The 72,089-nt window shown below is 43.9% G+C and overlaps 1 protein-coding gene across 2 annotated transcripts; it reads left to right on the top strand.

Annotated features, from left to right (window-relative positions):
* Positions 1-36,738: 36,738 nt before the first annotated feature.
* CD34 (CD34 molecule) lies at positions 36,739-60,381 on the top strand. Of its 2 annotated transcripts, none has more exons than XM_027612193.2 (8): positions 36,739-37,068; positions 47,365-47,547; positions 48,207-48,460; positions 49,700-49,780; positions 57,254-57,404; positions 57,645-57,697; positions 58,016-58,180; positions 58,745-58,882. In XM_027612193.2, the coding sequence occupies exons 1-8, from the start codon at positions 36,990-36,992 to the stop codon at positions 58,757-58,759; spliced, it is 981 nt and encodes a 326-aa protein (XP_027467994.1). In that variant the 5' UTR covers positions 36,739-36,989; the 3' UTR covers positions 58,760-58,882. The 2 variants fall into 2 exon arrangements, with proteins under 2 accessions (XP_027467994.1, XP_027467993.1); XM_027612192.2 differs by having other exon boundaries at positions 36,741-37,068; positions 58,879-60,381.
* The last annotated feature ends 11,708 nt before the right edge of the window (positions 60,382-72,089 follow it).

Genomic DNA, 72,089 nt, shown 5'->3' with positions numbered 1-72,089 from the left:
GGAGTGATATGTATATTTAGGAATTCTCTGGACTAGAGTCAAGAAAGGTCTACCAGACATCCGAGAGCACTCAGAAGTCCAGTGTGGCTGCCTGAGGCCACGCTCAAAGAGAAAATCAACAATGAGCTATTGGAGAGGTTTCAGGGATCCCTGAAGGCCTCACAATAGGAGTACCAGACACTGTGGTATTATTTAAAATGGTGGGGAGGAACACAGCCTATGTGTAGAAAACAGTATTTTCTCCAGAGGACAAAACTCCAAAAGGTGTTTCACCCCCCCACCCCTACCTGCCCCCTACACATCCTGCAAAATCCTCAGAACTGTGAAGAAGATGAACTTTACTCCCATCATTAGGTTGCATTAAAATGCACAGTTGACCTTAAAACAGGAAGAGTATCCAGGTGGGTAGGACCTAATCCTAAAAGCCCCTTAAAAGCAGAGAGTTTCCTCTAGCTGGTGACAGAAAGGGAAGTCAAGGATCTCAAGCAGAAGGATTCAAGGCACCGCTGATGGCTTCAAGATGGACGGGGCTGCTTGTCAAGAAATTTGGTGGCTTCTAGGAGAAGCAGCCCTGCTAACTACCAGAAAGGAAAAAGGATCTCAGTCCTACAACCACAAAGAACTGAACTCTACTACCAACAAGAATGGGCTTGGAAATGGATTCTTCCCCAGAGCCTCCAGATGAGAGCCCAGGCTGGTTGACACCTTGATTTTAGCCTTGGGAGCCTCTGAGCGGGAACCCAGCCTCTCCATACCAGATTCAAACCCTGACTTGTGAGATACTAAGTGGGTGTTGTTTTAAGCTGTTAAGTTTGTAAAGATTCCGTATGCAACACTAATTAGGATCAGTGAAGAAATATGTAGTTCAGACTTAGGACTTAGAAGTGTGTCCATCACCTGATTTATACTTCGGTTCTTCCCACCTTTATTTCCCATTACCTTCTTTATCATTTTCTTTTTGCCAATTTACTATCTGATTACTAGGAATCGGAAAGAATTTAACTATACCTAAGTGCTGATAAAATATAAGAAAATATAAGAAAAATGTAAAGTCTGTCCCTGCTTCTGCCATTTAGTTTGTGTGGCTTTGGGAAAATTTTTTAGCCTCCTTCTTATCTCAGTTTCCCATCTATAAAGAGGGTTTATAAAACTTACTGCACTAAAGTTAGACTCAAGTCACATGATGTATTCCAATGTGCTTTAAGAAGTATAAAGCTGTATACAAATGTAAGCAAGTATTTTCATGAAGCCAGAACAGCCAACAGGATGCCTAGGGCAGCCAGGGGAGCCAGCAGCAGTGAAAAGTCCCAGCTAGAATACCAAGAAACCTAATAGAGAGGAGAAAATTTATAAGAAGAGCCCTTGGAGAAAGTGTTGGGACATAGTTGCAAGGGCTCTTCTCCTCGAGTGTGCTTTCATTCTGTAAGTACAAAAGAGCCGGGTGGGAAGCACGTGAGACTAATTCTCAGTACCACCAATAACAGGGCTTAAAATCCTAGATGGGAAAAAAGCAGTATGGCCCCCAGAATGGCCTACCAAATTGTTTAGAAAGCTAGAGAGAAAAAACAGCAACACTGCAATGAGGACGTTGCATAATGAGGACATTAAACGTGGCAAATGAATGAAATCAAACACCTATAAAGCAGAGGAGAAGCAGAAGGACATTGGGGGGAAGGGTTGTCATTGGCTACAGACAGAACACACCTATGTTTCACAACGGTGTATGAACCGTCTTACACGGTAAAGAGACTGTTGGAAAGGAGGGCTACAGGCACCATGGGGCAGCATGAGGGAATTCAAACTCTAACAAAGAAAATCGGATAAGAGCTGGGTGCTAAGCACACCCATGAAGGACAAAAAGACAGATGTAAAAATCTGATGAGTTCTCCAACTACTAACAGCATCCAAATTAGCAGAATGTTTATTATGGATCAGATTACAATAGCTACACAGAGAAATACTTTGGAGAAGATTTGGCAAAGGAAGAACCAGCACCAATGCTATATTTACTCAACAATAACAACAAAGTGTTTTGTTTCCTGCCTGTTCTGTTGTTTATTGACAAGGAAGCTGCATTTTAAAAACATGAACCCAGGTAATATGAAAACACACACACACACAAGGTAAATCTCAGATAAATTTACAGAAGGAATTAAAAGCTTTCACTAGCACGCTAAATTTTGTGATCATCCTGGAGATGGACAAAACTAAGACCCAATTCCAGGAAGTAACCTCATGCCCCAGAGAAGATCCATGTTTCAGATCTTGAGTTTACTTAAGAAGAGGCATGGGCTTGAGCTCTAGCATTTATCCTTTGTGAGATACTGAGCATTTAAATCAGCCTCTCTGAGCATCAGTTTCCTGATCTGTAAAACTGACATAATAGGGTTTTGGAGAGGACTTAGTGGAATATTATATATAAAATGGCTGGCATATAATCAACGATCAAAAATGGTGACTAATTTTTAAACTACTAATGTCTTCCTAGCTGTAAAGGGGCTAACTAAGTACACTCAGGATTCTTTCCACCTTTAAAGTCTTATGGTTCCACCCTTGTACATTATTGGTTGCTGTGGAAAACAGTTTGGAGGTTCCTCAACAAGCCAAACATAGACTCATCAGACAACCCAGCAATTCCACTCCTAGGTATATACTCAAAAGAATTGAAAGTGGGGACTTACACACTTACCTGCACACTGATGTTTATTATAGCATCTTTTACAGTAGCCAAAAGGTGGAAACAACCCAGTATCCACCAACAGATAAATAGATAAACAAAATGTGGCATGTAATGCAATCAAATACTATTCAGCCGTAAAGAGGAATGCAGTTCGGTTACATGGATGAACCTTGTAGACTTCATGGTAGGTGAAATAAACCAGAGACAAAAGAATATATATTGTATGATTCCATTTGTATGAAAAATATAAAATAGGAACATAGAAATGGAAAGTAGAGATTACCATGGGCTGGGGGAAGTTATTGCTTAATGGGTACTGGGTTTCTATTTGGAATGATGGAGATATTTTTGGAAACAGATTTTGGTGATGGTTGCACAGTATGAATGTGATTAATGCTACTGAATTGTACACTTAAAATGGTTAAAATGGCATCCTTTAGGTTATATACATTTTTTCCCACAAAAAAAAAGTGTGGTTCTATCTTTCAGACTCTTCTCCTGTGATATGGTAACATCCAAATTAGAGAAATGAATGCCACCTGCCTTTTTCTATTCCCTACAGTCACAAGTGTGGGCTCTGGAGACAGTTTGCCTGGGTTCAAATCCTCCCTCTGTCACTTACGATCTGTGCCATCTGGGGCAAGCTGCTCAAATTTTTGGAGCTTCAGTTTCCTTTTATGTAAAATGGAGATAAAAATAATCCCTACCTCACAGACAATGTGATGCTTACATCGTTCCTGGTATGAAGAAAGTACTTATGAAATACAGTGTCTTACTATTCCTTGATAAGTACCACTAAAGCAGAAGGTAGAGAGCATCAGAGTGGGGTGCCTAATGGTGCTGGGGCCAAAGTTCCAATCCCGATTACCCAAGATGCTCCTCAGTGAGGTGGAAACACTTGGCTCTTGTCCCCAGATGATCGGAAGACAACAAAGAGCTCCTTGAAGCTCTACTTCAAGCCCACTCCATCCTTCCCATTTTAGGGCAGAGAGATCATTCTAATCCTTCAGTAGACAGCACGTCGCAGCTCTTCTATCCAGTCTAAGCTCGTGAATACCCCTTTCTGCTCCAACCATATTGACCTGCTTACCGGTCTGCCTGGAAAGCTCCTACCTTGCCACCTCCCCTGGCACTCTGCTCCCCATCCTTTCAGTCTGACTCACCAGGGCTGAGTTAGTTGCTTCTCCCATGAGCTCACATAATGCTCCTTCCTCTATCCCTGCAATTGCATACTTGCTCTGATGTTATAACCTGTTTTCTTATCATCTCTTATTAAGCTCCTTGTGCTATTAACCTTTTTATCCACAGTGCCTAGCACAGAGCCTGCAGTGCCTGGCTCATAGGAACACATACTAGTTGAATAGATGAATGAATTTGAATGGATGGAAAAATAGATGGATGGATGACCTGGCATTGGTTCTATAAACTGCATCAGATTGTAAGATGGCAATATCAGCTTCTATAAGTCGTTGGCCTCCTTCAGACCTTTATCAGACCATTATGGACCCTTGACATCATGTCAATATTAATGGGAAATAAAAAGTGACAGCCCAAGTCCCAAACAAGGGAGGTGGGCAACCACTAGTTTGTTTTAGAATTTACTGCCCCCTACTGTCTCTTTTCAAATAGATTTCTACCTGTGGTTTCAGTCCCTCCACCGTCCAAACCTACCTGGTTCTTAACTTTCTTACTTCTACTGGTGGTGGCACCATCATCTGAGCTACTAAAACTTAAAATCCTTTCATCTTTGACTCTCCCGTAGCCCCTCAGATCTCTGCAGTCCCTCAGCCCACTAATTTGACCTCCTATCTACACCCACTTTCCTATTTCTACTATTACTATTAAAAAGTGCTTTGTATAAGAACAAAGCTCTATTAAAGAATGTTTTCCTCTACACTGGGAAATCATCAAGGACACCCGGGCCACTCAACGTCATTTAATTAATATGTAACACAGACTTGAGGCTAACCTCCGTTTCTCTAGCACCTCTGGGAAAACAGCACTATTCGACTAGTTAGATTCTCATGGCAGAAACAGTACCAATTTTAAATGGCACCAAATGGGGCAATGACCTAGCACGGATCCTTTTTTAATCTTCATAATACTAGGAAAATTAGGGGCATGTCCCCCTGCCTTAGGAAACAGGAAGGCTAGCCTTTCTTTTTTGAACCAGTGGCATTGTTTTATTGTCTTTGACTAGGAAAGGTCTTAAGCAACAATTGAATTTGTACTTTAGCTATTGCCAGAAGGAACATTAATTAATATAAATTACACCATAATTAAATCATGGAAATAAGTGAGCATTCATCAAAATTTAAAAAGAGCAATTTTATACAATCTCCTCCAACTGGTTAAATTGAATTACTCTGCTATTTAAGTTGTCTTTTCACACTCTTACTTATTTGGGGTGCCCAATAGACGCCTTCTTCAGCAAAAAGTAGAGAATGATAGAGAAGTTTGTTTGGGGAAGGTATAGACAGGTGATCACAGCCTAAACCAGTTGTCAAGCGAAAGTCTTGGTTTCCCGAATAGTATGGACTAGAATTCCTAAGTCTGTCCAATTAGTACTGCACTCTGTTAAGAGCAGGGTCTCTACACTCAAGGATGCTTATAGGTGACCTCTGATCTCCCTGAGCTTTCAATGTTCTCATCTGAGGAATGTAGATAATACTGGTGTCTCTTTCATAGAGCTATTTAGAACAGTGCCCAGCACATTATTCAAATATGAGTCCAAGCTGTCCCCCTGCCCCACCCTGTGTGCCTCATGCTTGTCCTGCGGTGGGCAGACTGTCTGAGAAGGATCGCAAGTCCAACTCTTACTATTACAACACAGAAGGATGTGTTACTTTCCCATCTTGTATCTAAATTGGATAGCTCTCATTCTAATAAACAGTTCAGAAAAATCTATATTATTTAGAGGCTGTGGTCGTTATTTATAAGTATTTAGTATGTGCCCAGAGATTGTTGAGGCATCTGGGATTGGAGAGGGTCCAAGCATATAAACCACCCCTCAGAGATCTCCAGGTTCTACTCGTGTGATTTTAGGCCTGGAAGGAAGGACAGCATCACATTTTTTCAGCCTGTGGAGATGCTTTAACAAGTAGCAGGTTAGTATGTAGGGTAGCTGCTCTTATTTAAGAACAATATGAGAGCCAACGGTCTGAAGGACTCTTCTGTGCCACATAAAACCAGGGTTAGGTATTTTCCACAGTGTTGCCTACCTAATTCCCTTCATTTAAGGTCCCTACATTAATTCCTTCTTGAGCTGTCTATAGCTGAGTTTTAGTCTTCTTACTGTCAGAAAATGGAAACTATGTCATCTAAATGTGTTTGGCGTTTGCGTTCACTGCCAGAAAGCTGATAACCAGCTCATTGCCCATATTTGCCCATCCATTCAATGTAAGTGCCGGTTGTCCACTCTCCTTGCATCCTTCGACTGTACCCTGCAGGAATTTGCTGTGAATTACCTTATCTTGCACTATGTTTTCTTTTTGAGTCCATTCTGAAAAAAAGGTTTTCAACCTTAAATGAAAAAAAAATGAAATAATTCATTCGTTTCAACAATAGCAATAACAGCAAAAATACTAGGTAAATATTATAAGCAAATGAGAATAAATCACTGGATGGCATTTAAGATTTCTGTTCAGAAAGAATTAAATAGAAGCAATAAGTAAAAAACATTTAGAGATGTTTTATATAGGCACATATTATATATCTCTATGTAATATATAGATAGAGATAGAGATATATCTGTACATGGATATATAGGCAGGTATCATATATAGATACATATCCCATATATCATACATAATTTCATATAGACACATACTATATATGCATATGCAAAGATATCAGATTCTAAAGTCAGACTGCTTAGGTTTGAATCCTAGCTTCACCCTCTACCAGCTCTATGTTCTTGCACTATGAGAATAATCATCTCATTCTCAGGCTCATCATCTCAAAATGACAGGTAAAAATACTCCCAACAAACGTTGCTTTGAGGATTAATGAGATAGTTACGATATGGCAAGCTTTCAATAGATACAAGCTTTTACTCTTACAACCCCCTTTTACTCATTTATGATGACAACGTTCCTGATAATATTTGAAAGTCCAGTATCCAGAATTTGAACAATAGGTTTACATGTTTTAAGGCAGTATCTTCCCCAAATGCTAAAGATTGAAAAGTCCTTAATTGTACTTCCTGTGAATAGTGCCTCATGCAAACTCCAGTAATCTAGAACGTATGAAGATCTTTAACAGAACAGCTGGCTAGGACAGAGCAGCTATGATTAGGGAAGAGGGGCTCAAGGCTTAGTAACCCAGAGCAGCCCCCTTCCTTCTGCAGGTCACTCAGGATACACAAGAATCAGGGTAGAGGGACAAAGATTTCTTTTTTTGCTTCCAAACGATAGCTGCATGAAGGCTTGCTCTGCTGTTTCCTCCAAGCTCACCCTGGGGTAGGGTCCTCCACTCAGTGGCCAGCCTTCCCAGTATATGTGGTCAGAAGAGGGGGCTTAACAAGGGACCAGCCTGGGATGATGAGCTCCTGTACTGAACAAGCCTCACACCTTGACAGTCATAGATGGGGTCACGGGTTTGGGGGGGGGGAAGGTTGATGTTGACAAGGACATCTGCTATCTTACAAGCCCAGCCTCAGCTCTTGGTCCCCACCCCCCACCCCCACCCCAACAGGAAATGGACAACAGCCCCAAGTTCTTTTGGCTCAAAATCATCAGCAATCAGATGACACAGGGGAAAAAAAACAAACAAGTGTGTTGCTTATTATGTTTTATTGTGTTAAATGGTTTGCTTGGAATAGCCTATTTAATATAATATGTAATAAACAAAAATGTGGAACTTGTGAAAGCTAAGTTTCTGAAAGTTGAGCTTTCTTAATTCTTAATTTATGTTATTTCATTACATCCTTATTTAGAGGAGCCACATAAATGACAGTATAATTATATTTTTAAGATATCTGTTCATGTGTGGTTTTGAATATTCACTTAGGGGAATAGAATCCAAATCCCTTGATGGAGGGATTGGAGATTCAGCTAGGAGTCTACCAGGGCTAGCTACTCCATAATCTGAGACTACTATCCAGTCTGGTGACCACAGGCCACGTGCGGCCACTGAGCACTCTCAATGTGGCTGGCACTACGGGGGCACCGCATCTTTTATTTTCTTTCATTGCTGTAATTTACATTTCAAAAACAGAAGTCGTGTAAAATATTTTTCTAATAACACCACTTGATCATTTTGGCAGGACCACACTTCACTTCAACCATTTCTCTTGCCTGATGGCGTATGTGTCGAGCATATGTGCTGTTTCTAGTATTACTTGTAAGCATTTCACTGATCCAGTTGGTGGCAACCTATGGATTCAATTCAAATGATTTTTTTTCTGTACATCAGTGTAACATTCTGATGTGTTTATTTGAATATTTTATGCAGACAGTGCAAGTTACAGGGATATCCATAAATCACAATTGGTAGTAAAATTGAAAATATTAATTGTAACACAATTTTCATTTTTAAATTCAAAATGAAGGCACATAGCTGATGCTGCATTGCTTAGAGGTCCAGGAGCTAGTACTGTTACGGAAAAGATCTGTTGTAAATGTCACAACAAATGGCAATTGCAATTTGCTGAAGTGGTACAAAATGACAAAGCTGATTTTTGCATAAAATTTTTAAAAAGATAATTATGTGTGCAATAGTAAGGGACATTTTCACCAAACACATAGTGAATTTGATAAATTTCCTCTCAATATTCAAAAAAGGATTGTTGAAATTATACTTCAAATTAGAATCAAATGTCTAAGAAAATTTTTTTTCTTTTTTCCCTTTGTAGACAATCTATTTTCTTTCTTTAAAGTTTTTAATTTTGGGGGTGCCTGGTGGCTCAGTTGGTTAAGTGTCTGACTCTTGATTTTGACTCAGGTCATGATCTCAGGGTCATGGGATTGAGCCCCGCGACGGGCTCCATGCTTAGTGTGGAGTCTGCTTGAGATTCTCTCTCTTCCTCTCCCTTTGCCCCTCCCCCTACTCACACTCTATAAATCAATCAATCTTTAAAGTTCTTAATTTTGTTTTTTTGATGAATTTGACATGTTATAATTTAAAATTTAAAGTGTACGGCATATTTCTTTGATATCTTTATATAGTGTAATATAATTGCCATAGAAGCAATATTTATCATATTATATCATGATAGTACAGTATTATTGACAGTATTGGTTATAGTTTGCATTAGATATCTATGGCTTATTCACTACTTGTCATAAGTTCATACTCTTACACACCATCCATCTATCTCCCCAGTCCCCATCTCCTGGTAACCACCATTTCACTTTTCTGTTTTTTTTTTATAGGTTTTACTTGTTTAAATTACTCAAATCTTTTTTCTCTTTTTTACAGCTTTATTGAGGTGTAATTGAAATTTTAAAAACTGCACATACTTAATGTATACAATTTGATGAGTTTGGGTGTATGTAGACATCTGTGATATCATCACTACAGTCAATGTAATAAACATATTATCACCTCCAAAAGTTTCCCTGTGTCCCTTTGCTGTGTGTGTGAATGTGTGTATGTTAAAAACACTTAACATGAGATCTACCATCCTAACAATGTAAGTACACAATACTATATTATTAACAATAAGCACAATGTTGTACAACAGACCTCTAGAACTTATTCATCTATTAGAACTAGATTTATACCCATTGAACAATTCCCCATTTTCTCCTCCCCCCACCCACTGGCAACCAACATTCTATTTTCTGCTTTCTTAAGTTTTCTGCTTTCTTAAGTTTAACTAGTTCAGATACCTCATATAAGTGGAATCATGCAGTATTTGCCTTCCTGCGACTGATGTATTTCACTTAGCATGATGTCTTCCAGGTCTATCCATGTTGTCACAAGATTTTAAGACTTTTAAATAGGATCTCAGCTTGTCACTTTGGCCAGATATAAAACTGCTCTGATTCTCACATACAGACACACATACGCATACATCTTTAGATGGAGACAAGGTAAAAAGAAACTATTATTTCAGTTATAGAAATTTTATTAGAAAATTATAAGGAAAATATTTTTAAAAGATATTTCACAAAAAGAACTTCAATTAAGCTACCAAACAATTGCTTATAAAATATAAGACCTTTTTAACAATATAAAAACCTGAAAATTGCAAGTTTTTGTTTTGTTTTGTTTTGTTTTAGCTTTAAGTGAGTCACAAGATATAAAAGACACTGCCCAATGAGTACTTGGAGTTTGTTTTGTCTCTAAGGACTTCGTAATTTATAAAGAAACATTGTCCATTCATAGCCTAAAATATCAAACTCATCGTGTAGGTATTTTTTATTTTATATCTGTCAAAGAAGAATTTTGGCTAGATATTAAAAAGTTAGTTTCTAACACGATAAATAATTTTCCAGTTATGTTAACTCAAATCACAGATTTATTGGAATTTTAAAAAAGGAACTGATGTTTCCTTTGTTTCTTTGTTTCACTGTATGATACAGCTTACAAATATTTATGCCCAGTTTTCTGAAGCAGACTCCATGAAATTTGTCCTGGATACAGTAGTTAAAATCATTCAGTGCATACATGCAAATGCAGTGAATCATTACAAGTGAACTATTGAAAGAAGTAGAAGACAGTGAATTTAATGGCCTCATGACTTCTTTGCCAATACTCTGAGGTTGAGTGATGAAAACGTTTTACAAACATTAATGTACTGTTAACTCCATTTCCAATTTTCATTCTTGAAAATAAAGGGATATTTACCAAATATCCAATAATCAGAGATAAAAAACGGCAACATGATCTATATTTTCACACCGATATCACATGGCATATAAATGAGCTAAATTTGGAGCTCCAAAGAAAGGAAAAGCTTATCAGTGACCTGCCTAGACAGATGCAAGATTTGAAATAGAATTTGAAACTTTTCATAATAGAATCAATAATAATGATTTTTATAGTTTCCTTTCATGAGTCAATATGCAGAAGATTTTCATTGTAATTGAAAGCACTGTGTAAACTGACTGCAAAAACTATAAGAAAAATATGAAGAACTCGATACTGACAAAAACCTGCTTTTCACTGTCAATACCATTTTGAGTTCAATGTTAATACTAAGTTAATACAAGAGTTAATGAATTTACTTAACTTAGGCAGACATCAATTTGAAAACAATGTCTTTTGCTTTGAAGTCAAAGCAGTTATTTTCTAAAAGATGAATCAGTTTCATCAATGTGGATGTGAATATTGAAGGAGAAGGATTTTCGGTTATGAGGAAACTTCTAAGTATATTTGGAACACCTTAGGTATGTGAATATACTTTTCTAACTATAACATTCATAAAATCATACATTGCAACTACCCCCATAAAAACCAAGCCATCCGAATTTGCTGTGCTATACATGTAAAGCACACTTAATATGAAGAAAAGAGTCTAAAATGTCACATTATATTTTATAGTGATTTTGTGTTAAAAGGTAATATTTTGAGTGTATTATGTTACATAAAGTATATTAGTAAAGTTAATTGACCTGTTTATTTTTACTTTCTAAATATGGCTGCAGGAAAGTTTTAAATTACATATGTGGCTTACAATGTGTTCCTCTCAGACAGTGCTGACCTGGGGGAGCCTGTGAAAACTGCCTCCTCAGTAAATACTGTACTTAGGTGCCTTCAAAGGGGAGGGAGCGGAGGGAAGGGAGGAGAGAAGTCAGTCTGGGTCAATGACAGCCACCCTGATCACTGGGAGAACTTTTTGTCCTATTGGGTATATAAGTGTTTGTTACTGCTTGCCATTGTCTTCCTGACTTTTCCTCTTCTGACTGTGAAAAGAAAAGAGGAAGGAAGGTCAGTTCTGGAAGCTTAAAGCCAGATTTCCTCTGGAAGTCTAGCCTGCCAGTTAACATACGTCAGAGTCTATTCAGAGTACCAAGGAGTGAAAGAGAATGCCTTTATCCAGTCAGTGAAGGAAATAGCTTACAGGCTCTTTATCCCAGAACCATCAGAAACTCTGAAGCAGAGAAAAGGAGAGACTGATTTTCTAGGGCCCTTTGAAGAGCTAGGACTTTTTGACACTGGCAAACTTCATCTAAGAAAGTGAAATGTTGTTTGTGCAAAATAAGGAAGGTGGGATTAGGAGAAGAGATTAGGGCTAAAAATTGAAGTTTAATGAGGAAAGGATATTTAATTTGCCCTTATGCGTTTTATTTCTTTCGATTTTTCTCTAAAATATACAGGAATCACATTCAATGATTTGTGATTATTCGTGACCTAATAATTCATGTTCTTATTTTAATAATCACATTTTGAATGAATGAATGAGTATGAATGATCAGACTGTTGGCTGCTTTGGTCATGGTTGGGAAAAGGTTTTGTTTGTTTGGAGAAGTGGAGTGCTATGGAGAAATAACCTAGTGGCAGATACATGGAATCCAGACATGGAAACTGGGAGGAAACAAACACTTTCTGGAGCAAACTGACAAATTCAGCCAAGGTACTCCATCTGTGTCATAAGCAGCTCTTTGCCTGGCCTGGTGCCTGCCACCACGTAGGCGGCCAGCATCATTTGTTGGATTGAATTGTAAAATGAGGTCATTTCCACAAAAGGATGTTGTCTAATCAGAAGACAGGGTGCAAACCATAAGGAATTAAATAAATATAATAGGTCTTATTTTTTTTGTATTTTTGTGCTTTGTATTTATTTTGTTAATTATAAAAATCTTTTTCAGTTTTTTCTTTTATTTTAGAAAAGACAAGGAGTACACAGAACACAATACAGACATTGAATTTACTACCTGAATCACACTCTCCAAATATTCTCTGTAATAACTTGGAACCATTTTTACCCCACATGCATTATTCTAATTGAAATCCTGCTATAAAGTATCTGCAGGCTGGGGCCAGTAAAAACTCATCATTTGAACACAAGTCTGGGCAAGAGGACATGGGGCGCCCTGCGGTCTATCTTAGCTGTTTCCTCTGTAAGATGGCTTCTCTCTTGTTTGCCTTGTCGATTGCGTTATTTAAACTTGTGTATTATCACCATCATCTTCCCCACATTAGTAAGTGAAAATGCCTTCTAAGAAAGTGGAAAAGCCTATGAAAAAAGTACATGAACCAAAGAGGTCTAGAAAACCCAATCACTAGAAAGAGAAGAGAACCAAAAAAAGCATTCTGAGAGAAGAAAATGAATACAAAACCCTAAGCAGGAAGAAAGGACAATATAATGTGTATTGGCTACTGAACAACATGATCGCGCAGAGCATTTATCCACAGTCACTAATGAGTTCATTAAATGCAATTGGTGTTTTAAATCCATTATATCTTTCAGAAATCTTCCATGGATAATTATGTAGATTCCTAAGAATGGTTTAGTGATATACGGGAAAATTGATTAGGTTTTAGGGAATGCTTTTTTATTCTTCTCACTTAAAATAAGAAAATATAGGTTCAAGCTATTTGGAAATTTCAATATCCAAAATATTTTCAGGAATATATTAGATTTGTACAACACAGGATGCCCAAGGTCACAGAGTGAAAGCACAATTAGATGGTGTTATGAATAAATCTGTTTTAAAGTTTTCATATCTAGAAAGGCCTTTTAAACTACAAAGAACTTAATATTTTTATGTCACTTAGAGATATTTGGCAAACATATGACTCTAGATAATGTTCCATAACAGAACTTCAAAGTAGTTGTGTGATGTTGAAATAAAGTTGGAATCCTAAATCAAAATAAAAAAAATACATTTGAAATTTTTGAGATCTTCATAAACTCTTCTTTCCTCAAAAAAGAAAAACAAAATTGAGTATAGAAACCATAATCCATCCATGGACTGTTGTGGTTGTTCCTAGCTGGTTTCTCTACCTCTAGTCATCTCTGTCCCTCCTTGTCCCCGTGGTCAGCATGAAGCTCTCAGAATTTTCTGGCGAAACACTATTTAGTCATTACAACTTCTGGTTGAGGAAACATTCCCATTTCTTTTTGTGTCAGATTGAAATGTCTTTTTCCAGTGACCAGTGATCAATGATCAAGGTGCCGCCACGTTACCAAGTCTTCCAAGTCTTCTTTAACAGGCACCATCAGTCTTACACAATTCACAGCGCTCACCATAGCACATACCCTCCCCAATGTCTATCACTCAGCCACCCCATCCCTCCCATCCCCCCACCACTCCAGCAACCCTCAGTTTGTTTCCTGAGCTTAAGAATTCCTCATATCAGTGAGAACATATGATACATGTCTTTCTCTGATTGACTTATTTCGCTCAGCATAATACCCTCCAGTTCTATGCACGTCCTTGCAAATGGCAAGATTTCATTCCTTTTGATGGCTGCATAATATTCCATTGCATATATATACCACATCTTCTTTATCCATTCATCTGTTGATGGACATCTTGGCTTTTTCCACAGTTTGGTTTAAAAAAAAAAAAGCAGATAGCAGGAAGGGAAAAATGAAGGGGGGGAATCGGAGGGGGAGACGAACCATGAGAGACTATGGACTCTGAGAAACAAACTGAAAGTTCTAGAAGGGAGGGGGGTGGGGGGATGCGTTAGCCTGGTGATGGGTATTAAAGAGGGCACGTACTGAATGGAGCACTGGGTGTTATATGCAAACAATGAATCATGGAGCACTACACCAAAAACTAGTGATGTAATGTATGGTGATTAACATAACATAATAAAATTTTAAAAAAAAGATTAAAAAAAACCAGTCACGATCACTCTGTTAGCCTGCCCTCTTTTGTATGTTACTGTGTGGTTCTTTCAAACTTCCTGGTTTGGCAGACCCTCTTGGGTTCAGTTAGGGAACCCATGCACAATTGCCTAGGTATGTTCAGTTCTCCAGTCGTCTTGGGCACAGGTACAACAGGGGCAATATCCACAAGTTGCTTCAAGCAGAGCTCTGAGCACAGAATATGAGGTCAACTAATGTTTATTAAATGAATGGATGAGTATGACATTATCTGCTTGAGTAACCATTGCCAGTCTTGAGAGACTAAAAATCTACAGACTTCCAACTTTAATCATAGGCTGGACCAGATACCCTGAAATTTCCTGCTGTAAAACAAAAAATATAATTGACATCTGTTTAAATGCAAAGCTGAGCTCACAAGATAAGAAATCCCTGACTCTTTTTTTTTTTTTAAGATTTATTTATTTGAGAGAGCGAGAATGAGAGAGAGAGAGTACATGAGAGGGGAGAGGGTCAGAGGGAGAAGCAGACTCCTCGCCAAGCAGGGAGCCCGATGCGGGACTCGATCCTGGGAGTCCGGGATCATGACCTGAGCCGAAGGCAGTCGCTTAACCAACTGAGCCACTCAGGTGCCCTCAAGATAAGAAATCCCTACAGGAATAGGAAAACAGTCGTGAATCTGTGCTCATGCCAAGCTACTTAGAGGGGTTTTTTGCAATTGATCAAGTGAAGGTTTTGGTTTAAAGGACCGTAAGGAAGAGAAGATATAAATCCCATTCAGTATGGAACCTGGAACCAAGACCTCTGGTGGAATTGGTGGAATCATAAAAGCTACTTGCTTGGTGAAGGGAGGATGAGAAAAAAATGCACTCTACTTCTGGATATATATGGAGAATGAATACATCATTTACTGACACCCTTTCTGAAGACCCACTAAAATTAGAGCAAAAAGATTTTTTTAATGAACAAACCACGAGAACAGAGTGCAGGAAAGAATCAGTTATGGTAAAATACTGGAAGCTTAAAAAAACCTATGGAAGAGTAGTAACTGACTCAGAAGATAACTTAGAGCCCTTAATCCTAAGTCTGCAGTAGAGAAAGCTAAGGAACAGCAGAATGTTGACTGCAAAATTCCCCCAAAACTCACAACTGGCATGAGGAATCTCTAGGGGGTGGAGGTAAATTAGAGGGTAAAAATGAAATGATTGGTTGAAGGTCAGTTTGGTTGAAGAGCTATTGGTCCCCAAATTTCCACCCTGACCTCACTTGTCCCATCCCACCATACCATAGGTGATTGCATCTTTCAAACTGCAGCAAGATGACAAGAGTTAGTGGTTGATGGAAATAGAACACAAAGGCTCTAGACTGTCAGATACTAACCCTTGTTTCAGACAGGTGCATCATTCTGACAATAAGGGATTCCCCGGCCACTCTCCCACTAGCTCCCAGGTTACAGGCATCTAGGGCTAAACGCTCTAGGGAAGACAAAGGAAAATCTTTTGGGACCTCTGGCAAGCACAAGAGGAAGGGTCTAAAGCTACTGATGCCAGGGTCCCCCAAAGATACATCCCAGCCAGAACACCCCCACTGTGAAGACCACAGCTGGCAAGCCAAACTCCTTTCTCAGTGCCTCCAATCAGCTTGCTAGCATCCCATTCCTAAAGATGAGCAGATACTTGAGGGTCACCAGATAACAAAGAAAGCCTCTATCATGAAAGACATAGACCAAAACAAAAAAGTAAATAAACAAATAGGAAAAAGAAAACCACTTGAAGGAAATGGACACACCCCCATACAGGAAGAGGAATATTTAGGGGGGAAAAAAAGGTACAATTACAAACATCCTCAGAGAGATAAGAGAAGATATTATTTCCATAAAACAAAAATAGCCAAAAACATAAAAAAAGAAAAGAAACACTATTTAGTAAACAAATTAAAAAGTGCTCTGGAAATAAAAAATATTATAGCAGAAATTTAAAATGTGATAAAAGAGTTGAAAATCACCCAGAATAGAGTAAAAACACATGAAATAAAATATTATTGAAAAGATAAAGCCAGGGGACTGGTTCGGAAAGTCCAAAATCCAAAAGGCAATATAATTTAAGATATTTTCCCCAAATAGGCAGATACATGTTTCCAGAGAAAAAAGATGTATCGACCACCCAACATTATAGATGAACATAACCCACACCAAGGCACATCATGGCTTCTCAGAACACTAAGGTACAAAAGAAAATATCCCACAAGTTTCCAGAAAGTAGAGAACATATCACATCCAAAGATCAGGAATTGGAATACCAAGACTCAGACTTAACAGCAACACTGGGACCTAAAAGACAATGGAGTAATGCCTTTAAAATTATAAAAGGAATTAATTTATAATCAGTAATTCTTTTCTTAGCAAAAAAAAAATAAGTGTGAGAGTAAAGACAATTTCAAACATAGAAGGTCTGAAAAGGTTTGCCTCCATCCAGTACATTGATTCGCAGAATGCTAGTGAAAGATGCACTTGTCACAAATAAGTGAGGAAGCTCAGAAAGAGGAAGAAGGGGCACAGGAAACAGGGAATCCAGCACAGGAGAGAAACAGAGAGACTCCCTGGGAGGAGGGTGAAGGAACAGCCTAGGATGAGATGGTACTCGACATAGATGGCTGCCAGTCCCACCTGGAGTGCATTTGAAGGCTGCATGCCATATTTCTTGAAGAAGATGCAATTGACAGAATGTCTGGTGTACCTGAATGTCTTGAGAGAAGAGTGCAATAACGGTGAAGAGTTTAGCATTGAGTCAATGATAAATGCACAGGAACCTATGCAAACAAAAATTCAGGACTCTCGTTATTTGCAGAAAAGATAAACAAAACTAGTTCAGAAAAGGGGAAAAAGAACCACTTACTGTCTTTCCTGGAATTAACACTGTGGGGACAAGGGGAGTGAATGGGATGATGGAGGAGGTGAAGTGAAAGACAACCCAGCCTCATATGCCAACCCAAGGGATTTACATGCAATGACTAAAATGAACAGTCTGGACGTAGTAATGTAAACATGTTATTTAGAAATATGGAGGTAAATCCCAAAAGAATTAACTAAAAGAGGGGAAAGTGGTTGATCAGAAGCGGGAAAACAAGAGAAAAGATATGTTTGTTTTTCTTTTTTCTTTTCTTCTTTAATGTTTGGCAATAAATGTTATGAAATAACAGGAATCTTTATGTAGAAATACATTTTGATAACATTTATGTGTTTATGTATACATATACATGTTTGTGTGCATATATTTATAAATGTGTGTATGTATATGCATTTGATCTCTTTCAGTTTCTATCTATCAGTTTATATACAAAGATAAATCACAAAGGAATTTTTCTATTTCTGCCTGGACTTTGGGTCTTATGGGGAGAGGAAGAGAAGAAACAAAAAAATGTTTCCCTAGAATTCTTAACCCTCAGAAGGGTGTTGGGTAAGAATTCTTACTCTGGAAGATTTTTCTTACTATATATATTTTGGAAAATTTTGCTTACTGATGTATCCCATGCTACTAGCACAGTGTTGGCACATAGCAAGCACTCAATAAATATTTGCTGAATAAGTAAATAAATGTATGAAGATAAAATTAAATTAGTAGTATATAATAGCATGTATGACAAAATGGGAAATACTTATTGGTAGACTTTGTTAAAATTAAGGTATTTATTAACAATTTAAAGTTAGTGTCTATAATAATTGAAATGGAGTGTAAAACTTCCAAATTAGTGTAAGGGGAAAAAAGTTGAATTTAGAAAAAATGACCAATCTAAAAGAATGAGAAAAAAAGAAATAAGAATAGAAAAAACAGAAATAAATTCAAATGCATAAGTAATCACAGTAAATGTAAGTGGACTGAAAACGTACCGATTAAGTGACAGAGATGATTAAAATGGATTTTAGAAAATTCAGCTTTATACTTTTACCAAAGATACATCTTAAAGTAAGGACACAGAAATGTCAAAAGTAAAATGATGAAGAAAGATATTATAAGCAAATACTAATAGAAAGAAAGCTCATGTAGCTACATTAACATCAAGCAAAATACTTTTATGTAAAAATATTACTAGGGGTTAAGAATATCATTAAATATTGATAAGTTTTCATACACCATAAAAAATAACAATTGTATCCTTTTCCATATCTACTAAAATAGTTTCAATATACAAAGCAAAAATTGATAGAACTACAAAAAGAAAACAGCAAAATACACCTACCCAGTGGAAAATTTTAATGCAATTCCCTCCAAAAGTGATAGATCAAGCAGGCAAAAAATTAGCTAGAAATAGATTTGAATGATGTAATTAACACATTTATTCCAGAGGCTATATATAGAACTCTGAATCCAGCAATTGGCAAATACACATTGTGTTCACACACACGGAACATTTATGAAAATTAAGTTTGTATTATTAAGCCAATTAAGCAAGTCTCTGTAAGTGGGAGAGCTATCATATCATAGACACTATCTTTTCTGACCAAAATGGAATTACACATTTCTTTAAAATAATATTTTTTAAAAAAAAGTATGTTTGAAGTTTTTAAACATACTTCTAAAATATCCATGGGTCAAAAAAACAAATGAAGTTAGGAGCACCTGGGTGTCTCAGTTGTTAGAGCGTCCAGTTCTTGGTTTAGGCTCAGGTCATGATCTCAGAGTCGTGAGATTGAGCCCTGCCTCGTGGGGAGTCGGCTTGGAATTCTCTCTCCCCTTTCCCTCTGCCCTTCCTCCCACTCACATGCATGTGCACTCTCTCTCTCTCTCTCAAATAAATAAATCTTTAAAAAAATGAACTTCGCAATTAGAAAATACATAAATTTGAAGGATAATAAAATAGTACATACCTGATATGTGTAATGAACAAAGGTGACGTTAGTGGGAATTTTGCAGGTTTAAATGTTTATATTAGAAAATAAGAAAGAATAGAAATTAGAGAGCTAAGTGTCTTAAGAAATGACAAAAACAATAAAATGTACACAAAGAATGAAGCCAAAAGTTGATCTTTTTGAAAATCTTAAAACTGATATTTTTTACTAGTTTGATATTTTTTAAAGAGAAAAGTAATTAATATTAAGATTTAGAAATCATTTACTACTATAAATATAGGCTATATTTTAAAATATTAAGAAAATAGGGATGCCTGGGTGGCTTAGTTGATTAAGCGTCTGATTCCTGATTTGGGCTCAGGTCATGATCTCAGGGTCCTGCAATGGAGTTGGGCTCCCTGCTCAGCAGGGAGTGTGCTTCTCCTGCTCCCTCTGCCCCTCCTCCGCTTGTGTTCTCTCTCGCATATGCTCTCTCTCTCAAATAAATAAATAAAATCTTTAAAGAAAAAAATCAGGACCAGAGTAAAGATATCTTGTATCACTGCTTCCACTGAATATCGTATTTCCTGTTCTGGCCTGTGCAGCAAGAAAAAGAAAAAAATGTTATAAGAAATGTAAAGAAAGAGATAAAACTGTTATATGCACAAACCTACCCAAATAGTTTTTCTGGGTAAGTGGTTTTAAAATCTATACGGAAGAATGGATGTTCAAGAATAGTCAAGACGTTTTTGAAGAAAAGGAATGGGGTGGAGTGAATTGGCGCTACCATCTCTACATCCAAATTTATTTTGAACTGTAGTAATTCAGACAGTGAGGTATTGGCACAAGGATAGAAATATGTGACTGGAGTAGACCAGAGAGCCCAGAAATACTGAAAATGTGTCTAAGATTAGAATGGCACTTAAGATTGGTAAGGAAAAGATAGACTATTAATTAATTAGTTCCGGGTCCATTAACTTCATTCAAAATAACAATTTGAATCCCAGTATCACTGCAATATCAGTATCAATTCCAATTAGATTAAAGGTTCAGTTTGAAAAGCAAAAGTTAAAATTTTTGGATAAAATCATAGGAAGATATCTTTAAGACTATGATACAGAAAAGAACTTATATGATATAAAAGGCATAATTTATAAAGAAAAAGATTGATAAATTCAACTACATTACAATTTAAAACTTCTATACAACAAAAGAAAACATTAAAAAAAAAGGCAAGTCACAGACTGGGAGAAAATACTATAACATATAACTAATAAATAATTAATATCCTGAAATAGAAAGCTCTCTTGACACAACCCAACAGTCCTGTATGTGTGATGTGCTTTACAACATAAACATGTGATTGACATTTTTTACTATATAAATCTATATATTTTAAAACTATAAATCCATATTGTACAGATTTAAATAAGATGTGGCTCGAGAGAGAATTAGTGGAATTAGTTGAATGGTAAAATAGAAATGAAGAAATTATCTGAAATGCAGCTCAACTATTCAGAGGTAGAAACTATGAATAAGAAATGGAGAGACATAGAGGACAGATTTAGAAGTTCTAATAAGTATTAATCAGAGTTCCAGAAAATAAAGACTGAGGTAGAGGAAATATTTGAAGAGCTAATATCTGAGTCTTCCCCAAAACTTATAAACAGGGGCACCCATGCTGGAGAGCAATTTGTGAATACATCCTAAAGTTGAGTGTGTGCATTTCCCAACAACCCAGCAATCTTACCCCTAAGTATGTATATACCACCAATAATTTCTTGCACATATGTAAAAGGTAACATGTATAAGAATATTCATAGTGTTAGCATTTGTAATTGGAAAATACTGGAAATACTCGTCAATATGAGAGAAGATAAATTATGATATATCCACATAATAGAATACCATGCATCACTAAAAATTAAGAAGCTACGTATGTCAACACAAAGAAATCTTGCAAAGATACTGAGGGATAAAACCAAGCTAAAGAAAGCATATGGTACGATGCCATTTATTTAAAAGGTACAAATGTGTAATACAATAAATATCACTCAGAGATAAATACAAATGTATTTGTATAAAGTATAAGTATAAAGAAATGCTCAGAAATAAACACCAAACTTGGGATGGTTATTTCCTGTGGACAGAGTGGGGAGAGGCAGAGTTATGATCAGAAAAGGAGAATGTAGGGGTCTTTAATTGTATTGATAACATTCTGTTTCTTAAAGAGAGTAAAAGGCTCACAAGTTCCTTACATCAGTCTTTATAGCCTTTTTTATGCCTGAAATATTCCAAAATCTATTTTTAAGCAGCTGAAGGCCTTTGAGATATAACTGAGGATGTCCAAGAAGTGGGTCTATTTTAACTGAAATGTTAATATAAAAGTTTCTAGAGACATCTAAAGATTCATAAAATACAGTTTATCCATGGGTTATTCTTGACTCTTCATCTTCCTTTCTCCCCTGGAAGACACTGAATTTCCCCTGGACTGGCAATATCATATATCTTCATGGCACGCATGTTCTCCTTTCTCCTCTCTGTGTTCACTGTATCCTCGGCTTATAAACATTCTCAAGCTTCTACTGTCCTTGATAAATAAATAAGGAACTCCTGTCACTTACACCTGCTGTGAACTCCTTGCCTTCTCTCTCACCCAGAGTTCTTGGAGGAGCAGCTTAAACTTCCTACCTCCAGCCCATCACTTTTACTTGCTCTGTAAACCATTCCTATCTGGTTCTTGTCCACTTTGCTGGAAGAGAGCTCACACTTGGGTTACAACAATCACTTGAAAGTCAAATTCCAAATAACTTTTCAGTTTAATAGACAGCGGCTGCACTTGACATTGCTGATCTCCGCCTGCTCCCGAAGCTCTATCGTCCCCTTGGTTCTGCGATCCTCATCGTTCCTTGTTCTCCTCACACCCTTTATTCCCCTTCTGTTTGCTTTAGAATCTCTGAGTTAATCACTTTTGTTATAAATCAGGTGACCCAATGCGCATGGGTGGGTTTCTGAATTCTTTGTTCTGTTCTGTTCACATCCTTGTTCCAGAACCACACGATCCTTTTTTTTTAAGATTTATTTATTTGAGAGAGAGAGCGAGTGAGCAAGAGAGAGCGAGAGAGGGAGAGAGAGAGAGCGCGCGCAAGGAGAGTTGAGAGGGGCAGAGGGAGAGAATCTCCACACTCTGCGCTAAGTGGGGGAGCCCAAAGTGGGGCTCGATCTCGCGACCCATGAGATTGTAACCTGAGCTGAAACCAAGAATCAGAGGCTCAACTGACTGAGCCCCCCAGGAGCCCCCAGAGCCAAATGATCTTAATTTACTACATCTTCATAATTGACCTTAATATAGGATAATATAAGATCTCCAGCTTTGTTTCTCTTCAAGATTGTCTTGGTTATCATGAGGCATTTTGAAATCTTTTTTCCCCTAGATTTGTCCCCAAATTTTTTGGAAATTTTTGAAATTCTAAAGTCTAAGAATATCTAACTTAGTTATTCTTACTCAAGTTAAGGATTAATTTAGGGGACAGCTTCTTCAGAAACCTGCTTATCTTCCCACCACATGTGGTTTAAGTTCCCATCTCACATGTACTCATGATTCCCAGGGCACGTTTTTCCTAGAGATATTTTTGAGAATAATAATGATTATTTATGTGCTTATTATAATTTTTATTCAAAATCTCCCGCAACCCCTATGCATCAGATATTATTATCCCATTTAATACATCAGAAAACTGACATAGAGAAGAGTAAACCTACTTGCCTTTCACACACCTGGTAAGTTTTAAAGTTGGCATTCAAATCCAGGTCTGTCTGATTCCAAGGCCTGGTTTTGTTTTGTTTTTGCTTTCACTAATATACTCTTCCTCTTCCAGGGACACAATATAATAATCACAGAATTTAAACTCAAGTTGTTAGAGGTTTGCTGTTTATTTGTAGGTTATTAACTTTACAGCACATAATATTCAACATCCGTGAGCCTCGTAAGGGCTCACGAGGTTCTCTTATTCTAAATAAAAAATACTGCTTATTTTTGATTTGCTTATTGCTGACTAACAAATCCCCCCAGAACGTACTGACATCAAACAATAAGCGTGTCATCACGTTCGAGAAATCTGTGGGTCAGGGAAAAGCAGGAAGGCCTTGTGGGGCCTCTGCTGGGGACCCTAGAATGGCTGGAGTCTCCTGCATTCATACTTCCAGCACCTGATCTGGGGCTCTGAAAGGCTGGGTTCAGCTGGGGCTGTCAGCCTGAGCGCCTAGATGGGGCCTCTCCGTGTAGCAAGCAACGGCGGGGTTCCAGGAGAGGGAGCACATCCAGAGAGTGAGCATTCCCAGAAAAAGGAGGACACTGCAGGACCCTTTCTGAAGGGTCTGAAGGACCCAGCAGCTCTGGCATCATCTTCTCTTAGTCAAAGCGATCACAAGCCAGCTCAGAATTTTTTTTTAAAGATTTTAGTTATTTATTTGAGAGAGAGAGCATGAGTGGGAGGGGCAGAGAGAGAGGGAGAGGCAGAGAACCTTAAGCAGACTCCACACCCAGCATGGAGCCCGAGGCAGGGCTCGATCCCACGACCCTGAGATCATGACCTGAGCCAAAACCAAGACTTAGACACTTAACCGACTGGGCCACTCAGGCGCCCCAATCCTTCTTAGATTTAAGGGGCAGGAACATAGAGCCTGCCTCTCAGTGGTAGGAGTCTCAACAAGTTTGGGACCATATCTTAAAATCACCAAAGTTTATAAAAATATCAAGACTTTAATCATGTTTTTTTCTTTTATTTCTGCTCCCTAGTTTCTCTCTTTATGGCTTGTATCGGGTCTGGGAGTGATGCCTTCACAGTACGCATAGTTCTGTAGCATCTCACAGTGTCCACAGTTAGATATATTCTGCAGGAGGGATGTGACATTTCAATGGGTCCCCATCGCCCTGCACATCAGAGAGATGTGAGGCAGTATTAGACACAAATTCTAAATCTCCCATTCCTCTCTTCTGGAATTTTCCCATTGTCATGAACCATGAAAAAACTGGCATCATATGGTACCCCCAAGAAATGTAACAGGGAGAGTTTCCCTGGCTTAAGAAACTTTATTTTAGGGGCGCCTGGGTGGCTCAGTCGTTAAGTGTCTGCCTTCAGCTCAGGTCATGATCCCAGGGTCCTGGGATCGAGCCCCGCATCGGGATCCCTGCTCCACGGGAAGCCTGCTTCTCCCTCCCCCACTCCCCCTGCTTGTGTTCCCTCTCTCACTGTGTCTCTCTCTGTCAAATAAATAAAATCTTAAAAAAGAGAAACTTTATCTTAAATTATGAAAATAAGTAACGTATGGGGAGATACTTAAGTGAAAATAAATATTTTAGTATTTCATTTGAATAGTAATAGGGTACATTTATGGAGTACTCAACTCACCACTTGTCAGTACCATGCTCAGCACTTCTTTGATCTTTTAAGATTCTATGTCCTTTCTCCTCAAAGTCCTCAGACCAGCAGCATCCACATCACCTGGGAGCTTGCTAAAAACGCAGAATCCTGGGCCCCAGCCCAGACCTCTTGAATCAGAATCTGCATTTTAAACAAGATCCCCAGGCGATTTGTGCACACTTGAAAGCTTTAACATACTGCTTCATGAAGTAGGCACTATTACCATCTGCCCATCTGCCTGAAGAAACTTGCTGAATGAGCCCAATTTTGAGTTAGCTGAGCCAGAATCCAAATCCAGGTCTGACCGACACCGAGACCCCTGTGCTCCTGACCACTACTCCCAAAGGCCTCACAGTAAATTCCATCATCCTGTTAGCAAGTGTTTTGCTCTATGGACAACTGCCAGGTGTTTAAAGGGAGGTTGTGAAAGTCTTCCAGGATTCTGAAAACGAGGCTCTAGAACAAGTTTCTCCACCAGAGCAGCATTGCTCCATCACCTCGAGAACTGTTCAGCCCTCTGTTTCCCCTGAATGATTGAGAATACCTTAAAGATGGGACCATTGCCCTGTTTGTTTTCACATCTCCAGAGATTAACACAGAAGCTGGCACATAACTTAGGATCCGCTCCTTACATGCTCATTAATGAATCAACAATAGACCTGTTTGTTCAAGTGATCTGTATAGATTGTGGACAGTTAACTGGAAGCTGATGTTATTTTGCAATAAAAGAAGGTGCAGGGGCTTTCTCTGGCATTTGTTAAGAACCCAGAAGTTCAGCTGCAGAAAACCAAGGAACGAAGCTGCCCTGGGCTCGTCAGCGCGGCTTATCTCTCCATGCAGGCGGCCCCCAACCTCAGCCAAGCGATGGAACTTCCTGAGAAACATGCTCGTTTCTGTCTCAGCTCTGGAGCGCAGCTCCTCTGTGGCTATAATTAAGCTCCATCTGATTTATGAAGGACAGCACCTGTGAAATGCTGGGACGCTTGATCCCCACGTTTCTGTGGTCCCACAACTTTTCTCCTTTTCTTTTCTCCTTCTCCTTCTTTCTTCTTCTCCTTCTCCTTCTCCTTCTCCTCCTCTTCTCCTTCTTCTTCTTCTTCAGTTAGATCTCATCTCTTCCTACCGAGAAATCTAAGGAGAGGAGAACATGGACATGCAGCAGTGGTTCGTGGTTAGAGCAATCAGACGTCCTGGTTTGCCCAGGATGGACTCTGTTTATGCTTGCAGTCCTGGCGTAGTTATTAAAAACATCCTCTTTCGCTGTCAGAAGCGTCTCTGTTTGGATGATAAATGAGGTGGTCACCGGAGTCACTGGGACCTACTGATGGTCCTGAAGTCAGCTCAGGAGCCAGAACAAGGAAAGTCCCTCATGCAGGCATCTGCTTTCTGGATGGGCACTTCATCGGTGGTTGGTTATCTCTCCAAGTGTTGTCCTCAGGCCGCCTGCTACTGTCTCTGCAGAGCTGCCTGGTCCCCACCTCGGCCCTACTCGGTCAGAAGCAGGAGCTGCCTTTCCTCCCTTAGTCTGACACCCTGCTCTCACCTTAGCTTCCCTCAAAGACCCCCTGAGGACCTTCTTTTCCCCCAGCCCACGTCCTCCCTACCCTGGGCACCCAAATTCTTAGTTTTCAGTTGCAAGGCCTCCAGCTTCCCACCATCCTTCAGCAGTGGCCTGAATACCGCCCTTGTCTGCACACCACGGTGCTATTATTAGGGGCTAGCGTCAGAAACTCAAACTGCAATCCCTGGCGGCCCTTTGATCTCCCCCGCCCCAAGCGGAGGAGAGAATCGCCGGAAGGGACAGCCCAGCCTGAGGTTAGATAGTCCGGTGCTCTTTCGTCTGGGCTCCAGCGTACTGCAGGCCAGCAGGAAGGAGCTGAGCTATTCTTAGCCAAGGTGTGGGAGCCTGGCAGGAGCTGCAGGTGTTGCCCCAAGGGTCAGAGACAGGAACTGGCCACCCACTTTGCCTGCTCCCCCTCCCCCTTGGCTGCCCTTCACACGAGAAAATGACCACCACACTCCCTCAACCCAGCAACAACTAGGGCTCAGTCTCAGGCCACCCCCTCGGTCCCCTCTGCAGCAAGCATGGCTCATCCTCCCTCTCCCCGGTCAGTGTGTAGGTACAGTTAGCCACCATCTCGGTTCCTTCATGGAACCCTATCATTCCACAGATGCCAAGGCTGAGCTCCAGAATGAGGACGTGATTTGTCCGGGCCCCCTGGATATTCTGGGTCTGACCCAGAACTCTAACCAGTGTCCCGCAGGGTCCTAGTTTGTGGGAGCCTTAGGGTTGGGCTAAGGTTTCCCAATGCCAGTCAGAAGGCGTGGGCTGTCTGTGACAACATCCTCTTAAGCCCTTGGGAAAATGATGAAAAATAAGATAAGATCACCAACTGTACTTTTATAGAAAAGGTTTTCTTTTTAGTTTATGCTCTCCTCAACTTGAGATTGTAAAAAAAAAAAAAAATGACCTTATTTTTATGAAAAGACTATACTAGTGTATGATAATACGCTAACATGAATACATCTTTGACTGATATGTGAAGTGAAAATATATCTGTGAACCAATAAAGCAGAGAATACCGACAAGAAAATAAAGCCACAGTTCATTCATTCATTCAGGAACTATTCAGAGGGTCTCCTAACCGGCCTGCATTGCATCAGGGCACAAAATACACATGGTTCTGCCCTCATGCTGCTGACAGCCAAATGGGGATGACAAGTGACAAACCAGTAAATGTGGGACTGGAAAATGTCATAGGTGCTACGAATGAGTTTTTTAAAGGACCGTGCTGGAAGACAGAATAGAAGGGACTGGGAGGTCTTAGTTTCAATCGGCGGTCAGGGAAGACCGGAAGAGGAGGAGCTTGCTGACAGAAAGTCATCAGGGGAGACGAGCAGTCAGGCAAAGGGACAGCTTGGATGGAAATCTGAGGTTGGAAGAGACCTCGGCAAGATTTAGGAAGCTGAGACAGCCAGTGACGGGGAGAGTGGGCCAAGGGGCCAGCCTCAGAGCGGAGGCCGACAGGCAAGGTGAAGCCCAGCCCCTTCAGACCTGATTGGCCAGGGTGAGCAGTTTGGATTTTATTTTAGAGCAAAGGGAAGTCACTGGAAGGTTTTCGGCAGGGGAATGAAGTGGCCCAGTTTTCATTTTAAACATCTTATCTCTGCCTGTGGTGTGAAGAATGAACAGGGGAAACTCCAGAATGGTCAGAGGGAGACCAGATCAGAGGCCACTGGAATTCCAAGTGAGAAATGCAGGAAATACAGAGAAGTGGTAGACTTTCCTCAAGATTATGTTCTACTTGTAAGCAAACACACACACACACACATACACACACACACACAGTGAGTCAGATTATTTGGCAAATTCAATAAAGTCATATGTCTGGACACAGATTTTTGGAGACAAGAGCTGAGAACCCTCCAGGACCTTCCCACTCCCTCTTTAGTTCTAATCCTCTGGCTTGACTATGGGGTCTTCACATGGTCGCTGTGCTTGCTCCCCTAGGTCAATACATCTTCAGAGACCCTGTCCCTGCTGTCTCCAACCAGTCCTACCAAAGTCCCCCAGTTTGGATGTGGCTATCTCTGGAGAAAACACACATCTGGGAAACAGCTTTTCTGGCCACTCTCACAAAATCATCTTCTAATCCAGTTGAAGCTGGAGTGGAGTGAAGGCGTGGAGGACTAAGGAAAAACACGAAACCTGTCCAAGATGGGATCTGGGTACAGTGTCAGGGGCACCACCCCATCTTTGGAGACATGCCTCCAGGGTAGCCCTTGGGATTTCAACTGGCCTTTGTGCTCTGATCCCTGCAAAACCAGATGGGTCCCACAGCTGTGTACCATCTGCTACCCTCCACTCCAGAGGAAGCTACAGTTTGGGGGTTAAGGAAGTGAGGCAAAGACAGTGACTCTTCTTTAGCTCTGGAGGGTGAGTTGTAGGAGCGAGTCTAGACTTCCCACGAAGTAGGCAAGTGGCCTGGAATCCATCTGCACAGTGGCTCCCCCAAAACTCTCTCCTGGCATGGAAAAAATGTTAAAGGAAACTCAGTGTCCTGAGGCTTCCAAACTCCTTTCCTACTGAATGGTTCATAGACTCTGGCTTAGAGACTTCATCTTTCCTGTTCACTCTACTCCCTGCCCCTCCTCCTTCCTGCATACCCCAAGCCCTTGCACCCCAAGTTTCCAAACCTGGATCATTACAAGTCTAGCAGCATCGAGTCAGGCTGACATGCAATCCTCCCTAAAGGAAGAGAACTGTACTTCCATCCAGTAGATGATGTTATCAGCCCCCTCCCTGAGCTCAGAAGTTTGGTGCAGCCCAGACATATGGATCTTTTTAGAGACTCATGCAGTTTGGCAACCCTGTTTCACACCCTCCGAGCCCTGCTGTTCTGACACTGCTCTGCTGGGAGTGCACCAGGAGAGGGAGAGAGGATCTGTGCAGGCTCTGTTATTCTTGTTCTTCTCTGGTCATTTCTCCTGGCAACTCCCTACTCAATCTGGAAAACAAGAATTGTTTCTTTCCTGGTTCAATCTTTGGCTGAAAACAGAAAGGAGCTAAATGAGAGAGAGAGAAAGAAGGAGAGAGGGACAGAGGGACAGAGAGAGAGATGAGAGAAAGAACACAGAACTACACTGGTCAGTTTTCCGAGACAAAGACTGGGAGCTCCTCGACTAGCTATATACTCTGCCTTGCTCCTCCTCCTCTTCTCCATCTCCGGTCACTCCAGGGAGAGCTATTTGCATCCCCCAAATGTGTGTGATTGGTGCTGCTGGATTATGCAGTGCACAGTCTGAGCACTATCTACTTCAACCTGGCCTCCTCCATCAGGTAGTCCATCCTGAGCCTCTGGTCAGTAAATTCAGCCTTGCTCCATATGTTCTAAAATGATGAAACATTCTTCTGCGGAGACAAAAAGAGGTCTCTGAACCTTTTGCCCCCCTTTCCCAGCTAGACACACAAGAGGCTGGCCTGTCTTGGAGGAAAGGGAACTTTCTTGCTGCCCCTACAAGAAAGAATGACTTCTCTGCTCAGAAAGCAACAGCCAGACCTGCCAAGGAAAGTACTCTGGCGCTCAGAGGTCTTCTCCCAGCGTGAGACCTCTGGTGACGCCCCCCCCCTCCAACCAACCAGGGAGTCTGTAAATTTTGAACCCTAAAGGGTGAGGGCATCTTGGATGAAGATGCCAAACTAGGAGGGATCCAAAAATTCACAGGAGTCAGGCCATTCTGGAGCCATTTCCCCACCCTCTGCCTCCCAGGTGGTCTCTTCCGGGCCCACAGAACCAACGCAGATGATGAGAAGCGGGAGAAATGAGAAGTGAAGAATGCCTTGCCTTTTTCTTCTAGAGCCAGGCCTGGACCAACCACCTTATTTTATTTTTGATGGTTTCAAGACAGAAAAGACCTCTACACAAAGCGTAAGAGTCAATAGCTTGGGACAGATGTTTCCTTTCCAGCCACATTTTCCTGCCCTGAGTTAAAAATAGCCACCTCTTTGCTTTGGCTTCCATAAGATGTATGTTATTAACGCTCTCCAGTTGGGTTTGCAGAGACGAAGATTGATGGATCCCTGGATTTAAAGCCTATTGGCCTATGAACTAGATGCAATATCGGGTGCAAGATGATCCAGCCCCTAGAGGGGGGTCCTGGACCCTCTTGTGAGGGAAACTCTTTCCCTACACCTACCTTCAAGTAGCACCAGACAGAATTTCTAAGTGAAGAAGGCAATTTGCTAAGTAGCTCCTCTTTTGTTTCTCTATAAATCCTTCATCTTGGAATTTTCTTGAATCAATTACACGTCAACCCCCAGGGTAGTCTGGACCCCCTTTGATACTCCGGCTTTAATGGAAACATAAATGCTATCCACTAGCATTCATGAGCAATGCTGAGATAGGTCTGCACAGTCAGGAAGATTTATTGAAGGCCTAGAACAGACACAAGGGAAATGAGCAGAGACAATACCAGAAGTACAGCCACACTCACAGTCACAAACAATGGATGTCTGACCCATTCTCAGAGCGCTGCTTCCCGGGACTTAAAAGATCCTTATCCAAGTTGGCTTCATCACAGACGTGTTCACCCTTTAGCCAAGCTGTGTTCAGCAATCACAAGGCCGCTCCCAGAAGACACCCCAGATCCTGACAAAGACAAAGGGAAGAACTATAATCATGAATAATTGCCACACCTTTCATCTTCTCAAAACAAAAATAGCTTTGCTTGTTATTTTTGTTTGTAGAAGTAATGCACAGCTATTGTAAACACCAAATGCACAGGCTGCCTACAGAAGTGGAGAAGAAAGTGAAATTTAGCCATAACTTCACCATCAGAGACAATCCTTGTGCATGTACAGGATGCATGTTATCATTTCACAAAGTAAAATAACATCACACTGTGACACGCTGTTTTCCCACTTGCATATCACCAGCTCTTAATAGGTGCAGCAATGCACAGAAAAGCTGTGGGTTGTGAGCAAGTCTAGCTGAAATGCCACAGCCTTTCTCTCTGACTCAGGAGCTTGTCCCTTAGGAGCCAAACTGAGATGGTGGCCCTAGGCCAATGCTTGGAGGGGAGGGGGAAATGAGACATTACATTTTATGCTTCTTTTCTAATCATCATTACATTTTTGCCTTTAATGATATCCCAAGGGGCCTGTGAAACGTGCCAACAGATTATCTTGGGCGCCTGCACTGGGTGGTCAGCCCAAGCTCACTCCCATCTAAGGAAGAGCCCCACCCACTCAAATGCAATGAGGGATGTTATCCCAACATATAATTCCTGTATACATACATATACATCCATGAGTAACATGAAAACTCGTATAACTTTAACATTTGTAACAAATTAAGACACAAATTATTCACGAACAAGTAATGATATGGATTAGAAAGGGGACATACTCCAGATAAAGCACAGATTAATGAGACAGAAGGAATTTTATCAATAACAATTTGAAAACTTTGATAAATATTTAATTGCCTAGGAAAATAATAACACTTGCTCAAGGAGAAATTTTTTTAAACTGAGAACTCATAACAACTAATGGAATCAGTATTTTAAAATAGTCTCACACTAAATACTGGGCCCAAATGATTTCATAGGCAAGTTCTAACAAATCTTTAAGGAAGTAATCATCCCAGTCTTATAAAAACTCTTCCTGAGGATAGAGAAAGAAAAAGAAAAGAAATACTCTCCAACTCATTTTATAAGGACTTTATAACCCAATACCAAATCAAACAATGACATTGTGATGAAGAAAAAATACAGGCTCATTTCATTTGTGAATACAGAAGCAAAAATCATAAATAGAAAATTGGGCTCGCAAATTAAATTCTACAGTGTATAAAAATGACAATAAACCATGACAAAGTTGGACTTAATGCAAAGTTGGTTTAATGTTAGAAAATCTATATATGTAATTCACTGTGCTACCATATTAAAGGAAAAAAAATATATCATTTCGATAGATCTAGATAAGACATTTAAAAATCATAGTAAGCTCATTATTAAAGGAAGAAATATTTTAGTAAATGAAGAATAGAAGGGAATGTGTTTAGCATGATACAGAGCACATATAAAAAACAAGCAAACATAATCCTAAGTAGGAAAACATTAGAATATTAGCCTTTAAAACCTGGAATGAGGCAAGGATGTTTAGGATCACCACATTTTTAATCCCTGCAGCAGGTGTTCTTGCCAGGACATTACCTCAAAAAAAAAAAATAATTCAGAGGGAGAAGGATGGGAAAGAAGAAACAAAATTATCACTATATGCAGCTGATATGATCATTTACATAGAAAACCCAAGGAATCTACAAACACTTAGGAATAACAGGAGAGTTTCACAAGGGAGCTCAACAGAAGATTAATACAAAACAATGAATTATTGTTTTATACACCAGCACAAAAATAATTAAAAAGAAGATACGATTTACAATAGCACTAGAGGACATCCATCATCTAGGAATAGATCTAACGAAAGATGAATTACAACCACTGCAGGAAAAATCAGAAACTTTAAGGAAGACCCAAACAATGGAGAGCTATGCCAAAATCACCAAAGGAAAGATTTGGTTCTCTCCGTATCAATCAACAGAGAAGTTCTGATTGAAATCTAAAAGGCTATTTTGGGGAAGAATCTGATAAGCAGATTCTAATACATATGGAAGAGTAAAGAGCAGAGAAGAGCCAGGCCACTTTTCTGAAGAAAATTAGAGTCTTCACTTGCCCTACCCATATCAGGACTTACCTGAAGCTGCAGTAGATTAGACAACGGTAAAGGCACCGGGGTACACAGGGTGACCAGAGGACAGAGTCCAGGAGCAGGCCCACATTTATACAAAATGTTGGCATATGACAGGATGGCATTTCAGATCAGTAGGGAAAGCAGAGACTACTCAGTAAACAGAGCAGGGAAAGTGGTTTTCTGAATGAAAAATATATGACACTGTATCAGTGCCAGTTATTCACCTTGAGTCCCTCAGTTCCAACCCCACATTTCTAGACTCTTCTCTACAATGCCGGGGATAGTGTGTGTTTGCTCCGTTATGTGAGAATATTCGATTCTTCTACAGAGGCCAAGAAAAGCAAACAGGATGGGCAAAATTCTTCCACTGTATTTGCTATAGACAATAGGTAAACAATCAGCAGAATTCAGATATGCTAAAAAGAGGTAGCAAGTTTTTAATCTGCAAAGACATGAAAAAAATAAAATAAATGGAATATATTGTAAAAAGAATATAACAAACAAGAGTATCACTTATAGGTGGAAAGGGGTAGAAAGATTAAGTCACTACAAGGTAGAGAGCATATCACTTTAGGGCTGACAGGCAGGTCATTATCTACCTAAATTTTCTACCTATTGGTGACACCATTCTGGTCCCTGTATGCTCTGACCCTGAAATGCTGACATAAGAGATGGTTGCACAGAACACTGACGAGCTGTGTGAGTAGACCTGTGACCAGGCCTACCTGCCCTTGCACCGCCCCCACCCCAGAGCAAGCATTGGTTGCCACGTTGGTTCCAACCACGTTCCATTCCTTACTTAACTTCAATTCTGGTCCTTACAACCTTGCTTGCTCCCTATCCCAAGCAGAATAACCTACCCCAACTCTTTCCTCGTCTTTCTGGCAGTATATTTTAAATAGATTCAATAACCTTTGTAATCCGATCATCATAATTTGGCCTGGGCCTTCTTGCTCCGTGGCCTCTATAGCTTGCCTATGGCATATCTAGAGGCTACTGCTACATGGAGCTCATTTCCTACCAGACACTGGGGCTTGGAATCCACATGCCATATTTCCCAGACCCCTTTTTCAGTGGGTTTCCAGTTAGGTTCTGTCAAGAGAAGGCACTGGACAGAGATTGGGAGGCAGGAAGAGGAAAGAAGGAACTGACTTCTGACTTCAAGGACTCATGGCCTCCCTGTGGCATCCAAACACCTCTGTCGCCAAGGCTCCCTCCCTGCTCAACTGGGATCTGAACCATGAGAGTTTTCAAAGAGCCAAAACAAGTTTGCAACGTGGGAAAATGGTGTTGGTTCTAAAATATGAAATTGGAAAATCAAAATGAACAAAAGTTATATTTACTGTCTATAAAAGGTAAACTTAGCCAACTTGTAAACCACAATTCAACTCTAGCAGTTTTATATAAACATAATAAAGTTTGAATTACAAGAACCAAATGAAGAATACACTTCAAAACTAAAAAATTTTTTAAATCATTTCCCTTTCTTTTTTTACATCAAAGAAGTTATATTTAACATGGGATGAAGGTCTGTTTTAAATTGATCGATATGATGTGTGCGTGTTAGAGCTGAGGTGGGGTGATGTTCCATAGTAAAGATAGTCATAACCTAGAAGATCTATAAAGGGCCTGACAGAGCCTCTCACTCTGGATCTTTCTGTTGCACCCTCCGCTATGTGCCGTGCAGTTACCACCCTTTCTAGCACCAGCTTATGTGATGAACTGGGCGGGGGGGGGGGGGCAGAGACACCAAGGGGCAGCTAAGAAAGGCTGGAGCTTTGAAGAGACTTGAGAGCTCACCTCTATCTGACTGTGAGGAAACATAAGGTGGGGGCCCCAGGATGGACTCATCTTCAGTGGCCAGACTGAACCTGAGTTTGTGGGTGGTGGGGGCAAGCTTGTGTGTGCTTGAAGTGGTGAGTCTCAATGACTCTGGAAAATAGGAAGGGTAGCCAGTTAACACCTAGTGGCACAGGGGTGGTGCAGACCGGAGAAGAACAGCTCTGGTTTCTCAGAGGAAGAGATGTACCGGCTTCCCATCCCTCCCCTCCTAATTTTCCTCCCTGAAGTCTGCCCTCCACTTTGCACCCAGCGTGTCTTCTTTCTAAACTAGGGCTTCTTGAACTTAGTGTGCATAAGAATCACGGACACTGCCTATGAAAAGTGCAGAGTCCCGGACTCTAACCTTGATTCTGTGTAGACCACATTCTGAGAAGCTCGGCACCAAAGCTAGCTAAGAAATTCAGACAAGCTCTTTCCTGCCTCTTGTGGTCCAGCTAGGGCAGACAAATGGCATTTGAGGTAACCAGAAGAAAAGACAAAGAATGAAGGATGAGCCATGTGAGCCAAATTAGTTTTCCTACCTAGCAAGGATTGGAACCCCACATTTTGTTCATGACCTCTCACTGGCGGTGAAGCAGCCCAAGCCCCTGGAGCGGACAAAGTTGAGGGGGAGCTAAGAAAAGGGGTGGGAGAGGAGCTCCCCTCTTTTCTCTATTAATTGGGAGTCCCAAGGACAAATGCCTGATGCTTAAAATGTATTTTTCAGCCTTTTCTGTCCCCAGCTGCAAGCCTTTGAGATCACAACGTGGTCAGATCCACATCACCATTTACACTTTGAAACAGATTCATTCCATACCATTGTGTTCTATCAGATTTGCCATCTTAAGCCTTTGGTTTTATTGTGTGATGAAAGGCATTGTTTCCTATTTAAAGGAAAGTTAGCCAACAAGATCAGAATAGAGAGCTTTGGATTGTGTTTTTAGACCTGGGCCCACTTCTGTACAAACCAAGTAACAGTAGATCAGAGAAGGACCATAGAGATAAGTCTATTTTCATGATGCTAGGGAGTCTGCAGACAAGTAAATCAGGAAAGATCAGAGGGAGCCGGTCTGACCTTCCTCCCCATTTGGGCTGTGTGTCGCCCACATCATGGAAGACAGCACACTGGGTATTTGTAACCCTGTGATTCCACTGAGGACCTCGGACTGGGCCTTATCTTATCCCCTCCCTGGTGCCATCATCTATCTGCTCCTGCCCCCCCCTCTCTCCTCCAGCCTCTACCTCCCCCATCTGAACCAATCTGTGACTAGGCTGACCACCCAGCTCAGAGTTTCTGCAGTTCCCTTTATCAACCTCTAGAACAACTAACTAGTGAGGAATAGGGAGCTCCAAGTATCCCTCAGGTAGTAGAGGGTGGGGTCAGGGGCAGTCCTTTTCCTGATGAGAGAGCAAGATAAAGCCTGTAGACTCACAGATCCAGAGCTGGAGAAGGGGTGCCTGGAGAAAGGGCCGCCTAGGTGCCCGGAGAGTCTTTTGTCTTTGTGATGATGGTGATGGGCTCAAACTATGTGGAAAATTAGGGACAGTCACAAGAAAATCCCCTCCAAATTAACACAAATAGATCCTGCAGGGGACAAAACGTGAAAAGAAAATCGACAAGGATGGTTCCGACGGGTAAAATGAATAATTAGTCATTTATGTGTCCTGCTCACTCTTTATGCTTCATTACCATGCAGCACAGTCTCTGGTGTGACTGTCATGAAATGCATCAGATGGGGCATGTGTTGAGTTTTACCTGATTAGCAAAATGCTCACACTTGTAAACTCGGGTCCTAGAGTCCTTGGGCAAGATTGTTCTTGGCTTAAAGTTAAAAATAAAGAAAAACAAAAAGGAAAGAACACACAGAGAGAGAACTCCGAGGAAACTTGCCCCTGCCACCGGCCAGGCTGACACAAAGGGGTTAAAAGTTAAGTGGAAGTCGAGCTTGAAGGAGTAAGACGGGGCCTCTATATAAAGTTGAAGGAGTCGTCTGGAGCCCGCACAAACCTCCACCTTTTTTGGCCTCCACGGCGGCAACCCCGGCCCCTGTTAACGTCCTCCGCCTGTGGGACTGAGCGGGGAAGCTCACGGTAGTGGCGGCCAAGGAGAGGGGCCGGCCTTGCCAGGAATAAAGAGGGAGGGGAGGGGAAAAAGCCAGCTCGCCCACCCCGCTCCCGGGCGGAGGGCGGGGGCAGCGCGTCCCGCGGGCCGAGCGCGTCTCGGGCTAAGCGCATCTCTCCGGAGCGGCGCGGGAAGGATGCTGGTCGGCAGGGGCGCGCGCGCGGGGCGCGGGATGCCGCGGGGCTGGACCGCGCTCTGCCTGCTCAGTCTGCTGCGTGAGTACCGGCCGCGCGCCCGGGCGGGCGGGGAGGGTCCCCGCTCTCCCGCGGCCGAGCGCGCAGAGCCCGGGGGCGCGGAGGGAAGGGACCCCGGCCCCCCACCCACGCCCCACGCCCACGGCTGCTCCGGGCTCGGGCGGGACCCGGGCCCTTTGAACCGCGCCCCGCCGAGACCGGCGCAGTCACCTGGGAAGCGGCGGGGCGGACGGGAAGGGCAGGGCGGGCCACCCCGCCGCCAGGGTCAGCCAGCCCAGGTGTCAACCGGGCGGCGCGCCCCGGGCTTTCCGGAGTCAGAGCGTGCGACTCGTTGGAGTTGTCTCTAAAGTAAAGGGCTTCGAAGATGCCAGTCTGTTCGCGTGGCCAGAGGTGCGGAGCACAAAATCGGAGCCAGAGCCAGGCGAGGGGAGGAGGGAAGCAGGAAAGTTTTGCGCCTGGGGGTTGATGCCGAAAGCCCCGGCCTGAGCCCCTGCTGGGAAAAAAGTGCAGGCGCCCGCCCGACCACCGGGACAGGGCAAGCCCGAATTGGACCTTTAAGGAATGTGAGCGAGGCCAACCTGGGACGGGGCCCGGCTCCGACGCCCAGGAGGCCCAGGAATCCAGCTGAGTTAGGTGACCAGGGGAGTGTGGAATGAAGAAAAGGTCCGTTTTATTATTTTTTTTATTATTTTTTTTATATACTGCAAGTTTATTTGAAAAGGTCCGTTTTAGAAAAGATCCTTGCACTTAAGATCGGAAAGCTAAATTACAACTCCCTCTTCCCACACTCACACCCAGTCCGTGGGAGAGAAGGTGGCGGTAGATGGGGTTTGTTCTGCGCCCTACCTCTCTCTCCCCATCGCCCTACCCCCCGCCCCCACCCTGGCACTAACTCAGACTTGTTACATTTGGGGGCTTTCTCCCCTTTCCCCCTCCAAGTTCTGAAACTAGTGAATAGCTTAGCAGGCAAGTGGACGCTCTTCCAGTCACACACACTTGCCCCTACTCCTTAAGATCTTGCTCTCACTTTGGTGAAGAAATAATAGGCGCTCAATAAATATTTATTCTTAATTGCTTTCATTTGGGGATAGCATTCTCCATCTCATCTCATTGCCTTTAGAAGGTTTTAAACATTGTCCGTTGTTCTCCCTTTTGCTCAAGATTCTGCTTCCAGCCCTCTAGGGCACCCAACTCCCTATTCTTACTCCATCCGAAAGGCCACCCACCATGGTCCCACGGAGTGACCTGGGCCTGCCAGTTAGGCCCCTTTGCTCTCATTGTCCTCTGCTGTCCGCCTCTATGCCCACCCAGTTGGAGAGAGACTCCCGGCTTGAGAAAGCTCTAAGTAAGGCTCTGGTTTGACCACTTTGGCAGCCGTGGATCTGTCCTCTGGGGCAGGGAAAAAGCTGTTACTGAGCTGTCGAAGCGCTAGACGGGGGAACTCCCCTGGGTGCTAGAGGACACCCTCCTAACAGCGGGGAGTTGATGAACAGCTGATCAGATGTTCCACTCTCCTTTGGCTACACAGCTTGTGATGACCTGGTCCCGGGCCGAGTGAGGCCCACCCTTTTTTATTTCCTCAGCTGGCCAGCTTCAGTCTCGCCTTGGCCTGTAGCAGGAGGTGGGGGGAGCAACTGACCTCCTGCAAAATCTGGGCCAGATAGGCTGACAATTCCACTGCTTCAGCTTTGGGGGGTGACAGCTGCGGCATGGACTACTTGGGCCAATCTGGAGCTTTACGTCTTCCCTGAGAACTTTCTAGGGTTTGTTTATTTTTTTAACGCTAGGAGTCCTTTTCTGTCCTGGTATACATCGTGGGATAAATAAGTGAGTGACCGTATCTTGAAATGCTAACGTAGGGACATTGCAGGAATTCCGTGCCATTACTACAAAATGTAGGGCACCGGGGGTTCGCTGGTTCTCGTGTCATGTACACCGACAGAGAGATTTGTTCTGGGAAGTTCTTTCTGTCCCCGTGAGAAGTTGGCATAAGGATGGGCACAGCAGCGAACCGAAAGTAGACTCTTCTTACTTCAGATGGGGCTGCTCTGGGTGGTGACCAGAGTCAGCGTGGGAGCTGAGAGGCCACCAGGGAGGCCTGCCATGCCACCAACTAGGAGGAGACGCCTTTCAGGTTATTAGGAAACCCCACTTGTCAGGCTCAGGCCATCTGTTCCCTCCAAGACCTCCATGGCCTATCTTTCCTCTCACCATAAGGACACCCCCACCCCCATCCCGCCCCTTCACATTCCTCTTCTTCCTTTGGGTCCTTCGTGCATGCTGACCCCACACCCATATCCTGTCTGGGGCTACATGCAAGGGGGGGAAAAAGAAAAGGGAAAAGAATTTTATCAGATATTTTCCAGAGGAGAGAGGACTCCACCCTTTGAATCTCTGCCACATGGCGACTGAGGAGGAGCAGGCTTGGGGACCTCTGACTAACTCAGCGGCCCCCAGTGGTCCCCTTTGTAGGGGCGGTCCAGCTGGCAGCACCTTTGCAAGTGGAAGTCTTCTTCGGCGGCATTCCTGTTTGACTGAGGGAACAGGCCTGGGCATCTTTGTTCTTACCCCTTTGGCTCCACCTCCTGGGCCTCCTTGCTCCCTTGTCCTTACCTCTTTCCTTCTCTGAGTCTTCGTCTCCAAAAGCTCAGGGCAAGGAGCACCAAACTGCAGCAGATAAACTTGGGCGCAGAGTCGTACAAAAACAAATAGAAAAAGGAGGAACGAATCCCACTTCGCACGGCCTCACTGCCCGATTTCCTTTAGAGGCCGGGCAGGAGGGCCTGGGCTCACTCTCGGAGCGGGAGGGTTGCTCAGCTCCCCGAGGGCGCCTGGCCTCCCTCTCTCGGTGGCTTTGCCTGATCTCACCAAACGGCCCCGAGTGTGGAGAACTGAAAATGTGAAGGTGTGGAAAAAGAACAAAAGCACCACCCTCCAAGAGAAAATGCTTGGAGTTGCCAGGGCAGAATTTCCTATTTTTCTGGATTTTGACTTCTCTAATGAGAACATTCTCTTCCCTCCTCAGCTAAGAAATAAAAACACATTATCTATGCTGTTTTGTTCCGACAGCTGCTGACTTTGCTGAGGAGAAAGATGCATGCATCCTGGGGGAGCGAGGTGCACAGGAATAGGGATGGACTGAGGTGTACTGCGTAGCCCCTGTTCTCTGCCCCGCCCCCATCCCTGGATCAATCACTTCCCTTTGGATGTAAAGGAAAAGGCCTTTTGGCTTAATTGGGAAGTCTGCTTCTTCCTGATTTGGGGGAAAAGACTCCAAGAACCCACACCTGATAGCTTGTAGTGGAGCGGCATCTCTAGGTGGCCAGTTGCGTTGTTAAAGAAAATGCCTTAAAGAATCTCTGGGTGAAAAAAACCAGGCCTTGGATGTGCAGGGGCAGACAGGAGGTTGAATTGCTGAGCATGATAAAGATAAAGTGGAACTTTATATTTGATGGGCCCAAGAGATGCAGGCTGTGGGAATCCAGAGGCCAGAAGGAGGAGAGAGAAAGGAGGGGTGCCTGGAGCAGCATGGAAACAGTGGTGCCTGAGGGTGGAAAAGACCCGGCGAGAAGAAACTCTTCATGGTGTGGCAGGGGTGCTTAGCACAGTGATGTCTAAGTGGTTCAAGCTTATGCCGGTGTCTCTTCTGGGCTGGGCTGTGATCTGGTGCCATGCTCTCAAACCTTTGATAAACACACACTCGCCTGGTATTAGTGTGCTCTGGAAGAAAGGACTGGGTGCTTGGCTGGCCCCCGGTGAATCGGAAGGAGAAAGGCAGCAGCCTGAGGACAGGGAGGCACAGAGCTGCAGAAAAGGGGTCAGTGGCAATGAGGAGAATGAAGGAAGAGGGGACTGGGAGAAGCATTGAGCCCCCAGAGGAAGCTCAGGAGCCTGGGGTTCCAGCGTATGTGGATGGGGGCCAAGACCAGCTATTTGCATATTAAAGAGGAGTCCCAATCCACTGGTAGCCTCGGACCACAGACACTTGGTTTATGCTCACATCACAGCTTAGGTTCAGAGGAACCATCAGAAGGCCAACAAGCCAGTTCTTTGTGCTAGTCCAAGATGCCCAATCTCAGCAAGACGCATAACAAGGACGCTTCCTGAGTGCTCCCAGAAAAGACGGGTGGCTCACCACTTCCCAGAGTAGTTCATTCCTTTAAAAAACAAAACAAAACAAAAACATGTTATTTACAGCTTTTTTTTTGTATTACAATGAAGTTAGCTTTCTTGTATCTTCTAATCATTAACTTTAAATTCTATTCTTAATTAGAATCAGTTAATCTTCAGTAACTTCTTTTTTAAGATTTTATTTATTTATTTGAGAGAGAGAGAGCACAACCAGGGGGCGGAGCAGAGGGAGAGGGAGAAGCAGGCTCCCCGCTGAGCAGGGAGCCCGAAGTGGGGCTCCATCCTGGGACTCCAGGATCATGACCTGAGCCAAAGGCAGACTCTTAACCAGCTGAGCCACCCAGGCGCTCCAATCTTCAGTAACTTCTAATCTAATTCTATTCTTGGAACTACCACAGAATGAATCTGATATTTCTTCCTGACAATCCTCACTGGATCTGTCTGGTCCCACTAGATTATAAACTCCTTGAGGACAGAGATTTATTTAAGTTGGGACGACACCCACACCACACCGCAGGAAGGAGTCTTCTCTTACTCTGTGCTCCCACAGCACTGAGCATGGTCCTTTGCACATCACTGGTGCTTATGACAAAAAATAAGAGTGAGTAAGTAAGTGAAATGAGTCTTGAATAAAGTTATTTATTCTCCCTCCCCAGATTCTTCTTTTCTGGATCAGAGGTTGGCAAACTTTTTCTGTCAAGAGCCGCATAGTAAATATTGTAGACTCTGGAAGCCATATGTTGTCTCTGATGCATAGTCTACTCTGTTTTATTTTACAACACTTGAAACATGTAAAAGCCCTTCTTAGCTCACTGGCCATACAACAAATGGCCTGTGGGCGGATTGGGTCCACCAGCTGTTCGCCAACCCCCGATCTAGATGAAATAACTCCAGGCCCTCAACCATATGAGACTTGGTTTCTAGAACTCTCCTGATTCTGGTCATCCTCCCATGGTCGCTCCCTAATTTAATAAATTCCCTCTTAAACTGGAGCCCTGAATGAGACGGCTGTCCGTAGAGGCGGTTGGCGTGCATATGCCTGCCACGGGCGCCATGCAATCTGAGGACTTCTTCCGAGCTCAGATGGTCGTGCTTGGCGCCCTGAGTAGAACGAATGAGAGTCCGAGAGACACTTCCAACACTAAAGAAATTTATAATGTAAATGAGGCGACAAGACCTATACTCAGGAAACAGCATATATGATTTGTGCCAGATAAGTGGCGGAGAGACGTGTCTGAAGGCCTCTGAGAAGCAGAAGGAAGGGGGCCCTTGACTAAAGATAACCGCTATTTCTTGAGCGTTTACCAAGCAGGGCTAACTGCTTTATGCCCCTTAACTCCTCTATTCCTCAAAAGAACTAGGAGGTAGGGGCGGTTTTTATTCCCATTTCACAGGTAAGGTCTAGAGAATTGAGGAAGCCTCCTCCCAAGCCCTGACAGCGAGAACAAGGTAAAGAAACCTCAGTAAATGTTCTGACTGCGGAGCCCACACTCTTCACATGGAGGCTTCACGGTTTTCTCAGAAACACAGACTGGGGGTTCCCAACAGAAGCAGCAGGCTGCTTCTTCCCAGTGCTGTCTCCCCGTGGGCTGAGACACCCAAGAATTCCTCCCAGAAACCCCTCTGGGGCTGGCTGCCAGGATTGGAACAGAAGAGTGGGATGGGGCTGTCTGGCCAGGAGATCAGGGAAACACCAGCAAAAAACCCCACTAAACCTAAGAGCGTCTTTGAAAAGCAAGACCAAGGGGTGCCTGGGTGGCTCAGTTGATTAAGCATCTGCCTTCGGCTCAGGTCATGATCTCGGGGTCCTGGGATCGAACCCCAGCATCGTCGTTGGGCTCCCTGCTCGGTGGGGAGCCTGCTTCTCCCTCTCCCTCTGCCCATCCCCCGCTTGTGCACGCTTTCTCTCTCTCTCTAAAATAAATAAATAAAATCTTAAAAAAAAAAAAAAAGCAAGACCAAGTATAGTCTCCTAAAGCATGGGAATTTAGCTAGTTAGGTAGCAGAGCTTTCTGGATGGGAGGAGCTGTACACCCTCTTTCAAGATGGAAAGATTCTCCATTTTACTAATTGTAGGTAGAAATCTCTTAAAAATATATTACGTTCTGCCCCTGCTTCCTTAGTGTGCCCCTCAAAAAAAGGACTTTAACTTTCATGATTCAGTTGGATCAGGAAGATAATTTGGTTATGGTGCAACTCAGTGACTTTGTTAGTGCTTATTAAGGTGTATGCATTTATTTACTCCTACCATAAATGATGCCAGACTGGTGTGGGTTTTAATACTCATGTCTGTTTTTCTTTTATCTCTGTTTCTTCTTTTTTAAGCTGTTGTTTCTCCTTATTGTTTGCTTCTAGGAGTCTCTAATTTTTAGTTTTAGCTAGGATATCAGATAACCAAGCTTTTTAGAACGATGTGGAAGACAAGAATAATCACCTCTGAATAAGTTCCTATAAAGTTAAATGCATTACTTTTACTACAGGACTTTTGTGACCTCTATTTGGCCATTTTGGGTTCTTATCCTCATTTTTGCTAACTTCCTGATACCTTGTCTCCTCCCTTTGCCCCAGGTTCATGATTTGAGATCAAATAGGTTATCTAGAGTCAAATCGGGTACCTAGGGAGACACAGTTAGTAAAGGTAGAATGGGAAGTATACAGCAGGAGATAGCCTTTTGTTTGATTTTAAATTGTACTTTTGTTTGATTTTAATTTGTTTGATTTTAAATTTGAAAATGCTCTGTTGGGAGGCGCCTGGGTGGCTCAGTTGGCTGAGCGACTGCCCTCGGCTCAGGTCATGATCCTGGAGTCCCGGGATCGAGTCCCGCATCGGGCTCCCTGCTCGGCGGGGAGTCTGCTTCTCCCTCTGACCCTCTCCCCTCTCATGTGCTCTCTCTATCTCTCATTCTCTCTCTCAAATAAATAAATAAAATCTTTAAAAAAAAAAAAAGAAAATGCTCTGTTGGGTTGGGGCTAAAGGCTATTTGTCTGGAAGGCTCCGGTCTAGAAGGGAATGGAGTGGAGGTTTCACTGATTGTCTCCTAGAATGGAACTGGTAAGCTGCTGTTACTCCCTTACCGAGTTGGGAGAACAGAAACTCAGATAAAGAAGGGTCAGCATTTGATGGTTTAATGCCATGGACGTGTGTGGGAAGATAAGATGAACAGAGACCTGTGGTCAGTCTTTATTCATGTAAATGTTATTCCTGCAAGATGCAGTCTCTTCATGGGAGCTCTAGATAGAATGGGAGCCCTAGAAGCTGTGAAACCACAGGACGCTCTCCCTGCCAGTACCTCTGCAGCAGCCCCTCCGGTTGGATTAGCTTCCAGGGCCCTACCGCCATGTTCCCTTGCTCTACATCAACTCACACGTATCCTGTCACTGAGCCTTGCCTTTCTGGCCTCCCTCTTTGACTGTTTCTCCAGGCTCTCAGCGGGCATCCTTGCCCACTCCAGGCTCAGGGACATGAATCTGAGGTTGGGCTTTCATTCGCTTTGCAGATGGATCCTGCTACCTTTGCTCAGCGTTTGGCCAGGTGGTGGGCGAGAGGAGGCTATGGCCGCCGGGAGCCCGACCCTAGTGGGTCAGTAGCTGGCCTGGGTCCAGAGTTGCTTCACTCATCTGGCACAGGCACCTCTGTCCTCAGAACTAGCAGCAGGTCTCCGCTCACATCTGGAAAAGTTCAAAACTGTTTGTCTGGGTGAAGGAGGCCCTGGGGGAGGGGGTTCAAAAACATGACATCACCTCAGTCAGGCCCAGCTTTCTTTGGAAAGAGAAAAAGGCTGGGCCAGGCTGAGCCAGATAGGATTCCCAGGAACTGATGTGTTGGAAGGAAGAAGAGGAAAGGGTGGGAAGGAAGGATGATGTCAAGGGGGAGTTCCAGTGGTGCCTTGGAGTGGTACCCGGAGAGGACGATCCTTCGGTTCAGTGTCCACATGTTCCCACCACCTGCCCCCTTCAGTGAGTTCATACCTTAGGGGCAGATTGCTGAGCGCATCCTATCTAGGAGCAGAGGAAGACTGGATATGCTTCCCCATCTACTTTATTATAAGAAGACCACCTCCCACCTGACCCAGATAGGAGCCCATTCTTTTCTCTCCCAGAAGGGTGGAGGATGCATCCTGATCCTTAGCAGTTTACACTCCCTGACCCTCTGGCTCCTTCCACTCAAGTGTCCGCTAAACCTCAGTGGCCCCATTGCTCCCTGCCCCCCATAAACTATGGCCTCCCCTCTTGCCCAAAACCTTGGTGATTCAGGTTTTTATCTCTAAAATGGAGATGGTAATATCACTTCTTCCTCCCGCTCACCTGCACGTAATATTAAGATATGATTATTATCTTCACCATTCATATCAATCTACTTGCGGCAGGTGGGGAGGGAGTCAGATGTGGGAGAGTGAGACTTGTCACCATTTTTAAAGGCAGCATTCTTGGTCCCAAGTTAATTGCAATGAAACAAAAGCCTAACTTCCCTCTTGATGTCGAGGGAAAGAAGAGGTGTCATTCTACATTGCTATTTACCTGGAAACCCCAAGAGATACAGACCTAGATCTCAATCAGGAAAATTTGAAGACAAACTTTAGGGTGGCCTGGGATCCTCAGGGGTCTTTCCTTAAGGGTGGTACTGCTGGGCGCTGACTTCTAGGTACCAAGCCCATCCCTAACATTTATAGGGCCCAAGCCAAGAATAGAATAGAGGCCCTCAGTAATATGTCTAAGTACTTCAAAATTACCAATCAGGCCTATTTAAATGAAATATCCTCTATCCTCTTACCTTGAAAAACATACCTTCATGGCCATCTGGAAGGCCAAGTTTGAATTTGGACCCTGTTGGTCTCTGAGCAGGAAGAGATGGCCTTTAGCCCTAGCCCATCTCTCTTCCCTTCTTACTCACAACTCTGGCACACATTGTTGGGGATCTTCTATGCATGCAAGTGACACATCACCCACATGCTAAACGTGCAAACCTTCTCCCTGAAGCAGCCACCTCTTGGCTACTCTCGTGCCTTGGAGGTACATACCCGGTGCTACAGTTCACCCTCAGAAGGATGGACTGGGAGAAAGGGCCCCATGAAGATTCTCAAGTGAGGAAAGAACCATTCGGGCAAGACGTTCTAGGAGCTCTGGTCCCCACTGTACAACCTAGGAGAGAAGGCACATCTCTGTTGGCCCCATGGACTCCGCACAGTTTGGGGCCGGGCAGAGTAGAAGGAGGAAGAGAATACAGATTCTGAAGTTCAGGTCCAGTCAGGAAGCTTCTCTTTCCTGGGTGTAAGGATGGCACTGGTAGGTACCCCAGGAAACATGGAAAGGCAAGGACCCTCATGAAGATCTTCAGAGAATAATTAAATCCAGGAGCATTATACTATACCAATTTAATATTTGTCATTAATTTTCCCAACAATCCATCACTTTAGAGATTGGTAAACTGAGATACACACACACGCATTAAACTACATAGTTATTGGCAGAGCCAGAACTAAGCTTTCTTCCCACTACAGTTGATGAGAAACCAGGCCTTATATTCTCTACTCCATCCACTGGATTCCCAGGTCAGAGCTTCTTGAAAGAAATCTGGTAGGGGGCGGGGTGCATACTGAGTTTCTCAACAAAAGACAGGGAGGTTGGGTTTGCAGGCCATAAGGGAAAGAATGAAGGGAGTTTGGGAATGGGGAAGCCTTAGACAGAAGATTTTTAAGGGGGGTGTGTGGACATGGCATGGCTCTAGTGATTATTCCAGGAGTATATTACTCTAGTGAATGGAGAGTGACAGAAGAGAGGAAGACACATTAAAAAGGAAATAAAGGTACTTCCTCCCCCATATTTTAGATCTCTGTGATATTTATTGAGATATAATTTGATATTTTAGCATTTTACTTAACATGTTACAAACATTGCCTTGTATTCTCATGCGGCTTTAGTTTTTCTTACAATTTTTTATTTGTAATGATTATGGTACATGAAGTGCATATAGCATTTATCCTATTGTAATTCATTTAGTTGTTTGCAACTTCTCCCTTCTATAAATAGTACTATATTAGACACTTGGTGCATACCAGCTTTCCCTTCCTTATTTTCTTAGGGCAAATCTAGTAGTGAGAAATTAGTCAGAAGGATAGTCTGATGCCATGATGTCATGAGGCTCCAGGATGATTGAGGTTCTGACTTGTCCTCCTTGTTTCTTTATAGCCTCTGGGTTCACAAATACGGAAAACGTGACTGTTGTCACCACAGAGTCAACCACCCAAGCAATAACTTCAACTGTGTTTGCAAATGTATCCAACCAGGAGGCCACCACCCTAAGTCCTCTTGGAAGTACCACCCTGTACCCTGTCTCTCAGGACAACAGTAGTACCACTGCAACCATCTCAGGTAAAAAGTGCTTGTCTCAGGCCCCAGAGGGACGCTGCTTGTGCCTGGGTAAAGCATTAGGATATTTGCTGACCACCTCCAGGCCTTCTTTCCCCCACAGATGGAAACATACAAGCCCCACGAAATATGGTTTGTGCATCATGCTTTGGGGACCCTGAAGTAAGTTCCTGATAACGTATAGTGATCTATAGTGACAGCTTTCTCAGGCAGCTTTAGCAGCTGATCCTGATCAGTCATTCTCCTTGTACCCTGCTCTCATGCTGAGTTCAGGTTAGTGATGAAATAAGGATCAGATGAGGACTCCCTAGAAATCTCTGATCTCTTCAGGTTCAAACTGCTTTTTGACTTCCTTAGGGTAGACCAGAATCCAGTTCAGTGTCAGAATCCCAACAGTTCCTCTAATAGCATTCTCAGTTATAGCTGTGGTTCCAACAAGCTGGCTTGAAATGAGTTTGGTAAGGGCTGGGACATGAAGTAGCTCTTAACTCCCCAAATTCCCTTTTCTGGTTTGAAGTCCATGCCAATATCATTCTCTATAAGGTTTTAATTCAAGACGGTGAACTGAGGTATGTATAGGGGTGTGTGTGTGTGTGTGTGTGTGTGTGTGTGTGTTTATGCAAACATGTGCACATGCATACTTGTGTTTTGGTCTATTTCAGAGACTACAGTCAATATCACATCTACCTCTGAGATCGCCCCAGTGCCCGGGACCATGAGCTCTTCTGTCCAGTCACAGACCTCTTTAGCTATCACAGTAACTTCTATCCCAACGGGCTTTTCAACTTCAAACATGACCTTGAAGCCCAGCCTGCTACCTGGAAATGTTTCGGATCCCCCATACAACAGCACCAGCCTTGTGACATCCCCCACTGAACACTCTACATCATTTTCTCTTACCCCAAGTACCATCAGGGTGGGTGAATTGGGCCAAAAGTGGCAGATTATCCCCTCACTTCATATGTATGCAAACCCCCTCTTCCTTTCAACCTCTCCTCATCCCAACCAGTGAGATTTGGGTCATGTAAGAATTAGCAAGGAAAATATGTAGCTTAGGGGTGCTTGGGTGGCTCAGTGAGTTAAGCGTCTGACTCTTGATTTCAGCTCAGGTCACGACCTTAGGATTGTGGGATCAAGCCCCATGTTGGGCTCCGCGCTCAGTGAGGAGTCTGCTAGAGATTCTCTCTCTCCCTTTGCCCCTCCCCTTCTCATGTGCTCTCTCTCTGTCTCTCTAAATAAATAAATAATATCTTTTTAAAAAAGAAACTATGCAGCTTGAATATTGCTGGAAAGGATAGACAGGGGAAGAGAGGAGTGGAGACAGGTATACCCAATGCTGTGGGTATTTCATTTCTAGGGAGTAGAAAGTAAAGAGGGATTCTTGGAGGTCTGCTGTGGTTCTTGCTAGTACCTCTCCGTCTGGGCTTTGACCAGGGCACCATCTCCCTTCGGGCATATTTGGAAACCATCCTCCATTTAATGGGGCCACTTTTCCAAAAGGGTTTAGGACAACTACCATTTCCTGTATATGAGAAGGTTTGACAATATGCCAGGCATAGAGAAGCCATGAAGAACTGGGCAGCCCACGGATGGTGAGCTCAGCCTTGGGGTCTATGGCTGTCAACAGCTTTTAGCAGGAAAGGGAGAAAATATGAGGGCGTGGAGCCTGGAGGCAGGCGTGAGGAACCCGACTGGTTTCTGTTTTTAAAGGAACTAGAATAGGAATCTGGGGAGTCCAAGGGGCCAAGAGGAAAAAGTGTCACCAGGTTCTGCCCGGCTGCCCCGTTATCTGTTTGCTGATACGACCTTACTTGCAAGTGTATAATCCACTGCAGGGAAAATAGCCCCGGTGGGAAAAGTTCCTCCCTTCTTCCATTTCTGTACCATCCAAGCTAATGTTTACCAAGACTGCAGATGGCTACTTGCTGGCAAGCCTGGCCTCGTAACAAGTTTTGATTATCTCTTGGGGATGGGAGTGAGATGGTGGAAGGGAGGAATACCATTGTATAGCTCTAGTCCCCTAACATTTTTAAATTTCCCTTTTCCTAAAACCTCTTAAAAGAGTACCTCACAGAAATCAAAGAGGAAAAGAGGTGGGGGAGGGAATGAAGGGCAAAGGTACTGGCGTATTTACTTTGTTTTTGTTTTAATACAGGGAGAAATCAAATGTTCCCAAGTCAAAGAAGTGAAATTGACCCAAGGTATCTGCCTAGAGCTAAATGAGACCTCCAGCTGTGTAAGTCAAACTCTCCTCCACCTCACCCCCATCCTTTCCTCCTCCCTCTTCTCCTGCAATCCTTTCTGCACATCCTTAAGCCATCTTGGACTGGACCAGACTTTGGTGGAGGTGGGAAGAACTTAGCTTGGTCAGGCACTTTCCAGCCCCGAGCTTTGGGTTTAGGGAGTAAGAGGCCCCACCTGGTGGACAAAGAAGGCAAAGACAATGTTATTTAAATTTAGTTGTTACTTTTTCCCTCCTCCGTCGTACATTGAATATGTATGTCCGTTGTCAGACTTAAGTTTGCTTTTGTGTTAAGAAAGTCCTTAGTTAAACATAAACTAGTAACCTAAAATACCAATTAGTTTATTATGACTGACATATAACTCTTTAATCCATATAGAATGTCTTTGTGCTGTAATGCTGTAGTTTCCATATAACCGGTTTTCCTAACATTATTTATTTGAATGATACCTTCCATTGTTGATTGGAATGCTGTTTTTTAGCTTCTATTAAGTTTTTATATGTCCCAGGGCATATTCTTCAGAGACATTTTATTTGTTCGGTTTGTCTTTTTTTGGCCTGTTTTAAATTTGTTTAAATTATTATACTTTTACATTATAGTATTTTAAATATCCGGCCAAGCAGGGCTTTGCTTGCTACACTATAAAAAAATATGTATTTTTGTCTATTCTTTTAGAAAAACTCTAGAAACATCTTGTCAAAATTTTTTAAAAAAACAAAATTTTCATTGGAACTGCTATAAATCCCTCTATACTTTTCTGGTCTTCTCTTGTATTGTTCAGCATATTGTCTTTTTAGTTTTCAAAAACCAAAAGCTAGGTTTTGTTTCCTGTAGGCTTTATGAACTTTTTAAGGTTATTTATAATATAGATTTCCCATTAAATATTCTAATTGATCACTGGTGGTATATTAGAAAGTTGAGTTCTGAAATTTATCTTGGGTTTAGCCATTTTCTTTAACTTACTTGTTAATTACAAGAGCTTTATAGTTGATTTTTTTAAGGCAAGCTATCTTGTTACCTACCACAGTACATTGTTTTTCTCCTCCTTTTTAGTAGTTACACCTTGTTTCGGTTTCAAGTCTTATTGCATTGGTAAGACTATACAGTACCACATTAACTTTTAATGGTGATAGCAGACGTTCTTGCTTTGTTTCAGCAAATTTTCCTGACAGTTACAATTTCCTTGGCAAAGAATGGAATGACAGGACTCTTCCTATTCACTTGTAGGAAAAAACATTTCCTTACAAGTTGGGAATCCATTTAAGGGAGCCATATATGTGGTGTGTGATTGCATAGATTGGAAAGGACCTGGGTAGACTGTACAGTCTGTAGAAAACATTCGGCTATTTATTTTGTCCATTCTGACTACCCATATTTTACCTGTGATTTTCAGCTGGGTCATTCTGACTCACAGATCTCTTAAAATTATACCTAAGGTCTTTATTTAGCCTAGGACTTTTAAAAACAATGGAAATTGCAAAGATATAAGTTCACACAATAGATAACAAGTGCAATTTGCAAAATGGTGAACTTAAACATGATTATACAATGTACAGGTAATACTCTGTGTTTCTGATACTGACTTTCAACTCTACTTATTTAAAAAAAATTGCCAAACCCTTTGCTAATTATAGCTTTAAAAAAGTGACTTTTTTTTTTTTTTTAGTAATATCCTGGTTAAGCACTCATTTTCCTGTGCCAAAATGCTGCTTCTTTGTACCACCGATTTAGAACTAATTGCAGAGCATTCTAAGTGTCTGTCCATTGCTCTTCGAGGTTCACATTTAACTAGGGTCATCGTACAAGACAAGGTGCTGGAAACTTACTGCTACTCCAGAAATAACTCCCCTTACTGTGCTGTGGTTGCTTTCTGTCTGTGGTCTTTATGGTCTCATCTATTCATGCCACAGCTGAGAAGGTCTATACTCCCTTCTGAGGTCTGAGGAGGATCTGTGAGTAGGGATGTGGAAAAGCAGCAAGCCCTCTGGTATCCTGAAGAAGGCTTCTGCGCTGCTCATGATGAATCAGCTCTGTGGTAGCACCAGGTCATGCTACGGTTTTCCTGGCCCCTCTGCCACTCTTGGTCCCCTTTCTTCCTCAGGATTCCTTTGCCCCAGCCCCCAAGCAGCAGTGCCTCCTAAGCCCCCCAAGGTAATTTTTCCCCAGTTAGCAATCCTCGCTCAGAATCTTTAGCCAAAGCTCCCGATTGTGTTTCAGATTCCTTTTCCTTGGGTCCTAATGCGTGCTTGTCTGATAATCAGTCTGTTCCAAGGGCTATGAGTGGCGTGGTGCCTGCTCATTTTCCTTAGGTTGCCTTTGCACTCTTGGTGTCAGAGGACCTTAAGGCACTGGTTCTAACCGTGGGAAACTCAAGTCCTGCTCACAGCCTGATGAGAAGCATGAAGGATTTGAATTCCCCTAACATCATGTCCTTGAGTACTTGTGTCATGTTGGCATGCTCCTGCATCCAGTGTATTCCCATAACAGAATTACGCTTGACTGTTCTCAGGTATTCAGACACTCACTCTGCACTGGGATGTACTGCATATCTGACCTCGTAGCTCTCACTATGTGGATCATATAGGCCTGTCTTTTGTCCATGTATCTGCAGACATTCATTTCTCAACTACTCTCCTTTTGCTCCCCATCCTTCACCTTTAGACAGAAATCACCTCTGTCAGCTGGGGGAGGGAAGGCAACCCCACGCTCTTCTCAAGCACCTGCTACCCCATCTTAGAGTCCTCATTAGCAGCACCTGTCACTCTGAGTCTGACTTTCACTCTCTTGGCCACAGTGTCAGGGTAATTTAGTTTTTGTGGTTATGGTTTCCCAAAGAGTTTCCAAAATGTGAGATTACTTTATTCTCTTAGGCTATAGCCATTTATCCAGGGGAAATCCACCAAGAAATTTTTTAATGGTGGTAAAATACACATAACATAAAATGTACCACCTTAACCATTCAGAAGTCCCACAAATAGTTCAGCGGTACTAAGAACATTCGCATTGTTGTGCGGTCTCCAGAACTCTTCATCATCCAGAGCTGAAACTCTACACACATTAAACCACTTCCCATTCGCCCGCCTCCCAGCCCCTGGCCACCACCATTCTACTTTCTGTCTCTGTGAATCTGACTACTCCAGGTACCTCATAGGAGGAGTCATACAGCCTTTATCTTTTTGCGACTAGCTTATATCACTTAGCATAATGTCCTCAAGGTTCATCCATGTTGTAACCTATGTCAGAATTTACTTCCTTTTCAAGGCTGAATAATATTCCATTGTTTGTATAAACCACATTTTATGTATCTCTTCACCCCCCAACGAATACTTGGATTGCTTCCACCTTTTACCATGGTGAATAATATTGTTATGAACATGCGTGTACAAATATCTCTTTATTACTCTGATTTCATTTCTTTTGGGTATATACCCAGAAGTAGAGTTGCTGGATTATTTGGTAAATCTATTTTTAAATTTTTGAAGACTCGACATACTGTTTTCCATAGCAGCTGCACCATTTTCCATTCCTACCGACAGAGCACAAGGGTTCCAATATGTCCACACCCTCACCAACATTTGTTATGTCCTGTATATATACACACACACATATATCGTAACCATCCCAATAGGCATGAGGTGGTATGTCATCGTGCTTTTGATGGGCATTTCCTAATGATTGGTGTTGTTGAACATCTTTTCATGTGCTTGTTGGCCATTTCCATATCCTCTTTGGAGAAATCTCTATTCAAGCCTTTTGTCCACTATTTTGCTTTTGAGAACTACCTTTCTTTTGAACCACATGTGTTTCTACGCAGAGGTTGTATTTACTCAGCTAGTTCACCTCACCCTTATTCTGTCACATTGACTTCATCTCAGGCAGGCTGCTTCCAACCTCCAGATCGTATCCCCTAGCCCACGCCTTCCTTGCCCTCTGCCCAAACACTAAAGGTCAGTTTCCATGCAGAAAAAAATAACTTACAGATGGAGGACAGATGAAGACAGTGTGTCTCCTGGAGAGAGCCTGAGATCTGGAGACAGCCTAACTCCTTACCCTTGGCCGGCTTCCCCCTCGTTGTGTGACTTGTGGCAGGCCCTTCACTCCAGTCTCTAAATGAAAACAAGGTTTTACCTCCAATATCAAACTCACACCAAAATAGATAAAATGAGAGAGAAAGAGAGAATGAGAATTGATCCTAAAAATCTCAGCACTGAGAAAAACCTTAAGGCTCATTTAGAAAAATACCTGTCCCTCTCTTCCCCACTCCAATGCTTAACATGCTTCTTTAACATGTTAGGAGTCTTTGCAAAGTTTGAGGATGCTACCCAAGAAAGGTTAGATGGTTTTTTTATTGTAGGTATTATTTTTGCAAAGTAACCTGTGTGAGCAGATGTGGCTAGGGGCTCACAAATCTGATTCTCATGAGCGAAATGGCAAAGGTTGTGGCTTCCTCCTGCCCACTCTCCCATGGTATCTGCCCACAGCCTCTCTTGGGGAAGGATGTTTATTTCAAGCATCCGGAGAAACACTGTGCTTTGTTCAAGATCCACCTGCTCCTCTCCAGTCCCCAACACAATTCACTGATGCCGCTGAACTCCAAAGTGGGAGGCTGGCCGCGGTCATTCCCTTGAATTTAGTCCAAGAAACTAAGCAAAGGGTGGAGGAATCCTGTGTGGAGGCCAAACCAGTTGGGACGTTAAGTTGAACAACAATTCTGTGAGTTCCTTTGTTTGTTTGGTGCTATGCTTAGTGCAGTCTGGGTTCAAAATTACGAAATTATGTAACGTACACCCACTCCCCCAACTAAGGAGTCTTAGAGTCTAGCCAGAGTGAAATGACTATGACAGTAAGGCAGAAGATAATCAAACCTCAAAATGTGGATTCTGGGGGATATGGTGCATAGTATGGTTTGTTTATTAATAGTAACAGTACTAGCTGCCATTTGTCCAGTGCCCGTTAAGTTCCATACACCTTGTTGGGCGCTCTTCATACAACATCTCCTTAGTCACAACTCAGTCTTCAGCTTAGGAACCTCACACTCAAACCAGCTGCATGACTTGCAAAGAACCTAGTAAATAGGAGAGGCAAGACTGATGCCCAGTCTATGGAAGATAGGACCAACTTCATGGAGGAGGTGGGATTTGAGTGGAGTCCTGAAGGATGGGGAATCCAAGGAAGAAGCTGGTGTTCTTCCTTCTTCTTATAGCCAGGGTTGTGAAGGTCACAGGCTCTCACACACTTGGGCTTCCCATGGTGGTAGCACCCCATCTGAAGGCCTTTCCCTACCAGCTTCTCCAGCACACATTCTCTCCATTCTTCAAGACCTACTTTGACATGTTACTGCTAACCCCAAACCTGATGTGCCCTCACCCTCCTTTGAATGTCCATAGCATTTTAGCAGTACCTTTGTCATGGTTCCTACCATGGAACTACCTCTGTCACCTGTCTCTTTGTGCCTCAGTTTCTTCATCTGTCAAATGGGGAGAATAATAACACCCATCTGAAAGGATTATGCCAAGCCTAAATGAGCCAATATGCATAAAGCACTCAGAACAGTGCCGGAGACATAGTAAGCATCATGTATGTTCTCTGCCATGCATGCAGACAGAGCTGTGACTGTGTGAAGTTCATAGCTACCCCACCCCCACCCCTAGCCCACCACACACTTGATACACGTGCAGAGATTTTCACAGTGTCTTACAACTGGGGCTTCATAAATGTCAGAAGAGGTGACTATGGTTGAGGTGCAGCTTCTTAAGTTTCTGTAGTTTGAGCAAGGTGCCATTTTGTGTGGCTTGTTTAGATTATGCGGGAGCCCTGTCCCTCTGCCTCTCTCAGGAAGGAGACGTATCTCAACCAGAGACACTCCAGAAGCCTAGAGTCATCTGGGTAGGGACTTCCCTCTTCCTTATCCAGAAGGCATGGTGTTTGGGAGGGTGTGGTGTTCACAGGAAAGCAACATAAGGCTCCCCAAAGAGAAAGGAGCCTAGAGAAGAAGCAGACTGTTGACCATATCCAACGGTGTCCAGACTGCCTGCCACAAATGCTCTGTTCAAGAACCAGATTTTTCCAGAAACAGAGCCTCTATCCAAGTACTTCCTTAGAGACCTTTCCCTCAGGGGTAAAACAGCAGTGGCTCGAGAATTCGTTATTTCTGTGATCTTGGTTCTTGAGGGCCTTCTGAGGCTACCTCTGGACTCCTCTCTGTGACCTGGAGGTTAGGTAACCCTGCTCTTCTGGCCTCATCCGAGCCCAGTGAGCTCCTCCTGAGCTCCCTTAAATTCCAGCTGAGAGAAGAAAGCTGGGGCCTCGGGCCAATCCCGACTCTGCCTTGTGCAGGAGCAAAGGATCCTGGGCTTTCCTGCCGCGGGCCACAGCCGTAGGAAAATACCCAGGCTGCTTTCCAAGCTGGGAGGGCCCCAAGGAGCAGCGCTGCCCCACAAACAGGAAGCTTTCTCCTCCACGGAGGCTCAGTTCGGATGCCCCTCACACGCCCCAGCAATTTTCCCCGAACAGGAAAGCTGTCGGAGCAGTTCAGGCATTTCCTCCTCACCATCTGCCATCCGGACAGAGGAGAAAGTCTTGGTTTCGGTTCCTTTCCTGTGTGTGTGTGTGTGTGTGTGTGTGTGTGTGTGTGTGTGTGTTTGTGTGGCGGGGGGGGGGGCTCTGATTGGAAGCTGCTGGAACACATCCTGGGACGTGTGAGAAGACCAGGGTGTTGGAAGGGTACAGCCAATGCTTTTGACTCATCCCCGTCCTGGGACTCACTCAACTATCAAAGAATCATGAGGATTTCTCCTTTGGGGGGCTGAGTCCCTGAGTCCTAGAGACCAGCCAGCAACCTGGAGCAATCTGAGAACCTCATGGAAAACTGGGTTCCATGCCGTTAATGAGAAAGAGAGGATGATAAAAAAAACGCCATTTCAGTTTGAGCCAGGCTCTCTGCGAGCCCCCTTGGGGGGGTAGGAGGGAAGGGCCCGCTGATGCCACTGAGCCTACAGCCAGAGATTTGTGCTCCAGCCTCACTTCCCTTTGGCTTTTCCTCCAACATTTGGGGCTATTGTAACCTTGAAACAAAGGATTTTCTGTTTGTCAGTAACACACTGTTCACATTTTCTGGTATCGGCGATTTCTTTTGAATTTAATTTGAAATAGTGTACGTGTGCACGGACGATCCTTAAATAAGATGATGTTCCCTGAATTCGTTCTCGGCCCCTTTCAGTGCCGCCTATCGCACTGATACATATTGTTTTGGTACTGGAAAATTTTGGAGTTTTTTTCTTACTGAGTTTTTGCACATATACAGTTCACAGGATTTTTTTTTTTCCAGTTATAATTTTAGGGGGAGAGAAGGGTAATAGAGGGTAATAGTGTGACTTGAATCAGGATTATTGCCTAAGACTCTGGACCCAGTTTGGGGTACATTAGTAATTTCATCTTCTGCTTGCCATTTCTTTCTGTCTTCCCAGGAGGACTTTAAGAAGAATAATGAAGAGGAACTGACCCAAGTCCTGTGTGAGAAGGAGCAGGCTGAGGCTGGGGCTGGGGTGTGCTCCTTGCTTCTGGCCCAGTCTGAGGTGAGGCCTCACTGCCTGCTGCTGGTCTTGGCCAACAGAACAGGTAAGGGGCCCATCTGTCTCGGGGTCTAGGAAGGGATGGGGCTGAAGTTAGAGGATCCTGGGTAGAAACTCTAGTGTCTGAGCTTAAAGAGCACAGGTGCTAAGGAGAAGAGCCAGGCTAACTTTGGGAGAGGCTCTCCTGAGATGGACCACCCTGGCCATCAGAGCATCATCTAGAACATCATAGGAGAGCACAGCTCTTCCAGCTTCTAGATTCAGCAGTCCCTGTTTCTAATTCTAGAACTTTCCAGTAAGCTCCAACTTCTGAAAAAGCACCAGTCTGACCTGAAAAAGGTAAGTTCTCTAAGATGATGGGAATTCTCAGAGGAAATACTGGGTCAGGGGAATTCACTCGAGTAGGGGAGAAAGTAATTCTCTTTTCTAGACCTGTCCTTCCTCTCTCTCCATCCTTCTCCGACAGTCTTTACCTTTCTGTGCTTGAACCATAACTTTATGGTGCAACTTGATTAAAAGATGTCAGTCTTAAATCCTGTCTAGAAAAATCCCTGAGGTCAAAGTCTTCTCGTGTTTCTCCTCTGTTGGGTCTAGCATGGGCTCCAGAACTCACATCCCACAAGTGACAGTCTGTCTTTTCTGCGTCTACCTTTCCAGCTGGGGATCCAAGGCTTCACTGAACAAGATCTTGGGAGCCACCAGAGCTATTCCCGCAAGACTCTGATTGCACTGGTCACCTCAGGGATCCTGTTGGCTGTCTTGGGCACCACTGGCTATTTCCTGATGAATCGCCACAGCTGGAGCCCCACAGGAGAAAGGCTGGTCAGTTTAGGGGTCCAGGGCAGAGAAAATGAGGAAGATAGTGGTCTTCTGGGGAGGTCCATAAGTGTCACGAAGCGGGGAGGAGAAATCCCAGGAACGGTTCTTCTGTGCCCTTATGCATGGACGTGCATACACGCGCATTACCATGTCGGTTGACAAGGCTGAATAATATGGAGCAGATTAGGAAGAGGGCACTAACTGGGGTCAGCCCACCCGCTCACTGTGGCAGCAGATGGCTCATATCATCTATTTCTGATTTTGCCAGGGGTAGTTCAGCTGGGTACAACCAGAACAGGCTGCTAAATCAGCCACACTTTTTTGCATGTATATTAAGTGCCCATGGGTCCCATCTACTCACAGGAAGGGGACATATGTGAAGAAAGTCTACTCTTGAAGAGTTCTGGATGTGGGAGGACAAGGCTGGGGTTTGACTCTTGGCCTCTGGCCTGCTCCCTGCCCTGGGGAGGTTATTCCATCCTGGGGATTGCCTGGTTGCTGGCGGGAGCTGGTTCCTGAGTCTCCGTGGCACGGTGTGGTGCCTCTCCTCTGTCCTTTCTCCTCTAGGAGCTGGAACCCTGACCGCTCTTCAGGAAGAAAGGAGTCTGCACATGCAGCTGCAACCCCCCCTCCCTACCCCCCCATCACCGCCTCACTCCCCTGCTTACCAGATAATGCTCCTTTATTTATACACTGTCTAGGGCGAAGACCCTTATTACACGGAGAACGGTGGAGGCCAGGGCTATAGCTCAGGCTCTGGGGCCTCCCCTGAGGCTCAGGGAAAGGCCAGTGTGAACCGAGGGGCTCAGGAGAACGGGACCGGCCAGGCCACATCCAGAAACGGCCATTCAGCAAGACAACACGTGGTGGCTGATACAGAATTGTGACTCGGCTGGGTGGGGCAAGGCCGGGCAAGGTCTGGGGAAGGGGCCCCTCCCTGCATCTGACCACAAGCTGCCTCGATGCTGGAGCTACCATCCCTTACCTTCTACCCTTTCCTGCTGCACACACCCTTGGAGGCCGTTCCTGGGGCCTTGCACCCCACCAGGCCGAGGGGTTCTCTCCACCTTGGGGACCGGGAGGTAACCCCTGCCCTTTCCACGTTCAGCTCGCTAAGCTTAGAATCTCGTCTACTTTGAGTGAAGGTATGAGGGGAAAATGCCAAAGTGCAGGGAAGCTACCAGGGTTGGGGGGTGGGGGGGTGATGATCTTGCATCATTCACAAATGGGCTTCTTCCCTCTCCCTCCTCTCCGCCTTATTAAAAGAACTCCCAGGGGAAGCATGGGCTTTTTCTGGGCTACAGTTTCCTCCCAGGAGGCTCTGCCTTTTCCTGTTTCTTCCTCATGTCTGTCTTCTCTACTTTAAGGAAACCAAAGCAACCCAGTGTACCTGCTCCTTTGTAATGATAATAACCAGCAAGACTTGTCTTAAACCATCTCCCTTATACCCATGCCAAGTCACTGTGGATTCAGGCATTGGCTTCCCTCAGGTTCCCCTGAGCTCCACACCTTCTCCCCCTACATCTGCGTACAGAAGCCTGCACTGTTTTCTGGCTGAGCCTGGAATGAGGCTCCAAGTTTTGAACAATGTCTTGTGTCTGTGTTTGGGAGACAGGGTAGGGGTGTGTGGACACATGCGTTCCTACCTTTGGGGACAAATGAGGGAGAGGGGATGGCCCAGTCTTTGTCTCTCTGGGGCTCACAGAGTCTCATCTTGGGCCCCTGTTTCTCCCTGTGGTTCTGAGTGGACAGGACCATGGGACCAGATCTTTGAGCCAAGCCTCTTGACCTGTGCACCTCTGAGGAAACCCCTTGCTCAGAGGCTAGGTCCTGGCCTTAACCTCTGATCTCTATAGCTTCCTCCTTCCACCCCCTGACTCCTGGGTTGAGCTGTGGACTCAGTCTCCCAGCAGACTCCTTTCTGTCTCTGCCTCCCGCACCCCAAGCCCCTCACTGCTCTGCACCCCCGTGTAGTCAGGGCCCCTCGACATCTCCAGAGGACCTTCATCACAAGCCACCTCCTCTGTAGGTGGCCCAGGTTTTCATTTGCATTTTTGTTTTCTTTCCAGAGGGGTGAGCAGGGATCCTGGTTTCAATGACGGTTGGAAATAGAACTTTCCAGAGATAGGAAGATTGGGTGGATTTTATTTCTGAATACAAAATGGTGTGTGTAAATACTGTAATTAAAGTGATACTGAGACACATCTGTTCTGTGTCGCTGTCCCAGCCAGGTGTGTCTGAATGCCACAGTGGTGTCCCAGTCATACTGGGCTGGACTTCACAATGATATGGAGGGGGGGAAGGGGGAGGGGGAGGGGCAAGCCAGGAAAGAGGTGGGCCCATCTCAGGGGATACAGGCAAAAACCATGGTGCTGCTCTTTGACCAAATCTCCGGCAGTTGGAGGAGGCTCACAGAAAGGCTGGGTGTTCCTAGTCCTAGAAAGAAAGACAGACCAGAGTGCAGCAGAGGCCTTCAGGGTGGAGGGGGGTGTGCGGAGGACGTAGGAGCTGGGGCTTCCGTGAACACCTCTCTGGGGAGTGGCACACTTTGGTCCCTGTATGCAAAATATGTACCAGCAAGAGAAGGAGCCCCATGCACCTTGGATTATCACACCCTCTCCACCCCGAGCCGGGAGCAGAACAGTGGAGGCTGGTGCAGGCAGCTTGTGCTCTAGAGATTGGGCTGCCAACTCCACGCGGGGGTGCTTCTGCCTTCAGCTCTAAGACACCAGCCTAACTGCAAACAGGCCTGCAAGGGCAGCCCCCAGCTCCCAGACCTCCCCCCGCCCCCCGCGGCTGGGATAGGAAGTGGGGGAGGGAGCACTGCCAGACACTGCTCAGTAGCTTCAGGAAACACCCCCAAGTGTGTCAACAGTGGTAGAGGCAGTTGGGGCCAAACAAAGGATCCTTCCATTCTTATCGGGCCAAAACCAGACCTTTCCCTTTAGAACTCCCCCCCACCAACTTCCCCCTTGCTTTTCTCCAACTGCTCTCACCAGGGGTTCCTCCACAGGACTCAGGGGGCAGGGCCGGGGGTGGGGGGCAAGGAATGAGATCTAGAACTTTCCCTAGAAGGTGATGGCTGACCCTGGGCAGTGGCAGGAAGGGGAGATGGTCGTCTGTAAAGAGAAGCTGGGTTGGCCTCCACCTAGTTACATCCTGCCCTGAGAGTGACCCGATAAGGGTCTGCCAGGTTTCAGATGGCAGGGAGAAGGGGTGTACAGGGTACAGGCTCCTGAGAAACGTGGAAGGAGGAGAAAAAGCACCTGGATCTTTGAAATGTGTCCACCCTAAGGCCCAGCAACTTGCTATTGTATTCTACCCTGAGTCTGTTGGCCAGTGGAGACTTTGGGAGGAAGGTGTGTGTGTGTGTGTGTGTGTATTTAGAGGGTGCCTTGGCAGCTAGTTCTCTCTGGTGGCTGGACAGCTTGCCCCAAAGGACTCCTTGCACTCTTAAAAAATCAAACTTTCCCACCTTTGGCTGAGCACCCTGGCGCAGCAATGGCTCCACCTGCTGGCCATGCTGGGCTCCTACCACTCAATTTCAGTTCCCTGGTTTCCGTGTGGGGATTCTCTCCCGGCTGCCCCACCCTTAAACAGCCTGGTCCAGTAGATCTCATATATGAGGCTCATACAACTATAAGAAGTCACCGCTGAAGAGGATTTTAGAGATACACGCAACTTAACTCCCTTATGTCACATTAAAGACAAACTAAGGCCCGGAGAGGAGATGTGGCTGGCTGGCCCAGATGCCCTGGAACTCCGGTGTCCTGCGTCCAAAGCTCTTCCCTTCATCGTACCGTGCCACTCTTCTGCCAGGCTTCAGGGTTCCTCCAGTTGGATGTCATGAGGCTGGCAAGGGCAGGGTCAGAATAGGTTTGGGGCTTCATCTCTAGAGCCTTTCATCAACATGTGCTCCCATGCCTGGCCAGCCAAGCAGGTCCCGGGGTCTTGGGACAAAGGAGAGACTAAAGGCCCCAGGGAAGCTGTGAGGCTCAACTCCCACCGCGGTGCCCACAGTCAGCCCCAGGGAATGAACTAGAGTGTTACATAGTCCGTTGTGGAAAGCATGCCCGGAAGTGTCTTCTGCCTGAGTTGCATCTAGATGGATAAACAGAATTGTCCTCTAAGTCTGTATACGTGGGTCATCCCCATTCCATCCCCTCTAGGTAGATCAACCCCATACTTCCTCTTCACGCAAACCCAGTAGCAGGTAAGCAATTTTGGGCAACAGGTTGCTGCTTCTGTTCCGAAAGCCCCCACCCAAGGAGTTCACGGCCAGCCTTGAGTCATTCCGAAAGTCTTATGGAAAACATCCTGCTGGGTACCCGCACTGGTCTAGTGGCTGGGGACAGAGCAGGCACAAATCCATACAGAGCTTACAGTTCTGGTGGAGAAGAAAGACAATAAGCAAATACATTTACCTAAGTAAATAAAGACCCATGTTTTCAGATTGTATGAAGAGCTATGAAAAACATAAAATGATTGAGAGTGACAGCCGGTACTTTGCATATGGTGGTCACTCCCAAGGAGGTAAGAATTGAGAGCATAGCTCACTTGAATGAAATGAGGGAGAGATCGTGCCACGCAGGGGAGATGGCAAATGCAAAGCTCTGTGGTGCAGACCTCGGCCAAGTTTGAGAAGTCACAGATGAAGGAGGACCAGAAGGCTGCAGAGGTGACATCAGAGTGAGTGCAGGGTGGGAATCAGCGGGCCAAGTCACAGTAGGCCTTTTAGGCTTCAGTAAGTAAGTTTTACTCTTATCTGTAGATCGGGAAACCACTGGAAGGTTTTGAGCAGAGAAGTAATATGATCTGATTTATGTTTTTAAAGGGTCAAGCTGGCCGCTGAGTAGAGAATGGGGGTAGAGAGGCGAGAGAGCAGAAGGGTGGAGGGCAGGTGAGATGATCGTACCCAGAGGAAGGATCACGGCTGGAGCCGGGTGAGAACAGCAGAACCAGAACGGAATTCCAAAGAGGTCTTGAAGGTCCAGCTAACAGGGCTTCGTCCCTCCGTGTATACCTTCAAATACCAAAATTTAAACAGTGTATTTGATTTAATAATCACAGAAACCCAAGGAAGCAAGTACTATTATCTCAGAAAACAAAACTGAGTTTTCAGAGTAATGCGGGGGGGCTGTGCTAGAGGCTCAGGGGCAGAAGCAAAGACGAGTAAGGTATGAGTTTATTGGAAACCACAGAGTTTTAAATCTCGAAGAGAATACCGTAAGTGCATTAAAACAAACAACAACACAACAAAGTGCAAGGCAGGAGGTGAGCATTAACACAAGTGAAGTGTTGTATGTCCAGAGGTGGGCAGACTCCTTCCAGCAGGGAGATCAAGGACCGTGAGTCTTGGGGAGGCGGTATCCGAGTGGGGTGGTAAACGTGGATATAATTTTGGTGGCAAAAATGGGTGAGGACATTTGAGGCTGATAGAAGAGCATCCGTACGTGCATGCAGAGGGATGTAAAAGATCCTTTCAAAACACTGTGTTTGCCAGTATAGCAGAGTAGGAGGATGTATTAAGGGAAGCCACATACCAAAAAGGTGTGTGTCACAGTCTGTGTGGGGCATTGAATCCCGGACCACAGAACTTAATTGTATTGAAAAGGAAAGAGAGTACCATTGAAAAGTTCCCATTTATTCTTGATTTATTCATTTATTCAACAAATCCCTTTTTTTTTTTTTTTTGAGTGTTTATTATAAGCCAGGTATTATGCCAGGCACCTGGGATAAGACACATTTCCTTCTGTCAAGTTTTTACACTGGTGAGCATGGGAGGGACAAATGACAGAACAATTAGCACTGAATCTAAGTGATATGGGGAAGGATACTTTGAATGGAAGGGACACAGACACCATGGAAGGCTTCCCAGAAGAGGTGACATCTGGGACAAGCAGGGAAGAAGACACTAGAGATCAGGGTTCCAGGAAGAGCGAAGTGAGGGTGGTCATTCCAGAAATGGGAGGGGTTCTTCTAAAGCCCAAGCAAAGAATATGAGTCTCCTTTGTGTCTTCTATTTCCGTGCTGAGACTTTCTATTTGTTCTTTTATTTCACGCATGTTACAATTGCTCATTGAAGCATTTCTATGATAGTTTTTTTTAAAATTCTCATCAGATAATTCCAAAATCTCTGTCATCTCAGTATTGGTGTCCGTTAATTATCTTTTCTCATTCAAGTTGAGATTTTTCTGGTTCTTGGTATTACGAGCGATTTCAGACAGTATCCTGGACATTTTAGGTACCGTGTTATGAGACTCTAGATTTCATGGCAATCTCCTGTTTTAGCAGTCCCCATGTGATACTGCCCTGCTGGGGTGGCCTCCTTGTTACCACCTGGGGGGTGGGGGCGGAAGTCCAGGTACCCCATTTGGCTGTTTGTACCTATTGGTGTGGGTGCCCCATTATCGTTGGTCCCGAGTGGGAGTTCAGTCTCCCTACTATCTCTCTGCTGATACCACCCTGGTGACATAGCATTCTTTGAGTCCTGAGGGCCCTACTCTTCTTCTCTTTACCTTTCAGAGTCTTCTTATGTTTGTTTTATATATAATATCTGGAGTCTTTAGAAGTACTTAGCCCGAGGAATAGGAAGAGGTGCATCTGCTTCATCTTGTCTGGGACTGGAAGTTCACGCAAACAAACGTGAAGGAGGAGGGGCCAATCACAGGCCGCGAGGCTGGAGTGAGAGGCTGGTTCTAAGCAACTGTCCTCAAAGCCCACTCACGCCATGAAAAGTTATTGACGACTTCAAAGAGCTTTTGATTTTGAGAGTTACATCCATCAATAATCACTATGTCAGAAATTTAAGTGGGGAAATTTTAAAATTATTCAGTAATTCATTTAAAAAATGATCATTTTCTCTTTACATGAATATACAAGTAACCTACCCTTTCAGGAAAAACAATGATATTTTCAAGAATAAAAACACTTAGGGGGAAGAGGGGCATTGTTTTACGTGTTGGCACATCTCTTCAGTATCTGGCTCAGTAGAAGACCCCCGACTCTCATATATGTGTCTGTGTTCAATCTGTTGTCATATTTCATGTCATGTGGCTTCTGGAACTCTGCGGTGTCTATACTTCAGAGAGAAGAAAAGTGGAAAATGGCAAATCACAATTTTTAGCATTATTACAAAAATAGTTTTGACCCTAGAGACCCCTTGGAAATGTTTCAAGGGCCCCCAGGGGACCATGGATCCTACCTTGAGAACTGCCGCTCTGGAATTGACCCTTTGTCTGTGGCCGTGGCTGCTGAGCACAGGAGATGTGGCTAGTATGAATGAGGAACAGAACTTCCCATTTTGTTTCATTTTAATCAATTCAAATTTTAAACCAAAGCAGGATGAATTTTTTTTGTTCCTGTTTGGGTAGGAATACATTTCACTTTAACCCTTGAAGACTTAGCATCTGCATTGAGATGTGCAGTATGTATTAAATACACGCCAGAATTTGAAGACTTTGGGGGAAAAAAAAGAATGTAAAAGCCATCTTATTAATAATTGTTTTTTATTGGGCTTGTGTTGCTATGGTAATATTTTGAATATACTGGGTTAAGTAAAATGTTTTTTCAAGATTAATTTCATTTGTGTGTTTTGGAGTTTTTGTCATTGTTTGGAGGTTTGGTTTGTTTGTTTCACTTTTTTAAATATAGCTGCTATCAATTTAAAGCCACAGGAATAGCTCATATTAGGTTTCTATCTGTCAGTGCTGCTCTAGCTGAACCTGGACGATGAAGGCTTTGTATGCCACGTGAAGTTTATTCTTCATTTTGAAGGCAACATGGAGCCATCGAAAGGTCTCAAGTAGGGCTACGACATCATCAGATTTGCATTGTAGAAAGTTCGCTTTGGCAGCAGCGTGGAGCGTGGATTGAAGGAGGAAGCAGCTAGGAGGTGATCACACTACTGAGGATAAGGGAAACGGGGGCCCGGAAAAAAGTGGCTTCACTGGAGATATATTGGGGAAATCAAATCAACTGGCATTTGTTCCTGGGTGTAATGATGACATATAGGAGAATGTCCTTATTCTTAGGAAATGCCTGCAGAAATGTTTAAGGATGAAGTGTCCTATTATCCACAATCCACTTTTAAATCCTTTATATTCACCTGGAGACCTCATACACGTACACACACTGCACATCTGTGAGAGCCTGGGGGTGGAAAGGCGAGTAGCATGTGAGTATTATTATGAAAAATATGTGTATATAGCGAGAGGAGGTGGGGAGAGAAAGCAAATGTGATATAAAATGTGAGTCATGGTGAATCTCGATGAAGGGTTCTACTAAATAGGGGATCATTTTACTCTTCATTTCATCCATCTGTATGTTTGAAATTGTTCAAAATAAAAAGATGAGAGAACATGAAAAAGCAAAACCCTTAACATGTTGATTGGATGTAAGAGAAAGGGGAAGGAGCAGTCAAGAATGATTTTCTCATTTCTTCCTTGACCATGGAGTGGACGAGCCTGTTCTTCGTGAGATGGAAACACAGTTGGAGAAATAGGACCGGGGTTGAGGATGAGTCCGGGATGGAAAGTGGGCACCTTGGCGACCCAATGGGTGGTGTCCACGTCGAAGTTTCTGAGAGGCAACCGTTCTAGAGATGCAGCCCTGCATGTTCTGGAGTCTAGACAGTAATTGAAAGTATTGGAGAGCACTCTAGTATCAAGAGAGTATGGAGGGAACGAGAAGAGAAAGAGGTGTGAGGACAGACCCTGGGGAACACTGACGTTTAAGGGTCAGCAAAGGAGAAGGCTGTGGTAGACAGCCTCCAGGATACCCCCCAGGACTGCCTTCTCATACTTGTACCAGTCTTTATGACAAGGGCAGAAGTGACGGTGCATCACTGCTGATATCAGATTATAAAAGACACTGTGGCTTTCATCTTGGCCACACGTGCTCATTCTTCTTGGATCACTTGCTCTGGGGAAAGCCATCTGTCATGTCATGAGCAGCACTATGCAGAAGTCCACGTGGTAAAGAATTGAAACCTCCTGCCAACAGCCATGTGAGGCAGCTTAGAAGAGCTGGAAGAAAATAGTCACAAATGAATGAATGAATGAATGAATGAATGAATGAAAACTGCAATCCCATGAGAGATCTGGAGCTAGAACGACCCAACTAAGCTGTTCCACCCAACTGACCTGCTTCCAAACTCTGATCCTTAAGAAACCCTGTGAGATAATCAATGCTGTGTTAAGTTGCTAAATATGGGTAATTCGTTATGCAACAACAGACAACTAACTAATACTTATGTCTCAGTGGAAACTTAAAAGGGTGGGCAAAGAGATCTGAGAACGTTGAGACTGGAGTCACAAGAAACCGGGGAAAGAGAATATTTCACAGAGAAAAGTCTGGTATACAGTGTCAAAACTCCACCAAGTAGAAGAGAAGTGGGATTTTCAACAAAGGGGTGGTTGGCAACCTTGGCGAAAGCAATCAGTAGAGTGTAGGAGGGCAGACACCAGAACATAGACTGCAGACTAAGTAATAATAAAGGCTGTAATTTTTCCATTGTCACACTTAATTGGGGGGGAAAAACCCTAGTGATAAATATCATAATTCCCATTTCAGGGATGAGAAAGCCAAAGGCACGCTGCTACTATGTGGTAAAATCCGCCCCCCCCCACAAGTGGATTGTTAAATAATTCTGTCTAACTATATTCATTAGTCTTTCTGGGAAGAGTTCCGATAAATTCCATTTTGGTAACCTCATCCCATTTGCAGTGATGTTCTTGCATCCTTTATAATTTCAGTGTCCCAGATGGCCGCCCAGTGGGGATAGATGTCCCTTCGTCTAGTTCTGCCTAACTCAGCCTCCCTGCCTTAGGTAAGCCCTTGGGAAAAGAACTGAAAAATTAAAGTGAGCGAAAAGCCATTCTCCCATTCATTCCATAGCTACATTTTGAGCTCTTTTTGTAAGAGCCTCAGCTACCTGGCCAGCCTTCTGAGACATGGATGGGCTGCCAAAGAGATGCTTTAGAAAATGAAGTCAGCACTCCACAAGCAAAAGAAAGTCTGCCTTATCTTCCTAAAGAGGGGGCCCCTACCCAAGGTTGAATAAAGCTCCGCATCAACAAACGAAGCAATCAGAGTAATCACTCCGCGGTGATTAATAGCAATAACTCCTGGGTCTCATACATGGAGCTATTTCTAGCTCTCGCTCTGTTCTAATGTCTTTGACCTTGAGTCAATCAGTTTGCTTTCCTGGGACCCACACCGCCTCCCCCACTGAAAGGTTTCCTGAGAAAGGCTTGCCCTGTAAGAAGAACCCACCTCGGACCTGCTTGAGCTTTATTAAGTGACCATGTGGCATTGTGGTCGATCTCCCTAGCTTGGGACTCAGACAGGCCTCCACGGGGAGTCCAGCTCTGGCGTTATCTATGTGATCTTGAGTGGGTTACACTTTTAACTTTTATCATTTCCAGGTTCCTCACCTGGAAAAAAAAGTGGGGATAATATTTACCTCATAGCATCCCCAGAACTATAGCAGGGAGAAAAAACGTGTATGTAAAAATATGACTGCCAAACTTCCTCATTCTAGGGCGGGGCAGGATTCATCCCAGAGATGCTTGGCTCATTTGTTGAGGAAAATGCTTCAGTAAACTTGTGTGGCTAAGAAAAGCAGCTGAGGGGCTCCTGGGTGGCTCTGTTGGTTGAGCGACTGCCTTTGGCTTGGGTCATGATCCTGGACTCCCGGGATCGAGTCCCGCGTCGGGCTCCCTGCTCAGCAGGAAGTCTGCTTCTCCCTCTGACCCTCCCCCCTCTCATGCTCTCTCTCAAATAAATAAATAAAAATCTTAAAAAAAAAAAAAAAAGAAAAGAAAAGCAGCTGAGCACCCTCATGTTCACCCATTTCAGTTTCTTCTCTGACCCCAGATTGGGAATAGCCCAGAATGGACACATTTGTTCAAAAGAGCTCAATGTCTTTGTGCAACAAAGTAATAGGAAACTCCTGTTTCCAGGGAGGGGTGGGGAACAGTAGAGAGATGTAAGAGAAGGTATCTTGGTGGGGAAAAATGGCCGTAGGCAGGGCTCTGGACAGCAGGACAGCCACAGGGAGGGCACAAGGTGAAGGAGGTGTGGAGCGTAGGTGTGGGGACTTCTAGCTGTTGCTTGCTCTAAGCGCTGCTACAGCTACCCTATCTAGCTTCTGACCTCTAGTGAAAGTCTTCCACACAAAATGGCCCCATGTTCTTAGGGTTTTAGGGATAGAAGGAAGGAAAGAAGGTGCTCAGCTTGCTATGAGTAAGAGTGACGGGTCAAGAGAATGGCATTGTCACGAGGCAGAAAGAAGAGGTTAAATTCAGCCAGAACAGGAATTCATAAGGAAAAGTGATCATGAAAATGTCAGCCTTGGGCGCCTGGGTGACTCAGTCGGTTAAGCATCTGCTTTCGGCTCAGGTCATGATCCCAGGGTCTTGGGATCAAAAGTCCCACTTCGGGCTCCCTGCTCAGCAGGGAGTCTGCTTCTCCCTCTACCTCTCCCCCCTGTTTATGCCCTCTCTCTCTCATGTTCTCTTTCTCTCTCAAAAAAATAAATAAAAATTTTTTTTAAATTACTAAAAAAAATGTCAGCCCATCCCCCAAGAATCCTTGAGAATCTTGGGGAGAACACAGACATCCCACAAAATCTGGTATGGGGACTGGGTCTATTTCAAATGACCATGATCCAGGATGGCTGGTAAAAATCAGGTTACATTAGGATTAAATGAGAGAAGGTACATAAAACATAATTAGCTCAGAGCCCAGCCCGTGATATGCACTGAATTATGGGTAGCTTCTTATTATGATTTAGTGTGCAATTTCCTTTTCACCCTTTCAAACTTCAAGGACCCACAATCTACTTGAAAATGATGATATAATCATTCATTCATTCTACAAACATTTATCAAATTCCTTCTGTGTATCAGGTAAGTTAAAAAATTTCAGGCAGTGGTGGTCATCATAGCTAATGCCACTCAGGGCTCAGGATGGGCCACATACTGTGCTCCGTGCCTTACCTGGCTCACCTGGTGTATTTCATTTGATCCTCACAACACTCCTGGGGAGAAACGGTTGCATTCCCACTTTACAAATGACCAGGCTGAGGCACAGTAAAGTTAAGTGACTAGCTCAGACGATACAGCTGGCTGGTGGGGGAGCCAACGTTTCAACACAGGCAGTCGGATTTCAGTGGACTCTTTTTTAAATTTTTAAAAAGATTTTATTTATTTATTTGCAAGAGAGAGAGAGCATGCGCAAGCGGGGGGGAGGGGCAGAGGAAGAGGGAGAAGCAGACTTCCCGCTGAGTGGGGAGCCCACTGAGTGGGGAGTCCACCAAGGGCCTCAAACCCAAGACCCTGAGATCATGACCTGAGCTGAAGGCAGATGCTTATAACTGACTGAGCCACCCGGGCGCCCCATTCAGTGGACTCTTTTAAGCTCCAGGCTTCGCTGTTTTTGAATGCAACTACTTGTGTGTGAGTTACTGCCTACAGGAGGGGAGGGATCATCAGGGAAGGGTCCTGGGGAGGTAAACCTACAAGCATGGGCAGGATTGTCTTGCTTCCTTTCTCCTCATCTCTCCCACTCCCTTTCTAGTTCTGAGCTCTCAAGATGGGGGTGACATCGGGATCCCAACACTTAACATGTGTTCAGAGCTGCTCATCAGCTGGTTTGAGTTCTCCCATTCTGCCTGTGCCCACCAACAGCAAGGAGCAGGAGGAAAAGAAAGAGAAGGAAAAGACCCATTAAAGCAACCAATAGACAATTAGAAGTTGACTATTTTGCCATAATGCAGCACAACAGCAATAAATAAATCAATCACTTGGGGGTGGGGAATGACTTTCCTATAATCAGCTATTAAAGTCTTGTACCACTAATTAGTCTATTAATTAGAACTGCTCTCGTCTTTCCACATGTTATTGGCCTGCCAAGGCTAAGAAAACTCAGCCCCAGGGGCAGAAGATAAGAGAAGTAAGAAAGACAGAAGTAGCAGATTCAAACAGCTGGGCATGTGTGTGTTTTAAAAGCAGGGCTCTTAGTGCCCCGGGCAAATCCACCTGCTAGTAGGAAAGGAACATTTATCAAAAACCAAAGGACTGTTGTCTTTGTTGAGCAGAAAAGGAAGAAATGATTTAATCTTTAAAGAGAAAAACCACCATAACGCCACAAGGGGATCTGTGAAGGGCAGTTCCCCTGGGTGTCCCCCGGGGCACTGGACACAAGGAGAAGCGCACACGTTTAGTGCAAAGGCAGCATTTCAATTGATTGCGTTTCTACCTGGCACCAGGTATTGAGGATGCTCTGCAGAGCTCCCAGAGCACAGCCCTCTATGTGCTGAGGCTGTAACACGCTCAGCTCAGGGAACCAACACATACTGAGTCCCTACTATGTGCCAGCCACCACCTCTGCTCTTTACGTTGGAAACAGCTTGTTGGATGATTTCACCGGCATTCTTAGGGTGCCCTAGAGTTATTTCTGGGAGTTCTCAAAAAGGAGTCCTCACAGCTCTGGTCATCAAAACATGGTGGCTCAGCTCTTCCTCTCCTGTTCTGACTCTCAGTGGTCCATGCCCCCTGCCCACCGAGAGCTTGGAAAAGCCTCTCATCATGAAGCCTGACTCAAAGGGCCCAGAAACTCACAAGTCCTTCTCGCTCGAACAGTTCAAACAGCCTCTGAGCTCCACAGCTCTCTCCATGTCCCCAGGAGGGGCACAGCAGGGAGGACTGTGGCCTTCAGACTCCTTCCTTCTCTTTTCCAACGCCTCTGCTCCCCTCCACCCTCCCCTACTTACCAAACTGACATGCCCGTGCACTCAAATGAAAACTAGCAGACACAGAGTGGGGTGTTGGAGGCAGGTGTCTCCACTAGCAACAGCCCACCAGCAGCTGTTAGGTTATCTTGTTTAATCCTTAGAACAACCGTGTGA

This window comes from Zalophus californianus, chromosome 10 (genome assembly GCF_009762305.2).
Source record: "Zalophus californianus isolate mZalCal1 chromosome 10, mZalCal1.pri.v2, whole genome shotgun sequence".
NCBI classification, from domain to species: Eukaryota; Metazoa; Chordata; class Mammalia; order Carnivora; family Otariidae; genus Zalophus; species Zalophus californianus.
Note: the sequence above shows the minus strand (reverse complement) of the source record. Positions and strands in the feature narration are given on the sequence as shown.

Coding starts and splice junctions, on each gene's coding strand:
- CD34 (XM_027612192.2), top strand. CDS start 36,990: ATGCTGGTCGGCAGGGGCGCGCGCGCGGGGCGCGGGATGCCGCGGGGC. Junction 37,069..47,364: donor CTGCCTGCTCAGTCTGCTGC/GTGAGTACCGGC, acceptor GTTTCTTTATAG/CCTCTGGGTTCACAAATACG. Junction 58,181..58,878: donor GCCCCACAGGAGAAAGGCTG/GTCAGTTTAGGG, acceptor TACACTGTCTAG/GGCGAAGACCCTTATTACAC.